The sequence below is a fragment of the Cucumis melo genome, chromosome 7 (assembly GCF_025177605.1).
Source record: "Cucumis melo cultivar AY chromosome 7, USDA_Cmelo_AY_1.0, whole genome shotgun sequence".
Taxonomy (NCBI): domain Eukaryota; kingdom Viridiplantae; phylum Streptophyta; class Magnoliopsida; order Cucurbitales; family Cucurbitaceae; genus Cucumis; species Cucumis melo.
In genome coordinates, this window is record NC_066863.1 from 7,082,289 (window position 1) to 7,142,392 (window position 60,104).

The following is a 60,104-nucleotide window of genomic DNA, read 5'->3' on the forward strand; positions in this document are numbered from 1 at the left end:
ATTAATTAATTTCAAAATAAGATTCAAATAATTAATAGTATAAAATATCGAAGTTGGAAGACAACAATTTTATCTTTTTATTAATGATTTACTAAATATTTTGTAGTATAAAAATGTAGAACATGAAGCACAAATGGAAGTAAACATATATTTCTTTTCATTGGCATATGGCATAATAAAAATATATTGCTACAATCCAACCTTAATATTCCTTTTCTAAATATATCAAAAATTTCTTATTCCATCGATGTTCACCCTCATTTATACCATTTTTATTATATTTTATAAATATATTTTTTTAGTAGTTTTGTTATTTACGACAATTTTTACCGTAAATATATTTTTAAATATAGTAAAATAAACTAAAATATTTAAGATATGTAACAAGATTTTAGATTATATTAGTAATAGATATACTGATAGACTTCTATTATTATTATCAATATGATTGATAGAAATAAATCAATATATATCCTTGATAGAATCTGAAATTTTACTATATTTTATAAATATTTTGTTATATGAAATGTTGTTATATTTTGTCAAATTTATCATTTTTAATAATTTCCCTAATTGATAACTATTTTTAAAAAAAATATTGAATAGTTACCATAAAACAAAGACTTGATTAGCAGTGTTGTTGTTGTAGTTAGAGCTTGTTATCATTATTAGCTATTAAATACTTCTATATTTAGCTTGGCCACAATCAAATATGAATTTAAGTATTGAATTCAATGGTAGTCCTCTCTTAAATTATTGGATTTTAACCAATAACTTTTGAAATTGTTGGTTCTTTTTACGAAACTATATCAAGAACTTGATTTTTTTCCTGTTGAATTTGTTCTCATATGTAGCAAAAATATGTCAAAATAATTACAAATATAATAAAATATCACGATATATCTACGATAAACTAAACTATTATTATGTCTATCTATGTGATAGATAAATACAATAGTCTATCACGATCTACTATGTCTATCTACAATAGACGATGATATTTTATCATATTTGTAAATATTAATGTATATAATTGAGAAGATATTATCTTGAAGATATTATCTTATTTTGTATGATTTTGTATTATTTGTTACCTTTCTTAACTCATAGAACTTGTATTTATTTCCCTTTCTCCTTGATGTAAACACACAAAGAAATTATTCAATAATAATCTTACATGGTATCAGAGCCAAATTTAACCTAGGTTACTGTTCAAACCGCCATCGCCGCCGCAACTCATCCGACGCCTGCGTTCGCTGCCGCCGGCACCCATCGACGTCCGTGTCTTCTCTGTTCCTTCCAGATTTGTGAAGTCGAGCCAGTTTGTGCGCGTACGAGCCGGTCTCCGAGAAACCCACTCCCAGTCGAACACGCTCCGATCTCTGACCTCCGTCGACGCTCCGATCTCCGTGAAATCTGTCTCCAGCCGACCGAAGCCGAAAGCCGAAACCCACTCCACCAGATCTCTTCGCGTTTTGTCATCGTGTGCCTATCCGACCCGAAAGCTGAGCGTGCGACGCCGTCTCCTCCCGAAAGCCGAGCGTGCGTCTCCATCTCCGTGAGACCCGAATCTGAAACCCGCTCCATCTCCTGTTTTCCTTATGCCAAAACCCGACCCAAAACCGCACCCAGTCCCCAGCCTCCGAAACCTGACTCGAAAACATCTTGTTTCCTCACGCCAATACCTGAACCCGCGCCCAGCCCTGTTTCCTCACGCCAATACCCGAACCCGCGCCCAACCCCTATCTGAAACCCAACCCGAAAACCCCCTCTTTTTTTATTTATTTAATTATTGTTGTTCGCTGACTTGGTTTCTTCTTGTGAGTAGATGGAGAAAAGTGAAATTGCTCGTCCCATTAGCACAATTCTTGATGGTTCTAATCATATTACATGGGCTAATCAAATAAAAAGTTTCTTAATTGGACGAAAATTATGGCGTATTGTCACGGGTGATATTGCCAAACCGACCAAACAAGACAAGGAAGATGATGGAAAATTTATCGAACGCATTGAAGAATGGGACAGCAAAAATCATCAGATTATCACCTGGCTTAGTAACACATCAATTCCTGCTATCCATACATAATTTGATGCTTTTGAAAGTGCTAAAGAGTTATGGAATTTTCTGTCTACACGATTTAAGTCCGTCGGATTAACGCATTACTATCAGTTGCACAATAATCTTGTTAATCTTAATCAAGAAGCTAGACAATCAGTCAATGAGTATCTAGCCGTGCTTCAACCTATCTGGACTCAACTTGATCAAGCTAAAATCAGTCAAGATCATCTTCGTCTTATTAAAGTCCTTATGGGACTTCGTCCAGAATATGAATCTGTTAGGGCTGCCTTGTTGCACCGCAGTCCCTTGCCCTCATTGGATGCTGCTATCCAAGAAATATTATTTGAAGAAAAACGTCTTGGCATCAATCTCTCTAAACATTCTGATGTTGTTCTTGCCAACACTTATTCATCACCTGGAGCATCAAGCACATTTTGTAAGAATTGTAAGCTCACTGGTCATAAATTTATTGATTGTCCTAAAATAGAATGCAGGTACTGCCATAAACCAGGTCATATTTTGGATAATTGTCCCATAAAACCACCTCGACCTCGAAGCTATTCTACAAGAGCAAAGAACTTCACTAAACCCAGGAACTCCTCTGTTGTTGCTGCTACTTTAGACAATCCTACCACCCCCAGTTTCAGATAAGTGATCTCCAAAGTTTGCTAAATCAGTTAATTTCATCATCTTCCTCTGCACTTGTCATCTCATCAGGTAATCGATGGATTCTTGACTCTGCCTGTTGCAATCATATGACATCTAATTATTCTCTTATGAACACTCTCAGTCCTGCTAAATCTTTACCTCCCATTTATGCTGTTGATGGAAATTGTATGAATATCACCCACATTGGCATTGTTAATACTCCCAGTATGAATCTTCCTCATACTTACTGTGTCCCAAACTTAACCTTTAATCTAGTATCTGTTGGTCAATTGTGCGACCTTGGCTTAACTGTCTCTTTTTCTCCCAATGGTTGTCAGGTTCAGGATCTGCAGACGGGACAGACGATTGGGACGGGTCGCAAAGTGGGAAGATTGTTTGAGCTCCTATCACTTCAGGTCCCTTCTCCTTCCTCCATTTCTGCCTCTGTCACTGACTCTGATACATATCAGTGGCATCTTCGTCTTGGTCATGCCTCTCCAGAAAAGTTGCGTCATTTAATTTCTATTAACCATTTAAACAGTACTACTAAGTTTGTCCCCTTTAATTGTTTAAATTGCAAACTTGCTAAGCAACCTGCTTTGTCTTTTTCTACATCCACTTCTATATCTGATAAACCTTTTGATTTAATCCATTCTGACATTTGGGGCCCTGCCCCTACCTCCACTGTCCATGGTTATCGCTATTATGTTTTATTTATTGATGATTTCTCTCGATTTACATGGATTTATTTTCTCAAACACCGCTCTGAATTATCTCGCACTTATATTGAGTTTGCTAATATGATTCGCACCCAATTTTCTTGTCATATCAAAACCCTTCGCACCGACAATGCCTTGGAGTATAATGACTTCACTTTTCTATCTTTTCTCTCCCAACAGGGCACTCTTGTTCAGCGCTCCTGCCCCCACACTTCTCAACAAAATGGACGTGCCGAGCGCAAACATCGCCACATTCTTGACTCAGTACGTGCCCTTCTTCTTTCTGCCTCATGCCCTGAGAAATTTTGGGGTGAAGCAGCTCTTACATCCGTCTATACTATCAATCGTCTTCCTTCCTCCGTTCTTCAGAACATCTCTCCATTCGAAAAACTATATGGTACTCCTCCTAACTATTCTAATCTTAAAACCTTCGGTTGTGCCTGCTTTGTTCTTCTGCATCCTCATGAACACACTAAACTTGAACCACGTGCCCGCCTCTGTTGTTTTCTTGGCTATGGCACAGAACATAAAGGTTTTCGTTGTTGGGATCCCCTTTCCAATAGACTTCGTATATCTCGCCATGTCACATTTTGGGAGCATATTATGTTCTCTCGTTTGTCCTCCTTCCACACCTCCTTCTCTAGTCCTCAACCTTTCTTCACTAACACATCTATTGACCTGTTTCCTCCCTCTGAGTCCCCACTTGGTAATGAGCTTGCTCAATCTGCACCTACTTCGGAAATCTTGGACCAATCGTCCATCTCTGATGGCAGACCTGAACCTACTCCAGACACCCCTCGTCGTCGTTCTACTCGGGTAAGGGAACCCCCTATTCATCTCCAAGATTATCACTGTTTTTCCACTATTATTTCTCTTGTTGAACTTACCTCTTATCAAGAGGCTAGTACTGATCCTTTATGGCAGAAAGCGATGAATGATGAATTACAGGCTCTTGAAAAGACGCATACTTGAGACTATGTTGACTTACCTCCTGGTAAAAGACTCATTGGCTGTAAGTGGATTTACAAAATCAAGACTCACTCTGATGGCACTATTGAGCGATATAAGGCTCGTCTTGTAGCAAAAGGGTATTCCCAAGAATATGGTATTGACTATGAAGAAACATTTGCTCATGTGGCTCGAATGACGTCTGTTCGCAGTTTATTAGCTGTTGCTGCTGCCAAGCAGTGGCCTCTTCTTCAGATGGATGTTAAAAATGCTTTTCTTAATGGGACTCTTTCTGAAGAAGTGTATATGAAGCCACCTCCTGGTACTTCTTCTCCTCCTCACAAGGTATGTCTCTTGCGTCGCGCACTATATGGCCTCAAACAGGCTCCACGAGCTTGGTTTGCCACATTTAGCTCTACCATCACTCAACTTGGTTTTACTTCTAGTCCTCATGACACTGCACTCCTTACTCGCCACACACCACAGGGAATTGTTCTCCTTCTTCTCTATGTTGATGACATGATTATCACTGGTAATGATCCACAAGCCATATCCGATCTCCAACATTACCTTGGTCAACATTTTGAAATGAAAGACCTTGGATCTCTCAACTACTTTCTTGGCCTTGAAGTCTCTCGCCGCTCAGACGAGTATTTATTGTCCCAAGCTAAATATGCCTCTGATCTTTTAGCTCGCTCAGAAATCACTGACTCTAACACCGCTTCAACGCCGTTAGATCCCAATGTTCATTTGACCCCTTATGATGGTGTTCCTCTTGAAGATGTCAGTCTGTATCGGCAACTAGTTGGCAGTCTCATCTATCTAACAGTGACTCGCCCAGACATTGCATATGCTGTTCACATTGTTAGCCAATTTATGGCTGCTCCTCGAACCATCCATTTTACTGTCGTACTACGTATCCTTCGCTATATCAAAGGGACTTTGGGGCATGGACTTCAGTTTTCTTCTCAATCCTCTCTTGTATTATCTGGCTATTCTGATGCAGATTGGGCTGGGGATCCTACTGATCGGCGTTCTACAATAGACTATTGCTTCTACTTAGGCGATTCTCTCATTTCTTGGCGTAGTAAGAAACAAAGTGTTGTCTCTCGTTCTAGTACTGAATCAGAATATCGTGCTCTTGCTGATACTACCGCTGAACTGTTATGGCTTCGTTGGCTTCTTGCTGATATGGGTGTTCCCCAGCAGGGTCCCACTCTCCTTTATTGTGATAATCGTAGTGCCATCCAAATTGCCCACAATGATGTTTTCCATGAGCGTACAAAGCACATCGAAAATGATTGTCACTTCATTCGTCATCATCTCTTGAGTAACACTCTTCTTTTGCAACCTGTCTCCACCACTGAGCAACCGGCTGATATCTTCACCAAAGCCTTACCATCTACTCGCTTCAATCAATTGCGTACCAAACTCAAGCTGACAGCTACTCTGCCACCTTGAGTTTGAGGGAGGGTATTAATGTATATAATTGAGAAGATATTATCTTGAAGATATTATCTTATTTTGTATGATTTTGTATTATTTGTTACATTTCTTAACTTATAGAACTTGTATTTATTTCCCTTGTTCCTTGATGTAAACACACAAAGAAAATATTCAAAATCTTACAGTAAATATTAGTACAATAATCTATCACGATCTAATATTTTTTCGTTTTTGGAATTGTTCTAAATATTTTGTCGTTTTTTTATATTTTTGAAAAGATCCTTTTTAATGATTAAATTTTAGATGTGAATGGAAATAACAAAATTTGAAATCAATTAAATTTATGTGATGTATAAACTTATTTTTTTTAATAATTTAAATATAAAATCACACACTATATACTTATAACCACATCTAGATAGTAAAGATTAGTAAGTTTATAATTTAAAAAATATATATTTTAAACCAAAGCAAAAAATAATGAAAAATTTTAAATCAATAATAGATATTTGAGAAGAAGTATTGACATATATTGGGTAAAGACAAACACCTAATATTCTTTTTATTGTGGCCATTTTCCTGAATAAAAAATATTTAAAAAAAGGTGTGTAAAATGAAAGTCAATATATTAATATTTTAATTAATTAAAGAGTGAATAAATGAAATGGGAAGGTCCATAGAATTGACTGCTGTGGTCTCTTCTTCAACCACATGGATTTCAAATGTAAAAGATTCTCTCTCTCTCTCTCTCTCTCTCTCTCTCTAACATGGTCATTTTTTTATTTAATAAATTTTTAATTAATTTTATACTTTATGGCATTTATGTTATTTTATAAAGTTTTGGTCTCTTTTACTTTCATATTTAATGTTTGCCCCTCACTCTCTCTCTCTCTCTCTCTCTCTCTCTGTATATTTCACAAATATCTCTATTAGAATCTTAAGTTAATAATTGTACCCATCTTCATCCTCAGTGTCTATAAATTTAACTCAAAACTAGTAGTTATATAACATTCTTAAATGCATTTGTTTAAATTTTAGATTTTCATAAATATATCAATTTACTCCCTCAAATTTAATAAATGTATTCAAACAAAACATCGTGTAGATTTAAATTGATATAATTATGTAAATTTAGAATTTAAATTGACGCTTATAAAATGTATGGTCTAAATTGATATAATTATTAGTTTGTAATTTAAATTAACGAACCGAGAGTTTAAGTTGATACAATTATTAATTTAAGGATTTAAATCGACACAAATACCAAAATTTAAAGTTTAAAATAGTATTTTTTTTTTTAATATATATATACATATGATTCTCTCAGAGTTGTTTCAAATTTTAACACTTTAAGAAGTTTAGAAACTCAAGTTCAAAGAATATAATTGTAACTTTTATATATATATATATATATATATATATATATATATTGTTTTAGTGCAGAATATTTTGAATAACAATAGTCAAAGAAATTTATAACGAAAAATTAGGAAAAACCCAAGATGATGACTTTGAAAAAGGGTTTAAAAATATGTAATGTGATGGAAGTTGTCAAGCAATTCACATTGCAATTTCTGTCCCAATTATTTTAGCTATTGACTTTTTAGTCCCCTTTTTGCTTTTGTATTTGGAATTTGGGACCATAATGTACAATTTTAATCAAATTCCCAATTAATTAATTTAACCCTACCTGACCCATATAAAATAACTATACCAACCTTTGTCTTTCATTTTTTTTTTTAAATCGTCTATACAATATTTAAAACAAAATATAAAAAAAACTTTATGGCTTTTAATTTAAAATGCAAAGCTTCTTTTAAACTCAAACCTCATTTGAAACACATTGCACATGAATGGAATTTGCCATGCTTATACGTCTACCCTTATATATCAAGACAAAATATTAAAGGAACATCATATCTAAAGAAATTTATGAAAGCTGTTAAATTTGTTTAAAATATTTATAAATATAACAATATATCACAATCTATCGATAGACTATAATCTATATCTATTACGAAAAATATAAACACTCATGATCAATCACATTTTATCAAAGATATACAATGAAATTTACTATATTCATAAATATTTTTGTTCATTTTACTGTATTTAAAAACAGCTCACAAAACTATTATTATACAAAATAATAACCACCATATCATATAATAAAATACCCACGAACATGAGCATACTTGACCTTAAGAGTAATATACACTCCTCTTATCAAATTGAGAAGATCAGCATTTTCTTATCTTGAAGAATAGTAGAAACTCAATTCAAATTCACTACACTTGATTTTATGATAATTAATTCATCTGTTTTGTCGTTTTTAACTATTCTCTTCTTCCTCCTATTTATATTTAGAAGAAAAGAATTACACATGCACCCCTACGTGAATAATTAGTTTTTGTTTTTGTTTAATTAAAAAAAACATAACAAAACCCTAAATTATATGTGTGTGTGTGTGTATATATATGAAAAGAGTTTAAAATTTATACTTTAAACCCTAAATTTAAAATTGATTAAATTGTTGAAGAGATTTCAACTTTGTTTCTCAACGTGCTTTGAACCTCAATATTGTTCCTTCCTCAGCATCGCCAATTGGCTCATGACACCAAATCCAAAAAGGTATTTTTAAAGACAAAGTTGCTTAACTCATCATCCAAATTCTAAAATTCTCTTTGTTTAAAACCACAACCAACCCAACCCAACACATTGCCTCAAAATAAAATTTATGAAAAGTATAAATATCATTTTTAAATGTTCACACCAATAAGAAAGAAAGTTACTGTCAATAATAAACAATAACTACTACTCTTTTAAAAACAAAATTTAATAAAAAAAATAAGGATAGTGAGGAGAGAATGAACTAAACAAAAGAACAAAAAAAACGAAATAATTGTCTAATGAAATAATTACTAAATCAGAGGTAGAGTAGGAGGTATAATACAATATCAAAAGAATAAGAAAAAGAAAAAAAAAAACAAGAAAATATAAGGTGGCTATTTTAGCATAGGCTGGTCCCCAATTTAAAAGAAACTTTCTTGAAATGGTGCATACTCCTTTATTCAAGACCATCACTTTTTGTTCTTATCCCTTCTTTTAAAGAGGTAACAGCAAAAATATTCTTATTTGATATCGACAAGCGATCTAGTATCATTTGATTTTCCTTTTCCATCGTCGTCGTCTTATCGAATATATATTACCGTTGACAAAATGTGATCCATCTAAGTTCGATGCCTCACCTCATACTCCAACGGAATACGGTGTAGAAAAATTTATACAATTTATTACCAACACAAACAACCAAAGCAACTAAAGCATTATACATCCAAGAAGAAAAAGTCATGCTCTAAACTCACCAACTAAAGCATTATACATATGTACTATAGGATCAAATGTACAAATCTCTGTAATGCTTATATCGTTCGAATCTTCTCAAAACTGAAAATCTACATACTAAAATGTATAGTTTACTGAATGATGCAGTTTACACGGTAAATATGGACTAATCTTTCTCTTAGGATTCGAAATATCTGTCAAACAAAGCATCACCATCAAAAGAACTAACAGGAAAAAGAAAAAAAAGGGTTAGCATCTGATTGATGACGACATTTCAACTCTACCAATAATTCAGAGCATAAAAAAGTCTCTCTGTACGTACATACCTAAATACATACATACATGTATATATATATAAAAAATAAAAGCTGGTCCCCTAAGCATTTGAGCAGCTAAGTCGGGCAACCAACAGGACAAAGAATAAAAAACAGCGAGAAGCAAAGTAATGTGGCAAAATACAATCCAAGCACCCAGCACCCAAAAACCAAACATATTATGCATCAAATCAAAGAGATAAATTGAGCACAATCCACTGCTTCAGTCTCAAAGCTCAACACAAAACTGTAGACTTTATTCAATGGGCATTCCCCAGCCACACAATTTTTTCCTTCTATTCACAACCACCTTTAACATCAATTTAGAGTTCCGTTATCCTTGAATATGAACATATCTCTACCTCCGGAAGGGAGCTTTCCATAATGTGGTTTTTTATTATTGACAACCACAAACCACCCATGATCCATGTAGGCCAACAAAGGAAAGATAATAGACACAAAATGGATACGACGAGGCATAATTTTTTAAAATATAAGAACATTTGAATTGTTCCAAGAAAAATATCGAATACGTTTTAAATGATTTTAGGCATACTGGAAAATTTTCTTGACTCATTTTTTGACTAAAATGCTTGTGTACAATATGTTAAAAGTGTCTTAACATATACTAGACATGAACATGGGCAATGGAAGTATGTGTCCATAATTCTTAGATATTAGTAACTTTCTAATTTCAAGAACAAAAGTCTGATAAAACATATCTAAACAGTCGGCCTCTCTCTCTCTTCTCCTTTTTTATTTTTGAGATAACCATTTAAAACCCTTCCACCGAAGGGTTAATAGTATTATAGTAGTACCAAAAGTATAAAATATAGGTCAACTAGTTGAGACAACTACCCTCGACCAAAAGATCGAAGGTGCAAGTGAAGTGTTCAAAGTTGCTCCACTCCACATGTTGAAAAAAGAAAAACATACTTCAATCTTTAAAAGCTAGCTGACCAACAAATTAGTCGAAACTACATTTCAAAACAACTTATAATCATTGCAACGTAAACAACAAACCAATCATTCATACAAAAAGTGAACCGATAAGTTAGATTCAAGTAGAAAGTTTTACTTATTTACATGATATAAACGGCCCTAAAAAAACACTCTAGCATCCACATCTTCAAGTATAAAAAATTAAAAAAAAATCAAGAAACTCCCACAAACATATACAACAAGATCATGGTAAAGACGAATAAACTTCTTTAAAACCTCTATATCACATGCTATGTAGAGAATTCACGACTAGAAGATAAAGTTTTATGATCTAATGTCTGTCTTGTGGTATAAGGTGATGTACCTCTCGACTTGCTGCGTGCTGAGCCAAGCAGTTCTGATCAAATCAGGAAGTGGAGAAACCAAGCCATTCAACAACCCTTGAGGCCAAAGGAGCAAGAAAACGAGCAATATTTGGCAGTGTTGGGTAGGCCAGTATTCCAAGCACGAACCAGTTGAAGCTCAAAAGAGCGACAGCATCCAAAGCAGGTTTATTCTTAATAGTCGTGAAAAACTCAACTACGCTCTTCAACGAGATGCTAACCACAAACATGAGAGCCACTACAAGGCACAAGTGAGGCTCTTCAGCTTCCCATATAATCACTCCAACCAAAAGTGACAAAAGGATACTGAATAGACTTCTGGAAATTGCAACCTCCCTTTGCTCATCAAGAAGTTCAGTGACATATTCATCTTTTGATAGGATTTCAGTATGAGAATGGATGAGCACGCCAGATTTTAACCCAGATTCTAAGATTTTGACCAATTTTTCTTTAGATATACTACCATCTTTCAAAGCATCAATTTGACAGAGGTCTTGAACAACACTGCTCCTACTATAGCTGGATGAGCATGATGAGATACCGTAGGTAATGTCCCTGTCAACTCTGCCAGTTTTTTGTTCTTCACTTTTGACATCAAGTCCTTTTAAGCTCCAATAAGCCTTACCCTTGATTTCTTGCAGTCGAAGATTTTCATTCCTCAATTTCTGCATCTGTTGGATCAAATAATAGCAATCCGTTTATTTGAAGCAAGGGATGTTGCTAAACTACTGTTAACATAGGATAGAACAATACTAAAATTACATGTAAGAATACAGTCAAGGCTATGACGTAAATCTCTGCATGAAATGAAGTTTTTGCATCCTATATACATCCACGGCCAAGTCTTTCCTCTTTCTCTAAATAAGATAGCTAAGAGCAATATTTGTTATCTGAGAATTTATCATAAGATGGAAAAATTAAGAGCAATCGCCCAAGAAAAATACTGTTTTGCAGTAAATGATCTTAATGACAGGTCCAGAAATACTTTAAAACTTAGCTATGTCGTAGTTAAGCAGCAAAACTCGAAAGACTAGTAAATAATTAAACATCCCATATTGCAAGTCAATACACACAACCAACCTTAATTCACACCACAGAGAAATCATTGACGTGATACATTGGGAGAAAGTGTTATTGATTTATAAAAGATGCTTTGCAAGCCTGATATAAGCTCGTTAAATAAGAAAAGCATAAGGAAAATAACAGAACAAACTAACTTGTAATTACATAAGCATAACTAATTACAGCTCAACTACAGCAACCAGTTACAAAACAACTAACCACTCTATAACAAAAACTAAAGATTATTAGACTATGGCTGTGGCCTGCAGGAACCTGCCTTGGCAGTAAAACTTCAGAGACAAATGAACTTCAAAAACAACTAGGTCTCGACCTAAATAATTATTCTAATCTAATATCATAGAATATGGTTCATTATATGATTTTGATTAAATTTAGGAAAAAACATGTCAAGACTGAAAGAACAAACTGCGCCGTATGATTCTGAATAAATTTAGGAAAAGCATGCTAAGGGTGAAAAAAAAAAAACTAGTATGAGTGTTGAACACCAGCGGATTTAGCAATCCCCCTCCTACATATTATAGTATATATAAAAGCTTGAATGAAGTTTATGAGGAGAAATTTTTCATGACATTTTTGCCCTTCCACTATATCATTGGTAACAATTTTGTCTTTTCACTTTTCTATTTTTATGGTAATTGAAGAATGAATGAGAGGATTTTATAAATACCTTACGTATTTATTAGATTAATTGTAACTCATGAACAACTTATAGTTCAAGAAAACCCAAAGTCCATCCAACTTCTAAAATGAAAATAATCAATAATTCATTTTCCTCTTGTAAATTTGTAACTAATGAATAGTTTTCTTAGCATAAGAAAACTGAAAAGTTTATCCTAATATGAATTAATAACTAAATCGGTTAACTAATATAATTAATAAAACTTTAGAAATTCTTAAATGGCATCAATTAGTTGAGGTTTGTAGCCACTAATGAATAGTTTTTAGCACAAGGAAACCGAAAAGTTTATCTAACTATTAAATGCAAAGAATTAATAACTAAATCGGTTAACTAATATAATTAATAAAACTTTAGAAATTCGTAAATGGCATCAATTACTTAGGTTTGGATGGCTACATGAATCCCTTTTTCTACCTCCCAAGTGTGCAAAACAATTTGGCAAAACAATTTGGATAGCATTCAACTAATTCTAGAGTTTCAAGATAAGACTTTTCTTTTCTCTCTTTTTATTTTATTTATTTATTTTAGTTGTTTTAAGCTTTTTTTTAGATGTGTTCGTTTTAAAATTATATCTCTAGAAAATCGCTTACATCTTATCAACATTTCAAGTTGATATTATATATAAAAATTGCACTTTAGAACATCTTCATTATTTGTCGAGTGTCTAATCAATCTATCCACCCAAGACTAAGCTAATTAGATCAGAAGGTTTCTGGATTTGGTCTAATATGTAAATCTATAAGTTGTAAGAGTGAAAGCATATTTGAAGGTCCATACAAACAAACAATAGAAAATGACAATACATCCTTAATTGATAGCTATTTGGTAGTGATTTATAAAATCACATCAATTGTCATGCATGCATTTAAGAATACCTAGATGTACATGTATAAGAGAAAAACTGTGTTTGCCACTTCTCTTGGTTTGTATTTTTATTCCATCATCAACCCTCTTTTCTAAAAGTTTAGAGAATTTAGCATAGAAAACTAATGTCATATAATTAATTCATTTTTCTAACGGTAGCAAAGTAAAATTATCTAACAATCACGTAGCATTCCTTTTTTAAGAGCTATTTATTGATTTAATTTTAAACAACAGTTGGAAGGAAAATTAATCACTTGAAAATGAAGATACTCAACAAAGAAAAGGTTGTTATCATAAAAAATAATCTAGCTAATAAAATGAAAACAAAACACAAATTTCACGTGTATGACACATACGAAGGACTAGTATATAAAAAACTAACATAATACCAATTCTAGAAGTTAGCCTAGTGATAAAATTGTCTTTCAACCCTTTCTGGACCCAGGTTCAAGCCCACTTACAATTTTTTTCAGATTATTTTAACTAATCTATAAAACTCCGGTCAATAAAATTTCTGGATTAGCCACTGGTCCTGAATATGCATATTTTGTTGCTTATTGTAAAACATTTGCTGCTAATTACTTGAAATATCACAACTGAGTAGCAGTAACACACACTATTACATATCAGAATTCACAACCAGATGATTCAATTCAACACAAGCGAAGCTTTCCTGGTATTTTTAAGCCAGTTTCTCAACCTAGAGGAAAAAAGAATTCATTTCTCGGAATCAATTTATATCTAATGTTTTATAGAACTCGTTAACACTATTCTAAGTTAATATCATTCTAAGAGAGATCACAGTAACTTGATCAGGTTACACATGGATGATGGGTCAACAGAACTGCAAACACTATTCTAAGTTAATATCATTCTAAGAGAGATCACAGTAACTCGATCAGGTTACACATGGATGATGGGTCAACAGAACTGCAAACAGTGTTGCTGGACATTCTAACGTCTAAAAAGATAGATTCACATATAACTGCAAACTGTGTGTGTGTCTATATATATGTACCTATTTAAAGAGAGAGATTTTATTTGTTAATGCACTGTATGGAGTTCATTACTCAGTTCTTAACCAACATGCAAACTTTCAACTCATAAAAAGTAAACCAAGCTTTATGTCAAAGTTCAACCTCTCCTATAACAACTGCATAAATTTCTCCTTCCCCTTCTTATCGAAAACTATGATACTTGCTCTCAGTTCCACCCATCCCTAATGTAATTTATAACATTCAGTACAGGAGATAGATAGGCCATTACCTCACTTTCTAAGAGTGCAATCTTGTTGGTTGCCTTCTCATGTATCATTTCAAGTTCGTCCAACATCAATTCCATCATCTTATGCTCCTTCAAAGCAGCCTGGAATTGTTTTTGGAGCTCCTTTCTTTCCAGCAAAACATTATCAAACTCGATTTCCAGAAATTGCAAATATTGTTGCAACTGCATGAAATCAACCATTATCAAGTATAAAAAGGGAAAAACAAATTTTGTATAATCTGTCCAAGTAGCCTATGTGATACTCCAATACTTCAATCACTTATTGACTGAAACTAGTAAAGTTGCCAGAAGCCACCAACCCACATAACCAGATAAAATTCAATTGTCAATCATATGAACTTTCAACTATAGTCACTTGAGATTGATGAATGAAAACGAACAAACAAAATGTTGAACTACACTTCTCCAACTGATGGTAATAAGTAAAATAGTTCAAACTATTGTTCAATTACTCAGGATGCAAAGAACTCAATGGTACGATTCTCCCTTTCGAAGTCTTAAACACCTTACTAACGTAATATTTTATGCTTTAGAATCTTAAGGATTCTCTAATCTTTACTAGAAACAACCGTAATTATTTGATCATTCCAAACTTTTCACTTAATATGATACCCATTTAAGGCTAACATACTAGTTAAAAGTAGTTTGAGTACTCGGTTAACTCCTACTTGCAAGCAAATGAAAGTCATCGAGATGTTGTCTATGAAAAATCTACTACCGTAAGTTGAAGAATATTTTGCTTTATACATATTTTCCACAGAGACAAACCTATGATAAAAAAACAGAGAAAAGGAAGACAGAAACAAAATACATCATTGTTGAACAAGCACAGATGACAATCAAGAAACAATGGAGCGAGAGGGCTAACCTGCCTTTCCCTCCGTAAAGCAGCTAAAATTCGTCCAGGAAGAGAGACAATTGCGATTATCCACATCAAAGTTGTCCAAAATATGTTCAAGTGAAGACTGACCGAGGTCTTCAACAGCTCCAACCAAGTTTGAACAACAACAACAAAGGTTTTCAAGATAAATGAGCATGTACGCATGAAAAACGAGAAAGGCCTCGTGACCAATAATATTGTAACATTCAGGAATTCTGAAAGAAAAGCCATTGAACCCACCAGTACCACTACCTTTGTTGCTGAACTACATGCCAATGACTTTTCCGAAGCTGTAACCAGATTTATTGAACCCCAATTCTGCAAAACAAACAAATCCCTTCAACCAAACTGGCACCAAGGAAGCCATATAATCAATTGAGCTGGTAAGAAGTATACCAAATTTTCATGAAAAGCTATTCACTAAGATGAGAACTTCAGAACAAAAGGATGACGACGAACCTTTTTACTAACTGAATCGTAACATAAAAGACGAAAGAATAAACTAGTATGAATATTATTCCCCAGTTTCAGACTACACCACGGGAGAAACAAAAAGACAATAATTCCAAACAAAAATGATGGGATTCGATTCCATATACAAAGCAACTCAAAATCTTCAGAATTTTGACACCATACTGCTGATTATTCAACACGAACAAAAATGACTTTACTGAAAAAACCGGTAACAGTAACAGATACAAGTAAAGATTAAGGGGAAAAAAACACGCCAAAAATCAACTATCGAGTGTCCGTTCATCAATTTTCCCTTCCCTCTTCGTTTTCCACCTCTTAGATTTGGTTACATCACACAAAAAACCCAACGAACCTAAAAGAATAAAGTGCGATTGTTCATATTCTAATTACAGACACCATTGCTAAATCATAAAGGATAAAAGGCGAAGGAAATCAAAAGGAGTAAAGGAGATTAATGGAATCAAGTGAATGAAAAGCTTACAGTAAAAGGAGAAATGTAGACGAATTAGAGTACGGAACCGAAGAATCGCAGCAAAAAGGAAGAGGTAGAGAGAGGGAGAGGCTGCATGGGGGGAGAATACTGAAATAGGAGAGAAAATGGCATGTGGAAATTGAAGGCAACTCCATGATTGACACGTTTGAGAAATGGTGACGAGTTCGATAGGGAGGGAAACTTCACCGTTAACGAAGCTTTGTGTGCCGCCGCTTTAACTGCTTTCTTATATTCCAAATCTTTTTGAATTCTTCATGGCTCAACCTTATGTAATGTGCTTAAAATTTTACGAAAATTAATATGAAATTGTATCTCACTGGATTCTTTTAAGTGCGTTTGAGAAATTATTAAAATCAAATATTCGACAAAATATTTACTCATTCTAATAATAAGTTTTATCACGAGTGGTTTTGTTCGTAGAAGATAATAATTTGTTAACTTTTTTATTTTTGACAAAATTCTTATATGATAATAGGATACATATACTATATTTTATAAATTGGAAAAATAACAAACTTAAAAGTAGATAGCCTTTAACACTCTTTTTATATATTTAATTACTTGTCATATTCGTAGTATGTAGAAAAAATATGTTATTGGGTGTTTTTTCCTAAATCATTTTGTTATTTGATACAATTTTCTCTTTTTATAAACATTTTAATTATTTTTCTATGTGTGATGAGAAATGTGATGCATAAAGAAAATGAGCCATGCCTAGCATGCTTAAGTATTAATCAACTAAACTCTAAACCTTCAATACAAATGGTTACATATGTTATATGAAGTAAAGCGAAAAAATAATAATAATAAAGAAAGAAAAGAAAAAAAAATAGTTTTAATAGGTTTTTAAGATATTGACAACATTTTTGCATATAGTGTTAGCTCACGAAATAAATAATATGCACTTAGATATATTGAACAATGTCGCAATACATAAATGTTTGACTTATGTGAAAAGAAATAATCAAATCAAAATAAATTTACTTTTCAAAATGTGAGAACTAATAGTTCAAACATTAGAGAATGTCAAACACGTGGGATGCAGATATGTATAAGAAAAACAAATAGAATGAAGTTGAATTATATAAACCAAGACAAATTTCATAATAATATTGTTATAAACCAAGACAACTTCCATAATAATATTGTAAAACACTGGTATTGGTTATACGAAGAGACCTGTTCTTCTTGGATATAATATCTGATTGTGTATCTAAAATCTATGATTGTGTATAAAAAATATTAATATACACCGTATGGATGTCATTATACATTTATGTGAATCCATTAATAATTATATTCTTAAAGAATTAAACATACCAAAATCACATTATTTAAGTATTGGAGAATTATAAAATATTCCAGACAAATATGATCATTTTATTAATTTTCTTTTTACATGAGGGTATAAAAATAACCCTTATTTGTTTATATGATTTTAAAAGAAATCACAATTTGAAATTTATTAAATATTATTGATGATTTGAGTAGAAACTCTTAAAGAGATTTTCAAGAATAAAGTTTTTCTACAAAGAAATTGAGATTATATTTTTCCTTAGCTTGCTTGCAAATAAAACATAAAACAATTGAAATTACATCAAATACATAAATGGATTAGTTATATCATTAAAATTTCCTAGAGTAGTTCATTCACTTAGCTTCGTGAAAAAAAAAAAAAAAAAGTTTATCATATGGTATCAAAGAGATAATAAAAAACTTGAGGTATTGAATAACCATAATTTTGAGAAATGAGTATCTTTACTAGTTTATACACTACATGCTATCGTATATTTAGTAATTATGTTACACAAAGAAAATATTTCTCCCAAGATATTGGGATAGAATTCATTATGTTATATTTAATTTGAGAATTAGCTCATATTAATTTATCTAATAGATCGAACTGTGATCTAGTTCGTTAGGAGGAAAAGGAAAATTTATATAAATGTAACAAAACACCAAACTATTTACGGGTGGTATAATAAAGCCCATAAAATTAGCTATTTTTTTAAATATTTATCATTCTCTTCATCGCGATTTCTTTAGTCGTCTTCCTCTTCCATTTCTTTCATCGTCTTTCTTCTTTTTCAATTGTTTTTCACTGCGATTTCTTTCCATCTTATTTCTTATTTTATGATTTTGTGATTTCTTTCAACCGTCTTTCTTCTTTTTTTATTCTTTTTACCTTGTTTAATATTTACATCTTCTTCTTTTTTACGTCGTTTAATCTTTCCATCGTCTTTTTTTTTCTTTTTACGCGTTTACATTTGAGTAACCAAATCTAAACGCGACTGTGCATACAAAGAATCTTGAAAAATAATCATTTAAATTGAAGTAGCCAAATGTAAACGATTGTGTAAAGAAAATCAAAGATTGTACATAAAGAATCTCGAGAAAAAAAATCATTTAGATTGAAGTAGCCAAACGTAAACGGTGTTTAAAAACTAAAATATCGTGTATAAAAAATCTTGAAAAAAAATGATTGGATTGGAGTAGTAAAATGTAAACGATCGTGTAAAAAATTAAAGGATAGTGTAAAGAAATCTAAACGATCGTGTACCAAAAGAATTAAAAAAATTGTGTATCAAATTAAAAAAAATCATTTAGATTTAGGTCCCAAATTTAAACGAACAAAATTAAACAATGAAATTAAAAAGATAAATTGTAGTCATATCTAAACGATCGTGTATAAATTATAACCATATCTAAACGATTGTCTTGTAACCATATCTAAACGATCGCGTATAAATTATAACTATATGTAAACGTATAAATTATAGCCATATCTAAACGATCGCATATATATTGAACCATATCTAAATGATCACAAATATATTATGCACGCGTTACTGACGGCGAGGTTGACGGGCCATTTTTTATATTTTACGCAGTGGGTCTCTGGGTTTTTTTCGTTTTTGAAAATGTTCTATACAGTGCAAATATTTTGCCTTTTTTTTATATTTTTGAAAATACCTCTTAAGAAAATGCATGTTATTTATTTAACCAATGCAAGCTAGATCTTACGCAAGTTACTTAGTACATACAATTTTTTTTTTTTTATAAATATTATGACAGCTAACAACTACTTTAAATTATGTTGAAATACTAATGATGTACAAAACTATTCAATATGAAGACAAAGCATCAAATGACAACGTCAACATTCGATAAAATTCTTCAAAAGACATCTTGACAGACTTATTTACAAAGACATTATCCACACCAACATCTGAAAAGGTGGAGCACCATATTGAAATGTGACAACTCGGACAATTCAAGTGATGTACTCATGAAGGGAGTTGAAATATTGCATTCTTTTTTCCTTGACTGGTTTTTTCCATTGAATTTTCTTAATAAAGTTAGATAGTTATTAAAGTATATAAAATAGTGTACTATTTTTCCTTCACTGGGTACTTTTTCCACAATATATTTTATAGTAAGGGTTTTAACAAAACATTTATTTTATATAATATGAACGTTTAAAGGGAAGTATTATGAATATTCTAAATTAGAGCTAAATATTACTAGATGTCTATAATTTCCTAGGTTACGAATTCATCCACAAACCTCCATCAATGTCCATAATTTCCTTGTCAACAAATATGAAAGAGATTCTTTTTTTCCTAGTGAGATGAAGTTTAATTTTGTTGACAAGAACTTTATAGTTCAATAACACAAAGTTGAAGGAGGTTCGATCCCCTTCAGATATACACTATATACGTCGATGCTTACATATTAGTTTGACTAGAAAAAGATTTAAATTTTCACTTAGAAAAAACTAACATGACTTTATTAGTTTATTTTAGCTATGCTATACGATAGATTCATATAAAGTTACCATGTTTTTTTTCACCCACATTAAATTTTCTATCAAATTTCGATTCATTTATTAACTATATAACAACAAGTCTTATCACAAGAATACGAAGCCGAAACATATTCATTTAATAGTGTTCCAACTCCATTATAACTCAAAGAATTTGTGAGCCTCACAACTAAAAAAAACGTGATTTATTAACTATTTATGCTAACTCAATCACTTCATAATTTCAATCCTTACTCTAAACGGCCTATTTAAAGTTGAAAGTTTATTCATACCCCAATATTCAAATAATAGATTTAGTTACGTAAACCAACAAAATAAAATAAAATGAAACCATAGAAATGGAACTAAAATGTATGTATTAGTGCATCCATATTATTTGAAAATATTATTAACAAAAGAGGATCATTGTTCAAATACCGCAAATAAATTGAAATATTAACAAAAATATAGCAACATTTCAAATTTATCATTGATAAACTTCTATTTCAATTTGTATCCCGTATTTTTCATTAATAAAATAGAAAATTTTGTTATATTTTATAAATATTTTTAATAATTTTGCTATTTAAGTTAATTAGGAAAAAAAAACTATTAAGGATCTGAACGTTTACAAGTAAATTTATACCAACCCGATCCCCACGAACGGATGAGTTTCATTGTCCATAAAAATTTCCAAATTCAAATTTCGAGATTTTCTGTCCTCTTTTTTCCACGAATTATTTTTGATTTGAAGAACAAGGCATGGGGACATAGCTTCCATTGCGCGGGAGAAACCTGAGGTGACAATTCAATCGGCACCAGAATTTGAGCGGTCCCAAAATTCCAACTCGCCATCGAGTTCTCGAGCTTCCTTTCAGATCGAATTGTATCAAATTTCTCTTCAGCGACCAGCTAAGATGCTGCATCTGTGTTGAATCGAGCGGAATTGCCGATGATTCCACCAAGAAATGCAAATCCAGGTAACTCATTTTGTTCACTTTGAACGGCCGATGAGCTACTAGTGATGCGATTTCTATTCCGTCGAAAAGTAGGACAAAATCCGTCTTTGAAAAGCTTGCGTGTGCTTTAGCATTTTGATTCTCGGCTCGGACGACGATCTTCATTTGGACTTCAAGCAATCCGGTTCTACTGCTTCGGATTCTGTCGAGATGTCCGTCGGTTACACTGATTGACGGTACCCTAGGGCGGATCGTAACATAGCCGATGAAGATGACGATGCCTGCTACGATTACTGCAAGAGCTATGGTGGCGCAGATTATGCCGGCGATCCAAATTAGAGGATGAGTATGTCGCTTTAGACTGGATAGGAAATTTGGTGGCATTTGAGATCGATGCAATTTCTCATAAACTAATTACAATATTGAGTGAAAAAAAGAAGTAAAGGTATATTTGGATTGGCAGCTAATCTCACTCTTCACCACTTTTGTTGTGTTGCAGAGCTCAATTTTAGGGAGAAACACTGAGGAAGGAATGCATGATTATCAAAAAGTTGCAGCGATGGGCGGAGAAGGTTTTGGTATATCTTCCTTTCCCTCTTTTAACGCATCTAAATATAAAAGAATTATTACTGTTAGAGCATATTTGTTTTCTGATAATTTATCCAAAGCTTTGTCGAGTAATGGTTTCCTTCAATCATACTCGTAGATTTCTTTTTTGAATCCCTAATAGTACTAATGATAATATAATGATTCGTTTAAATTAACAAAAGATAATGTTAATGATTGTGCATACTTATATGTTTTGTTTAAATTTGCTAATGAACTATTTTTGTAGTTGTAGTTGAATATCATATATCCTTTTCTTTTCTGTGCTATAAATACTTTGAACTTAATTATCGTTGGTATTTTTTATAAGTAACTTGTTCAAATTAACTTGTTTAATTACTTAAACGATACATGATGTTTGGACCTACTATTGCAACTCAGTTTTTCTTCTTCTTCTCATTTACCTACTTTGCTTTAGAACCTAAAATACCAAACTTACACTGGAATTTTTTAGCTGTTTCCCTTGTAATCTACACACAACTAATAACATTTAAATATTAGATTATGATTTGAATATTATGCAAGTGTCTGAAACTTTGACAATAGTTTCATTTTGAACTTAACCAGCCTAACTTAATTGGCATACGGGAGTGGCATATGGGAGTGTTAGTAACACCGAGGTATGCCGTTTGAAACCTTTTACCTCATTTTACTGCAAAACTTTAGTGCAACCAACCTTAAGAACGAAGACAAAACAAAGATGGAGCAATAGCATGAAAAATAGTTGACAAAAGAACTTCTGATGAGGTAAAGTCTGTGATATTGCTAAGGTCAAAATGATTCATGAAGAAGAGGTATACTTGCCTCAAAGGTGATCACTAATGCTGCTATGTATTGTGCTTGTAAAAACACCAAGAATGAATTGAAGAGGGTAAAATTACAAAATTGAGGAAGCTCTCCACCTACGCAAGAGACCATCATAATTCTCTCTGAAACTTCCTCTCTGCAGATAGAAACAATTCTTCAACAACTTCATAGTTGATTCCAATATTTCAATACGCTGGTCGATCATATCATCAGCGAAGCTCCTTACCTCTGTTAACCGATTCAAGTTGCAAAGGCCAATGAGCAGTGCATTTGCACTTGCATCCATAGGTTCGATGTGATTCTCATCCATGTAGTTCCATATATCAATGGCTGTTTCAGGGTCATAACCATCAAACAACATTGTGATAGCTGCAGCACAATTAGAAGGGGTAGGAGGGCATTCATTCTTTACCATCTCCCTGAAAAATTGACTAACTTCCTTAATTTTCTTATTCTTAATCAAACAACTGAAGATCAGGTTGTACGTTACGGAGTTAGGAAAAGCACCATGGAAAACCATGGAATCCAAGAGCCGAAACGAGTCGTCGATCTTACTATTCTCGCTAAGCAATCCGATTATGGCATTGTACACGATCAAGTTAGGGACTAATCCACTTCCCACAACTATATCCCACAAGAGAATCGCATGGTTTGCATCATTTTGCTGAATGAGACTATCAAGAGCATTGGACAGGAATTTCAAACCTGGCAAACACCGATTCTTCTTCAGTTCTAGAAGAACCTTGATTGCATCTTCAGATCGGCCCCCACGAACCAACGTTATCAAAAATGCATCATAAGATGAAACATTTTCAGGATTCCAGCCGATCCTTTTCACCATTTCATCAAATGTAACCTCAGCTTTCTCCACATTGCCTTCTTTCTCCCAACCTTCCAATAAAATGGCGAATGAGTCCCCATCCAAAGGAATCTTCTCTTTATGTTTCTCAAAGAACTCCCAAGCCTTTGATGTTTGATTTTCCTCAGAGCAAATTGCACTCAGTAGAGAATTCACTGCCACAACATCCTTCTCAACTTCGTACCTATCCATCACTTCAAAGCTCATTGTCGCTTCTTTAAACCTGCCAGCAGAACAATAACTCCCAAAAACCGACACAAAAGTTGGCAACGAAAGAATCTTTTCTTGCCTCATCGTCCGAATACCGTTCCACATTTCTTCGAAAAGTTCGTTCTTGCCCAACAAATCAATCATCAGATTCCACGAGTATGCCGACTGTTTCGCCAACTGCCTCGCCCACCGGAAGAACTTGATCGCCGACGAAGGATAGTTATAAGAAACCCTCAGAATTTCTTGGACAAGCTCCGGCGACGGAGCCAATCCCGTCGCGGACAGCGCGGCGTCTACTTCATTCCGTGGGACTTTAATCAGGACTTCGCAAATGGTTTTAGCAGCCGGCGATATGTCCGGCAGGTCTAGATGCAAAGGGAAGCGTGGGGAATTGGGCGACCGAGGCGCTGAACTGGGGGGAATTTTGGAAGGGTTTCTTACACCCATTTTAGGGTTTTCAGCCATGGCTTCCACCACTCATCACCTTAAACTACTTGATAAAGTCCATCATAATTGTAGAACCAAGAAGAAACTATTTGGACTGAGACGATCGATCATAACTTTTCTTCGTTTAACGATCTCGATTGTAAAGAGAGATTTTTAGGAGCGAAAAGGGTGGAGTCTTCAAGTAGTTCAGAAAACTTCCATGTTGAAAAGCTTCGTCTGGAATTTTGGAACTTTAAAAGGAGGGAAGTTTGTTGAATTTAGAGAGATGAAGGAAGTGGACGTAGAAGAAATGCTGACAGATGGGAGACCGGTTCCTTGAAGCACAGTACAGTGAACAGACCTGAGACCGTGAGACGTGTATTGTATTGGGGAAGACGATGGTACTATTGTCAGTCCCGTTGAAGCCCAATTCACGCGACCCAGCCCGTCGAAAGGAGATAATGGGCCTCATTTTTGTTTAGGGTTAAAAGTGGATTAGACTTGAGAAGGACTAGGATGATAAAAATCGATTGGCGAGGTTTTGCCGGTGATAAAAACGAAGAGTTGAGTGAGCTATAATAGTTATAAAAAAGTTATTAGTGGAATTAAAAGGAATAGAAATGTGAGTATTTCAGTGGGAAGTATAAGTATTTTGGTGATAAATATGAGTATTTTGATGATAAATATGAGTTGGTGTGAATAACGAGATATTAAATTTTTTTAATTATTGGTGAATCAAATAAGGATTGTTTTTTTTTTTTTACCTATCTAACTCAACTCTACCAAATTACTTAAGTTGCCAAAAATCTCCTTAATTTTAAAATTGAGGTCAATAATAAGTTGTTTTAATAAATTATGGTTAAATACTTAAGAACTCTACACTTTCTATTATAGGCGAACAGTGGGCAGTCGAAGTCGGTTTTCTGACCAAACCGCCCTCGAACCGACCACATGTCGGCACATAAGTTATAAAATCGACTTTAATCGTTGTTTCCAACAAACCAGTCGATCCGACAGTCAGTCGATTTTGGTTGGTATTTTTTTCTCTTTCTTCTTCTTTTTTCCTTTCTATGTTTTTTCCTTTCTTTTCTTTTCCTCCATTTCTTTTTCCTCCTTTTTTTCTTTTTCTTTTCCTTTTTTCCTTTGTTTTTTAAAATGTGAAATATATAGATTCAATTTATTTTTCCTTTGACCTTTGAATTTCTTTTTACAAATATTATGAATTGTGGTTTATGGCTGGAGCAAAATTTTATTTAATAGACGATTTTAAAAATTAAGAATTGCATTATTTTGTTTTATTTCTCTTTTCAAACCTAAACTTATAATTATATAATATATTATAATATTATTGTTTAAAAAATACATGGGTCGGTTCAAACCGACTGACCGACCATATCAACCAAACCGAACGACGACAATTCAGTTTTTGAGTTTCTAGAATTGAAACCTGTCCGCCGATTGTACTATTCTGACCACCCGACCTCGCTTCGTTCGTTCGTTTCGATTTTTCGGCCCACCATGCTCACCCCTATTTCCTATGAAAAATGCCTTTGATGAAGTTTCAAAAATTTCAAACATCTCTTAATTTTTTAAAAAATAAGTTAAAATTTTGCCCATACTATTAAATATGGATGAAAATAGTTAGTGATTTGTGTCAAAAATACCTCTAAATTTTCAAAGTTTTCTATAACCTTAAACTTTAAAAACAGAAGTTAAAAAAGAAAATACTCTCATTGCTATTTGAACAGAAACCTTTAAGACCGTATTGCCTCCTTATTTTCCATCATTTCCTTTCCTCCCTTCTTCAATACCCTCTTGCTTCCTTCTTCTTTTTTTCTTTTTTTAACTATTTGACACTTGTTTATATAGGGTGGATAAATAAATAAAATTGCACACTTTAATCAAGGTATTCCCTAAATAACTAAGAAGAAAGATAATAAATAAAACACTAATTGATTTTAAGACACAACTATTTTAACATGTACGTTGGCAATGAGTTAATAGTCAAATAATTTTTTATTTGACTTTTTTATCTTTTTGGTTTGTTTAAGAGGAGATTTTGATTTTAGAGTTTTATAAATTTTGTGGGATTTTATATTTTAATTTAAAATTTGAGAAAATTGATTAAGTTAAGAATTGAAAAATTAAGGGAAGAAAGAGAGTATCTATATGGAAAAAAAGAGAAAGATATCTCTATTATTTGTCTTAAAATTGGTTCTTTTTGAGCTTATGAAAATTACTACAAACAAATTGATCACTTTAATGATAGGGGCCTTTTTTGTTTATTTTTCTAAAAATTATTTTGTCATGAAGAATTAATCGATTATGTTCAAATAGTAACGATGAAGATATTTCTGTGTTTTTATTTGGGTTAAAGTATTTTTTATCTTTTACTGAGAGCAGTTTTGACATAAATGGTAAAGTTTGAGGTCACTTTTGTAATTTAGTTATTTTACAAAGTAAAAAGGAATAAGAATGAATAGACGTTTTTCTTAGAGGTTTATGAATTTCATCTTGCGGTGGAAATTTGATATGGACATTGAGCGTTATCTTTTATCTTTAAGTCCAATCAGTTGTTGAAATTCAAGTAGGAAATAGTTTAATTAGACTTAATTTTCTTTTTCAGTTTCTCTGCCCTTGAAGGCATAATTTTTATTAGCCAATCATACACAAATAAAATATTTTCTTTAGAAAATAATGGTTAAACATGAAATATTAGAAATGCTATCAATATTAAGAAAAAAAGATAGATGATAGATATTTTTTAAAAAATAACAAAAGCTAAAAGTTCGTTAATGGAAGAAAAAAAAAAAGAAAAGAAAAAGGAAAATGACAAAAGAGGAGAGAAGACAAAAGTTAGAAAATAAGAAAATGAAAAAGAAAAAGGGAAAAGACAAAAAAGGTCAAGAAAGTAATAATTACAGAACGGAGAAAGAGAGGACAGATGGTGGGAGAGCAGAGGTGTAGGCGTGGAGGGGGAGAGAGAATTTTGAGGTACGTGTTTGGAAATGGGATAAAATAGAAACATAAATGATTACAATTCCTCAATTTTGATCTACACTTTGAAAAAATCTCAAATTTGTTGAACAAAAATTTAGAAACGTTATAAGAAAAAACATGAAATAAGATTTTTTTTCAATAAGAATCTAACCTCCTACCTTTAAAATAGAAAAAGAAAGTTATCATACATATTTAAGTATAGTTAATATAACTTAATCATGCTTAGATTAAGATGAAAAAAGATTAATTTTATTTATTTATTGATATTATTATTGTTGTTTTTGGAATGCAGTGCTCATGTGTGCTATCAACCTTATCTCTGATTTCATGTTCCACCACTTAATTGCAAAACAATGATAATAATTATAATAAATAACAATAATATTGAAATAAATTTAGATGAATAATATTTGATTACATCTTTATTCTTATAATTACAGTGGATAATAATTTTAGAAATAATTAAAAAAAATTATAAAATATGTCAAAGTTTATTATCAATAGACTTCGATCGTCGATAAACTTTAATATAATATAAAAGTTTATAATATAAAAGTTTAATATAATATCAATCCTAAACCCTAAACCTTAAACTTTAATATAATATAAAAGTTTATCGACGATTGAAGTCTATTGACAATAAACTTTTATATTATATTAATGACATATCAATATTTGTAATATGATTCATTAGACTTTATTAACTCTATTTTATAAATATTTTCATATGTAAAGAGCCATTTTTAAATATAGAAAAAAAAGTTGAAACTATTCCTAAAATATAAAGAATATATTAAAATTCCTAAATTTTATTTAAATACTTTTGTTATAATTAATAAATAATTTTAATTTTTACTGTTATTGATTTTCAACTGCGTCACATCATTTAATATTCCACGTATACTCAAGTTGTAGTGCAGTACAAATAATAGAAAAAATAAAATCTCGTCCCTCGTACTTGGACATACGTAAATAAAGCCATTCGTTCAACTTAGCAAATAACAACGTGCCGTAGTGAAATAGAGAACCAACTGATCATGGAGTATCCAACTTTAAAGGACGCCATACCTTTAGCCCCTATCTCTTAAGTTTCAACATCTTCAACTCCCACTTCCTCGGAGCTCAGTGGCTGGCGCCGCTGTACGACAGTCTTCTTTGATGTTAAAACCCGTTCCATCCCCCTTCCATCTCCGGCTGCCACCATGCAACCGTCTCCCTCGTTGATTACTGGCCCTATCAGAACTCTAACGACCACCGTCCGACCTTCCACCATCATCATCCAAGCCTATCAGTACCAGCAACCTAATCCAAAGTTCAATAGTCTTTTTGGATATAGAACTGACCTTGTCGGTGCTTGTAGCCGTAGCTTTCCTGCTTGTGCAAGTCGCAGCCCTGGACCTCAAGTTCCTGCTGCTTCTGCTCCTTTAATCCAAACCCATCTTGGTGCTGCGTCTCGGACGTCGACACTGGAAAAGATGAATACCATCGAGGAGGAACTTGAAAAGGTTATAACCTCTAATTGCTGGATGCCCTGTTTAATTCTTCAGTAGCTTTTGTAGCGTGACAATATCTCTTGGTGGGATTTCAGGCCATTTATCGATGCCGATTCATGGCATTTTTGGGCGTCTTAGGGTCTTTAATTGGCTCTATTCTCTGTTTCATCAAGGTATGATGATTAGCTTTCAACTCTCTATCACAGTATTCTATTGTCATAGGCCACGATTTCTGTTTCATTTGTCTGTGTTCTGAGATCTTCGTTCTATTTACTTGAAATTGCTTATTTCGTATATTCGTTCTAAGAGTATGATTTAGTCCCACTAATTTGGTCCGAGTCACAGAGACATGATAGTGGCAGACTCCTTGAAATTACATTTAAGAGCAGTGAATTTAGGATGTTGGTTGCCTATACCACATTTGAGAATGTCATTTTCCAACAAAATTGTCAACAATAGAAAGCGTCCTTCCTTTATGACTTCCCTTCTTCACGCAAATCAATAATTGTGAATTGTTTTGATAGACCAACTATTTTTTAAACTTTAGTTTGTTCTATCGGTGCTTCAAACTGTTATCTTCTTATTCCACCCATTTTAACATAAGCCCTTTATATATACCTATTCAGAGTAATGATTGTTTACTTTGTTTTTGGTTTACTTTTCGTATGTGGCTATTCTTGTGAGAGACGTGGGTGGTCTCGCATACACAAGTATACATGCAAGTTGTGATTAATTTTTTTGTTGAGGACAAAAATTGTTGAATTTAGAACTATTGGAAATCTGTGAACTGAGATTTAAAAAAAAAAAAAATTAAATCTCAAGAAAATGTAATTGGTTGGAGAAAATATGGTGTATTCACCTTTATGTTCTTGAAGATTGGTATTTAAATAACTATTAGCACCACAAGTTGATTGATTTTCCATGAATTTTTACATGGTTAAATATATAATACATGTTTTGCTTTTATTGATATTCTAATTATACTACCTGATAATGCAATTCAGGGGTGCGTTCATGTAGCAGCATCTTTCTCTGAGTATTTCGTGAATCGTGGAAAAGTGATCATGGTGTTAGTTGAGGCCATAGGTACTTTCTGTGAAGTACTCTCGAACTATGTCCTCGTCTTTATTTTCTATTTGTCAATTCTGTGTTGTGTGTTCATTGTTCATAATTTTGTTATAAAAAATATCTCTGAATCTTCACGGAAAAGGGATTTGATTCAGTGCCAAGTTTAGGTTGCATACTGGGGCACATGATCTGTGAAAGAAAACTCACAGTTTTCATTGTTGATAGTTGTTTTGGTCGCAATTACTCACTGAGTTGAACCAATTTTGTTGAAATGCTTAAATGATTATGAGGACTGTGAACCTTTTTTCTTCTTTTCTTTTTGCACATCAAAATGTCATAACATAGTGTCCTACTCTTGATCCTAAACATAAAAGTAGATGCAACTTCCAACCGTCCAAGTTCTAATAGCACTGTTATTTTTGCACATCAAAATGTCATAACATAGTTGTAATGATATACTGTAAATGATCATTTGACAATGTATCAGTGTTATGTGAATTCAATTAATACTTACATAATGAGTATAAAAAATTTGCATCCAACATGTAAAATGAAGCAATTTCATTCATCCACGATAAGTGGTTGTGGGCCTTCTTAGAGAACTTGATAAGGTTATTAAGAGTATAGAGGCCCCATCCCTTTGAATGACTCTTGAACGGGGTTTTGAGGGCCACTACTAGACATCCATGGAAAGCTAGTCCTGATGGGTTCCCTTTCTTCTCCCACTTTCTTTGTTGTTCAGTAGGCGATCGGTGTAGAGTTGCTTATTTTTGGGAAGAGGAAGTAGTTGTAGGTAGGCCCATTTTCTCTTTGTTTCCTGTGTTTACCATTTTCCACCTTGAAATTGTACTCCGTGGCCTCTATCCTTCCATCTTCTAGTGGATTTTCGTCTATGGTTTAGGCTGGCCCCTCTCTGATAGAGAGTCTAACACTATTTTTGTTGGGGGGAGGGATTTTTCTGGAGCCCAGTTCTTCAAATAGGTTTTTCCTGTATTCCAAAAAATGTAATTTTCTGTCTTATTCCTCTTAGAGAGAGGTGTTTTCTTAAATAGAAGAAATACCCATTACAATGAGAAAAATATGAATTCAGCAAATATAATACAATGATTTATTAACAAGAAAGGAAATAATCAACAATAAGACACGTTCGTTCATTGGTGAGTGAGCCTTATTTTTTGTGTTCTCCAATCTCTTCCTCAAGATCCCTAATAATATTAATTATTTTGTTAGGCACATCCTCCCTTATAAGATTTCTACATTGGATCATATTTAGAAATTTTTTCCCGATTTGGTTGGGATCTAGAGTTGACTGTTGTACCTGTCGAGGATCTAGATTATCTCTTGTGGTCTTGTCAGCTTGTATGGTCAGCGTGGAGTGACTTTTTTGGGATGTTTAACTTCAACTTGGCCTGGCTAAAGAGTTCTAGCTTTGTGTTGGGGGAGTTTTGTTTTGTTTTTTTGAATTTTATTATTTCTCATGCCCTCCTTAGTGAAAAGACCACATGTTGTGGTTCCCCTGTCTTTATGCTATTGTTTGGAGTCATGGAGAGAAGAAAATCATAGGATTTTAAAAGGGGTCGAGAGGCTTTTGGATAAGCGTGATCCTCTGTTAGATATTAAGCTGTTTTTTGGTCTCCGTGTGTAAAGATCTTTTAAATTTCCCTTTAGGCCTCATTTTGCTTCACTAGAGCCCCTTCTTTGGTTAGTTGGACTATTCTTGGATTTTCTTCTTGTGTGTGTTTTGTGTATGCATTCATTTTATTTTAGTGAAAGAGTGGCTTTTTATAAAAGGGAAAGCATGTTAAAATAAAAATAAATGAATAAAAGGGGAAAGAAAACCAATTTTCAATGTCATTGATTTCTTGCTTCAAATGGCATGCAGATGTGTATCTCTTAGGAACTGTGATGCTAGTCTTTGGCACGGGTCTGTATGAGCTGTTTATCAGCCAACTTGGAAATGCACGGTCATTATCAAAGAGTAACGTTGAGCATAAATCCAATTTATTCGGCTTGTTTCCTTTAAAGGTGAGTCAATCGCGAAACTTTTTCTCTACTGTTACCTGCCTGCTTGGTGGTTCTTATTGTGATTGATTCTAGTTCTTCAGTTGAGTCAATTTGTTCTTGGATTACAAACTTCATTTGACCCTATTTCTTCAGAAAAGGAAAATCTGTTATAATTTAGTTCTTGCACTTTGACGATGTAGCCCCTTAGCATGAAAAGTGTATTAAAGTGAAAATCATAGGTGTAAACTAATAAATAAATCAACAATGGTCATATGTGCAAAAAATAAGTAATGGACAAATTGGATTCTAGGCAATAGGCATGTCAAATCCACATTACACTTTGACAGGACTTTTCATATAAAGACTAAATTTTTATCTACCGAAACTCAGAGATTAAATTGGTATAGTTTTCAAACTCAAAGATTAAAGGAACATTGTTACACATTTTGAAAATACATGAACTAAATTTGTTTCTTAAACCTATGTTTACTCGAACCTCTGTTTTCGAGATATGAATAACATTCTAGTTGTTGTTGGATGTTTGGACTGTAATTGATCTGATTGGGTATGGATAATCACATACCCTACATCTGATTGATTGTAGAGTATCAAAATATTGACCTTTTAGTGGTTCAGTTGAACTCAAATGATATTTAGTTGCTGATCACCATAATACATATAGATTATCATCTAACGTTCCTTTATATTAAACAGTCTTGTTACAGTTGTATAAGATCGTATTCTGCAGGAACGACCTAAATGGATGAATGTAAGGACAGTAAACGAGCTGAAAACAAAGCTGGGACACGTCATAGTGATGCTGCTTCTAATTGGGTTCTTTGACAAGAGTAAAAAAGTGGTAATACAATCTCCAGTTGATTTGCTTTGCTTGGCTGTTTCAATATTCCTTTCCTCTGGTACCCTGTTTTTGCTGACTAAACTAACTGAATGAAAGTAATTAGATATGTACAAATATATTTATGTAATATCCCTTCCTCTCTTTTTCTTTTTTTACTTTTTACTTTGCCATTTTTGCCCCTCCTTGAGAACAGTTAGAAACCATGAAATATTACTATTGTAAATGGGTGTGTAAGATTATTGTAAGAAGATGCTGTTGGAGTGTAGATTTTACTGCAAAGGAGTAAATAAACAAAGAAATGAAGCTTTGGGAATAAGAAATGTAGAATCTGATAAACAATGGAAATTTTGAGTAATCCGAACTGTTGGGTTGGGTTGAAACATTTTTAGACCGAACCCTGTAGTTCGGATTATAAATTTAATCAACTTAAATAACCATTATTAAAAAATGAAATCAACTCAACCTAATCATGAAATATATTGGATTGGGTTATTTGGATCATTTCATTCTAAAAATAAGAAAAATGTTGATGTGTAAAAATTTTATTTAATTATTTTAGTATATTGAATTATGAGTAAGAACTCGCCCAAAAGTTATATCCAACTAAAATTTGCATTCCAAGGTGCTAAAAATTATTTTAAAAAATTGTTGGAGAATAAATTAGTAAAAAAATTACAAATATAAACCATATCTAAAATAAATATATGTATATATAATTATATTACAAGTGAAAGATGTATCTTTTTAAAATTAATAATAATTTTGAGTTGGGTTGAATTATTTTACATGAATTCATGAACCAATCTAACCCATAAAACTATTGTTTTTTTTTTTAATTCTAACTCAACCCAAATAAATTTATAATTCAACCCAAATAAATTTATAACTCAACCCAAAATATATAGGATAGGAATCCTAGGTTGGGTTGATTGGATTTCTTTGGTCATTGGATTTTTTGGACACCCCTTTAACTTTGGTCCTTGAGTGTGATGTGTTGATATATTTTGGTGAAAGAAATAGATTTATATATATATAATTTGTCCGTGGAGATTTTGATAGAAATTCGACAACATCATCGAGAATGGTGGTTTGAGGTGGTCAGAGACATTCACCGTAAAATGATAATCAGAAGTTGGCGACGAAAGAAGTCAAGCAATGACAATTACAAAAAAAAATAGTCGTTGGTAGTTGGTCATAACAGACATAGAAAACTGATTGACAAAAGTTGACCGATAACGGTTATCATAAAACAATGGATAAAAATAGGCCAACAGCGATAAAAAAAAAAAAAAAAAAGACCAACTTAGGAACATTAACCACTAAACACACAAAATTTATTTTTCTAAAAGTTGGTTTTAGGTGTTTATTTTAAACTACATTATTCTATAAATTCATTTAGGTAGTTGTCAAATACATGATATTTTTTCTAAAACAACTTATTTCTTAATTTAATCACTTAAGAATGCAATATAAACACATCCATGAAGATTTTTTTGTTTTTGTTTTTAACTTAAAAGTATGAAAGCTTATAGTTACGAAACTAGAAGAAGAGAAGTTTCAACTTTGACCTTCTTCTTCCTTTGGTACTCTAAAATAATGACATTTAAGCATGGCATTGTTTTTACAATACTATGAATAGCCTTTCATCTCACCTTTCTTTTCTTTTGCATCTTCACCATTTTTACTACATTTCAAAATGACTAAATAAATGTCTAATGGACGGATAATAACGAAACTTAAAATTCTAACATATTTTTTCAATAAATTGGTGGAACAATCGTTTTTATTTATATTTACAAAATATGATACATTATACGGTAAAAAAGTAGTAGGAAAAAACATAGACTATTATAACTTCAAATTAGTTGAGATTTCATACACAAATTGCAATAACCAATTTAACATGTCAAACGAACTCTATAGTTTGGTAGCTAAGTGCTTTTAATTTCTTGATTAGTTTCTTTAATTTTTTTTAGTGGAAAGTGGATGTGACATCTATTTTTATTGAAAAAAATAAAGTTAATCAAACACCAAACTTATTTATTTATATATTTTATTCAAAATAAATAAGGACAGTATTTGGCAACTTTGGATCTGTTTGTTTCTCCAGTAGTTTCTCTCGATTCTTATTTTATTTGATTCTCTTTTTATATTTATTAAAATTGCTAGTTGACTTATTGGTAGAGAGGCATGCTTGAAATCACTTTTGTTTTTGGTTTAATTCCCCATCGATAATTTTATTTTGTTTCCTTTTTTCTTCTTTTATTTATTTTAATGTTTAATAATTTTTAATTTATTAATTTATCATGTATATAGTTAATATTTCTTAATATTTTAAATTTTTTTCACCTTTCTTTATTACCTTTTCTTATCTCTATGTTTAATTTAATTTAATTTTAAATTTTTAAATATTTAGGTTTATGTATTATTTTATTTTCAAATTTTATATTCAATTTTGAATTTTCTTTTTATATTTAGCTATATTTATTTTTTGTTTTTATTTGTAGTTGTTTTTTTTCATGTTTGGTTAGAGTTTGAATTTTAAATGGTTCAATATTTAGATTTATATATTATTTTGATCATTCAAATTTAAATATTTAATATGTTTATTTAAAGAGTTCTTTAAAAAATACAACAAAGCAGTAAAATATTTACACAATAACTTTGAAAATGAAAAAGCTCAAAGGCGGCTCACAATAGAAAATACAAAAATGCCTCGTCAACATACGATTAATTGACATTCAGCGCGCATAATATATTTGACTATTGTTTTGGTAGACGATCGTTTAGATTTGATTCTTTAAATTTGGGTAGTCAAATCTAAATAATTTTTTTCAAGATTTTTTTTGATACATGATCATTTAGATTTGACTATCCAAATCTAAGGGTGCGTTTGGGGGAAGAGTTGAGTCATGGAAGGATTAATGTTATGATAAACCTAGGGTTTAGGTTTATCATAACTCTTGTTTGGGGGAAGAGTTTAGAAATGTAGTTTTAAGATAATAGGTGTTTGGGGGAAGGGTTATATGGGAAGGGTTATGATAGTCTTATGATAAGATGTGTTTGGAGGAAGGGTTATGTGGGTAGGGTTATGATTTTTTTTTTACTTATTAATTTTGTTCCGATTCATATGTTATAACAGTTTGGATTACTTTCTCAAACGAAGACCTCCATCTCTAATGTTATGAAATTAGTAGATACAGTTAATCAATTTCCAAATAATTTCTTAACAATTTCTATAAATTCTACTAACTTAAGACTAAATAGAATCTCATGTAACATGATAAATTGTTCCGATAAAAGGCACAACAAAAGAAAGACTTGTTTGCACTCACTTCAGATATGTTATGCAATAACCACGAACGAAATAATAGGGTATATTAAAATGACACTCACTCCAGATATGTTATGCTCTTCATTTTTAGAGCGAAATGCTCTATTAAATCTTTATTTTTGATTAATCTAAAATTTCAAATGACTAGTTTGTCCGTTTTTATTATCTTTGTTACTTTTAAGAAGGTTTTGTCACAGCTGATAAATGCTACCATTAGCGGGTGTGCCTTATCTTACATAATATTGATTTCCATCTCCAACTCCGCTTCAATTGTGCTTGGACTTTAATGTAAATTTAGCATGTCAGAAACCTTTCTTTTAAAGGTAGAACACATCTTTCTATTATTTTTATACGATCTAAAAGTAAAATTAAGAGCTTTTAGATCAAGAAGAATGTGTGCTACCTTCCACAATTCTTAGTCCATTTCTCTCTTCAGCCAAAAGAACAGAGCATAGTCAAGACTAAGAAAATAAGGCAAAATGCACATTGAAATCAAAGACCATGAACATGAATATTACTGCTCACGAGCTTCATTTGCCACAATTGATCTGAGTTACCATGGTAATGAATTCATAAGAACTACCACAATTGAATAACTTGATTTCAATCCATTAATCAACCCCAAAGAACTTAGAAACACACATTTACATAGGAAATCCAAATAGACAAATGGCATGGAAAGAAAGGTTCAAGTAGAAATGTACATTAGCAAATAATCGTGATATTAACAACAAATAACAAATAAACAAGAACAAAATTAAGAAAAAAAAGAAAAAATGAAACAATATTCGGATGAGAAAAACAATACCAATATGAGAAAAGCAACACCCATAAGAGAAAAAAGAAAGACAACCCATAAGAGAGAAGATTGATAGAAGGGGCAATACAGAAGAAGAATAAATGAATGAATCTGGACAAGAGTAGCATTTAGCGACTGTTGTGCACTAAATTCACTTAGAATCGTCAATTTCCCAATTCGATTCCATCGGTTTCGCGCGTGGAAAAGCATCGCATCCCATGTTTGTTTCTCTCTCTCTCCTTCTTCCTCTGTTCCCTCCTTCTTCCTCTGTTCCGTTCTTGAAATGAAATCACATTTCCAATCCAAAATATTCAACAAACACGGAATGGAGAATGGAGAGGCATACTATTCGACATCAACTCTGAATCAAAGAGAAAGCAAGTAAGGTTCGACGATTGAAGAGAAATGGAAGAGAAACATGGAATCGAAGAGAAACATGGAGAAGAAGAAGAAAGAAGAAGAAACGCAGGTAACACTACAAGAAATCGAACTTTTTCCGACGTCAAAAAAGACGTCGGCATAAAAGACGTCGGAAATAAGAGGTTCTCCCGACGCATAAAGTAAGACGTGGGGAGAAAAAGTTATTCTCGACGCATAAAGTAAGACGTCAGAAATAAGAGGTTTTCCCGACGCACAATTCATGCGTCGGGCATAAGACGTCGGGAAATAAGGGGTATTTCCGACGTCGTAATTAATGCGTTGGAAAAAGTCTCACGTGGAAAATAAGGGGTATTCCCAAGGCCTAGGTTTTTTCGACGCCGTAACTGTGCGTCGGGAAAGGCAAGTAGTGCGTCGGGAACGACATAGATTTTCCCGACGCCGTAAGTAGTGCATCGGGAAAAGCCTCACGTGTAGGTATTCCCAAGGCCTAGGTTTTTTCGACGTCGTAAGTGTGCGTCGGGAAAGGCCTAGGTTTTCCCGACGCCGTAAGTAGTACGTTGGGAAAAGCCTCACGTGGAAAATAAGGGGTATTCCCAAGGCCTATGTTTTCCCGACGCCGTAAGTGTGTGTCGGAAAAGGTAAGTCGTGCGTCGGGAAAGGTCTAGGTTTTCCCGATGCCGTAAGTAGTGCGTCGGTAGGTTTTCCCGACGCCGTATGTAGTGCGTCGGGAGATCCCCTGATTATTTATTTCGTTTCTGTTTTACACAGAACTGAAGACGAAAGGGAAAGGGTTCGGAGAAGAGAGAAAAATTTGTCGCTTTCCGTAGCTCGCTATCGTCCCTTCTATCGTCATTGCCGTTCGTTGCCGCGACTGCAACTTCAGCTTCAGCATTCCTCCATCCGTAGCTCGCCGCCAACCTTCTCTTTGCTGTCTTTCAAGTTCTTCTATCTCCATTCTCACTTTTTCAGGATCCCGTTTGTCACCCTGTAGCTAAGTCAGTCAATGACTTTCAAAACAAATATATCTTAGATGAATTTTTTCTATTGAAACAACTTTCATTGAATGAATATGTGTGCGTCTGTACATGATAGGGTTGGCCTAACATTGGACAAACAAGAAAAATCTCAAGTTTAACGAACCTTTTCAAGTGCTTTTCTCGAGCTTTCAATATAGTGTCGACAAAACGGTTCCTCAACAAAGCTGCACGGTAAAGCCTGTCGGGGGAGGCTTTTCCGACGCAGTACATGGCGTCGGGAAAGCAGACGAGGATTTCCCGACGTCGTGGATTGCGTCGGGAAAGACAGTGTCGGGAGAGGCTTTCCCGACGCGTGACTAACACAGCTTCGGGAAAGCCTATCCCGACTCACTTCCCCCGACGTTTGTCCCGACGTTGAGGACTGCATCGGGAGATCCTTTCCCGACGTATTTTTCACTTCCCCCGACGTTTTTCGGCGTCGGAAAAATTCTAATTTCTTGTAGTGTATGGTTCGACGATTGAAGAAGAAACACAAGAAAGAAGAAGAAAATTAAAGCAAACATGGAATCGAAGAGAAACATGGAGAAGAAGGAGAAGAAAGAAGAAGAAAGAAGAAGAAGATATGCAAGAAATGGAGAGGCAGACTATTCGAAAAGGGGAAAACGCAAACACGGGTTGAAGAAACGCAAACACGGGTTGGAAGGAGGGCAAAACGAGGTTTATGGAAACTCTAGTACCAAACGCGGGTTAGGGTTAAGTAACCCTAACCCCACAGTATTAATCTGCCGCCCAAACGCCCCCTAAACGATTTTTATTAAGATTCTTTGGTACACAATCATTTAGATTTGACTTTTTTGTTACATGATTTTTTTTTTGATTTGGCTACTTAATATTCCAACAAATATTTTTCAACATCTTTTATATCTGGTAACGATCCTGAACAACCAAATAACAATTGAAAAAAAAATAAAAAATAGATATTTTATATTTGATACACGATCTTGAACCAAATAATAGTTTAAAAAAATAAAAGAAAATTTGCTGAAAAAGTAGGGCAAAAGACGATGGAAAGGAAAAGAAAAATTGCAGAAGAAAGAAGATGGAAAGAAAGAGCAAACCTGAAATCTTTAAAAAATAGCCGACTTATTGGCTTTTTTGATTTTTTTATACGGGCGTAAATATATTGGTGTTTTGTTATATTTATGAACATTTTTCTTTATTTAAATATTTTCTAAATTTTAAATTTCAAATTTTACAACATGCATGTTTATATATGTTATTTTAAATTTAAATTTAATATTTTTAGTTCCCTTAAAATTAGTTAGAATTTTACATTACATAATTTTTTTTACTAAGATATATATTTAGGGGAAATTTTGTAACAAAATGAAAAAGTGCATGACGTTGGCAATTTTTTTAAAATATTTTATGTTTGCCCTTCCATTTTATCATCTTTCTTCTCCTCTTCTCGTGCGATTTTTTTTTCTTTCCATCGTCTTTCTTCTCTTTCTATTTTTCTATTATTTTTTTTCAAGCTGTTATTTGTTAAGATCGTGTATCAAATATAAAAGATCTATTTTGTTTCATTTTTTTCAATTTGTTATTTGGCAAATATAAAAAACGTCTAGCAAATATAAAAAAATCTTAAAAAAACGCCGTTTAGATTTGGGTAGCCAAATTTAAATGATCGTGGATAAAAAATAGCAAAATCTAAATGATCGTGTACCAAATAATCTTAAAAAAATCATTATCTAAAGAAACATGTACAAAAAAAAAAATAAACGATCATGTGTAGCCAAATCTATGCGATCGTGCACCAAAAGAATCTTGAAAAAAATCGTTTAGCCAAATCTAAATGATTGTATACTAAAGAATCTTAAAAAAAATTGTTTAGATTTGGTGCCAAAATCTAAACGATCGTGTAACCAAATTAAATGATCGTGTATAGAAAATCTTGAAAAAAAATCGTTTAGATTTGGCGATCCAAATCTAAATTATCATGTACGAAATAATAAACGATCGTGTACCAAATATATTATGTGCGTAGTTGACGATGTGGTTGATGAGATATTTTTGGTATTTTTCATTATGGACATGTGGGTTTTTTTTCGTTTTCAGAATTGTTCTATACATTATAAATATTTTGTCGATTTGTTATATTTTTGGAAAGACATCTTTATTTAGGTTATCTTTAATATTTTACAACCACAACATTTACATAATAATATAATTGGGTTGATTTGAATCAACATCATTTAAGACAATGAATGGAATGAAAAATAGTATTTGAAATCAAATTTAACAACGTATGATTAGTAAAATTAAATTATATTTTCATTTATTTATAATTATTTTTTTAACATATTTGAATGAATTCTATACTTTCTTTATTTTTTTAAAAGATTAAATTATATTTAAACTAAAAAATTATAAATCAAAATGTTAGGAAAAACAACATACTACGAAAAGGAAGGGATATGCCTACGTAGCTTTGTGTCGGCATAATCCCGAAATGCGTCGATGGAAGCTACGACAACGTCGAAACCGACGTCGACAAGGACGTTGTGAGAAATGCGTCGGCGTCGCCTCTTCTAACATGAAAACGAGACGGTGTCGGCAAAGATTATTACCATTGCACTCTTCGCCGACATGGTCAATACGTCGGGAGTGCGGAACTACGGATGCATGTAACAGAATCGCAAATATCTCACTGCCGACATTGCCGTATGTGTTGGCATTGTCTAGTACGCGGCGTCAGCAGTGCAATCAGATTTAATTTTTTTAATTAACGTAAAATTAATAAAAAAATAATTTATTTATAATTTTTATTAACTAACGTAAACTTAATAAAAAATATTAAAATTCTAAATTGAATTAGAATTAACACAAAATTGAAAAAAAATTACAAAAATACCAAGTCAAATTTATTATTAATTGAAGTATTAAAAAAGTACACGTTCTAGGTAGTTCAAATATAAATTACATCAATAATACAAAATAAAAATAAAAACTTAAACATAATTTAAAGCACCGACGCCGGTTTCTCAACTTCTGCACATTGCCTCAATACTTTGATGATTGCAGAAAATTGAATTGGAAGAGAGGAGCAGAAAATGACAAGATCGAGAATCGAACAGGTAAGCCATAGAAAGTTTCTCACTTGCATATTACCTAATATGCAAGTAAAGGACTTTTTATGACTTACCTATTCGTCTCTCGATCTTGTCATTTTCTGTTCCTCTCTTGCAAATCAATTTTCTAAACCACCAGAGTTAGGGTTCTTTCTGTTCGATTCTCGATCTTGTCAACTTGTATTTCTCCAGATGCGGCTCGTAATAACGTCCAATTATCCTCTTTACACATGCTGCCCATGTCTCTATGATCAAACTAGTTATAATGATGTTTAACTTTCCCTTCCTCTGTTTGAGTTTCTCCATTGCACATAATGCTGAAATACATAACAAGTTCGATATAAAATATAGATACACTATGCCTACAACAGAACATACATTTGTAGGAAATAAATGAACAACCATCAATATACATTCAAAAGCATCAACATACATACAACAGAACAACCATCAACATACATTCAAAAGCATTAACACACATTCAGCAGAACAGCCATCAACATATATTCAAAAGCATCAATATATATTCAACATTAACAAACATTCAACAACATCAATATACATTTAAAAGCAATGTGCATCAATATACATTCAACATCAACAAACTCAATGTTTAGATTTGAAATGTTCATATATACAACAACAATGTTCTCAATGTTCAGATTTGAAATATCCTTAAAAGCATGCTAAAGAAGTAAAGAATGATGGGGCAATGCCAATATATATGTTTACTAAACTAATATGAACATAATGATATAAGAGAATAGATAAAATTTATATATTTGAAAGGAATTAGAAAATCACTAGATCCAACATCTAAAGAAATTAATTGGAATAGTTTGAAATTTACCAAAAATGGAAGAACGACGGCGAAAGAGATGGACGACAGACGGCGGATGGATGACATGCGCCGAAAATCGATCAAGATGCTGATCTTCCAACAACGTTTGTGTGCGATTGAGACGACGAAACTTGTGAGGATGGAAGAACGGAGGAGAAGATGGGATCAGATCTTCGAAATTTCATTCTATCTTGAAATATGTAGGAAAACTCCCGACGCCGTTATCTATTCATCGGAAATAGTTAAATCAAGTTTCGATGAATTACTAATGTCGTCGAGAGTAGGTGAACCATTCTCGACGCTTCATGCATGGCGCCGGAGATCTTACTCTAACAAATTAATGTTTAGGTTTATCTTGACATCTTGTGTAACCCATCAGGAACTATATTCCTATTTTCGATGCCATGCATGGGCGTCGAGAATCTTGCTCTGACACATAATAAATGTTCGAGTTCATTCCGATGTTTTGTGTAACCCTTCAGGAACGTTCTTGACGTCGTTTGATAAGTGCCGGGACCGACTTTTTCTTCTTGACGTTTTTCATGACACGCCGAGCAAAGATGATATTAAAGTAATGATTTCGTCGTGTCCCGATGTATGGATCCTGGCGTTGGGAATAGTCGTTTGTCCCGACGTTCTATCTGTCGGTGCCTTTTTGTGCGTCGGAAAAACCTCGATTTCTTATAGTGACACAAGGAATGAGAAACAAGAAATGATTACTAAACAAATTTATGTTTCTGTTTTTTTTTCAAGAAATAGGAAACTGGTATATTGGTTAGTTATAAAAAAAGAATAAACAAAGAACAAGGAACAAGAAAACCAGAGAACAAGAAATAGAAAACATGAAATGAGAACGTTATCAAACGAACCCTTATATATATATATATATATCTATACATACATACATACATACAAACACATACACATACACATACACATACATACATATAGACATACGCACATACATACATACATTCCTAGACCTATATATATACATACATACATATATCTATGTATACATACACACATATTACATGTGTGACACAAATCTAAAAGTTCCCAAAACAAACTTTTTAGTTAGTCTCTTTATTTCAAGTTTAGTGATGAATGAAAATGTAATAATATTTAATTTAAGTTTTTTAAAAATTAATATCATATCTCTAAATTATATATGGAATAATTGTGAATTATATTATGAAAAAAAAGGGGGTTAAGTAATATATAAAAACATGTTAGCAATGACAGTTGGAGAATTGATCTAGAAAATGTTTATATATATGTTAATCTTTTAGGAGATTAAATAGTTAATTTATTGTCTTTTGCTATTTTAGAATTAGAATATTTGTAACATTTATTCATAAGACATATATAGTAGCTATGAAATATAAATGTCATATAATATTTTTAAAATGTGTATCCAAAATTATTGATTTGAATTTAGTTTCATCATATTTCAGTTTTTAACTCTTTTGGTTTTGTGCTTATGTGTAAATATTAATTTTTTATCATCTAAAATAATACTAATTTTAAATTTAAAAACACATTCTCCAAAAACAATGTTAGACACGATGACTTGTTTCAAGAAAGCAAGGGAATACCATACATTTATATTGAATCAATTGGTTAGAAAGTGTGGGTTAGAGAATTTTAAAAGGTTTTCTTGAATTTATTATCATGTTTATAAAAAGTCTTCCAGTACCCATAAAAATTAATTAGAGTAATAAATATTTTTCAATTAAATATTAAAAAGGTTAGAGAAATGGAGAGGAAGAGTTAAAAGTTCACCCAAAATTCATGCATTGAAGTTTAATTACTCATCAAATGGATAGTAAAAATACTTATAATTAAAATGGTAAAATGAACTAATTTTTTTTTTCTATATAGGAGCTTTTATATATACTATAAATGAATAATCTGATCTCGCCTGTCTTTTCTTTTGCATCTTCACCATTTTTACTACATTCCAAAATGACTAAATAAGTGTCTAAGCGGACATATAATAATGAATTATATGGTAAAAAAGTAGTAGGAAAAAACTTAAATATAGACTAAAAAAACATGCATTTAAACACGGACTAATATAACTTCAAATTAGTCTGGATTTCAAACACAAATTATAATAACAAATTTAACATATCAAATAGCTAGTGGTCTTAATTTTTTAGTTAGTTTATTTAATTTTTTTTATGGAAAGCAGATGTGACATGCATTATTTTTATTTCTAATAAAGTTAATCAAACACCAAACTTATTTATTTATACATTTTATTAAAAGTAAATAAGTCGGTGTTTGGCAACTCTGGTCCGTTTGATAATGTTTCAGTTTCTTGTTTCTTCATAGTTTTTCAGTTTCGTTTTCATTTTATTTGATTTTATTTTTTTGCATATTTATTAAAGTTGCTAGTTGACTTATTGGTGGGAAAGCATGCTTGAAATCACTTGTCCAATTAATTTTCAACACTGAGTGGCTACTTGGGGTGGGTATTAAGGGAGATTTGAGTGGGTTAATAACCCACTTCTTGTTGGGGACCATGTTATGGAAACCCTAGTTCTAGGGTTGAAAGATTTAGATAGACGAGACTTACTTTAAACATGAATTTATGTAAATGTCTCAAAATTTCATTAATTTTCTAAACTAAGATTAAAGGTTTTTAATGACCATTTTATCCCTTACATTAATTACAAATAATATATATTTTCGAAATTATATAATAATATACACCATAATTAGCTTATTTCACATTTATTATGAATCTTAAAATTTACAAATTTAATAAATTAAATATACAATAATTTAACCTTATTTTTGTTATATTAGATGCAAATTAATTATGATATATATTGTACTCAAATTTGGTAATATATTGAATATTTTTCACAAAAAGTAATGTTTTTTTTTTGTCTTAATTGCCCATTGAACAAAGGTTTTCTATCTATGGTTTACTACTTTTAGCGTCTTTCACCATTTTTTCATCCACTTTACGTTGTCTTTCACCCGATTTCGTTCGATTTTATTCAAATTTCGATCAATATTTATTTTTTCGGCCATCTCCTATCCGACGTCTTTCACCCTTTTTTTGTCCACTTATCTGGTGATTGCATATATCATATTATTTTATCTATTCAAGTTTCCGATAAAATAAATTTTACTGCGAACTTTTGGTTATCTCCTTCAACTATTAGTTTCACGTTATTAATTTTCTTTCTTGAATCGTGAAATACAGTATACAGTATATAATGAACTTTTTTCCCTTTCTTATTTAAATAATAGTTCGCGGTTAGTGAACTTCTTTTTTTTAAATATAGTATACATTATATAATGAATTTCTTGTCCATTTCTTAGTATATACGATTGCATTATTAAAATAATTCTATGTTGTGCTTATTATGTACACATTCATTTTTATAAGAATACATAAGCAGTCACACGTATATATTATATACCGGTACATATTTCAAATATTGTTATTATATGATCATTATATACTCATGCATATTTGCAATAACACGTAAGTAGTGACTCATATATTTGTATCATTTCTTGTCAGGTACGCACACATACATTGTTATCTAATATTAAGTTATAATATACAAGAGTATAAAATGATCTATTTAAATCAAATATAATTTCAATCACGGTAAGATTTTACAAATTAACTTCCAATATATGAAAATTAATATAACTTTAATGAAATATAATAGGTATTTATCAGAAATTATTAAATTACGTGGAATATAAGAAAAATAATGAGAAAACAAAAGAAAATGACGTGGTATATATAATTGACTGACCATAAATAGAGGTATATACTGTAAATTACGTGGCATACATACTCCATTCACTGTAAATTTTATTTATCGGACAAATTTACTGGAAAATTTCACCGGTATACTATATTTCACAATTTATACACAATTAATAATGTAACGCCCCAAAAATTTAGATAATTTTGGAGTCAGTTATCTTAATTTTGTTTATCTAGATTTAATTTATTGGGCGTTATTTTGAATCCATTTAATGAGAATTATTTGATTTAAGTGGGAATTAAAATTAATTAAATATTTCTTGGATGAATATTTAATTAATTAGAGGTTTTGACACGTGGTGTTTGTTGAGTTTTTATTAAATGGTAGGTTAAGAGGATTAAGTAAAGTTGTGGATTTTAGTGTTGTTGAAGTTGAATTTAATTAAATAATTATGGACGTTATTTAATTAAACCGTAGGGTGGAAAGTTTGTTGGAGATTTGATAATTATATGTATACGTGGAAATATATATATAATTATTATGTTAAAGGAAAAGATAATTATATTTGTTGAAATATAATTATTTAAGGAAAAGATAGTTGTATTTTGGAGAAAGGATATTTATTAAAGGAGAAAAAGTAAAATAATTATATTTTGGGAAAATATAATTATTTGTAAAAGGATAATTAATTACTTTGGAGAAGATAAATAATAATTAATTATTGTGGAAGATAATTAATTATTTTGGAGAAAGATAAATAATAATTAATTATTGTAGAAGATAATTAATTATTTTGGAGGAAGATAAATAATAATTAATTATAGTGGGAAATAATTAATTATTCTGTAGAAAGATAAATCTTGATTATGGAGTGGAGTTGCTATGGTTGGGTTAAGATAATTCATGTTGAAAGTTATATACATATAATTATTATGTTAAAGGAAAAGATATTTATATTTGTTAAAATATAACTATTTAAGGAAAAGGTAATTGTATTTTGGAGAAAAGATATTTGGTAAGGGAGAAAAAGTAAAATAATTATATTTTGGGAAAATATAATTATTTGTAAAAGGATAATTATTTTGGAGAAAGATAAATAATAATTAATTATTGTGGAAGATAATTAATAATTATTTTGGAGAAAGATAAATAATAATTAATTATTGTGGAAGATAATTAATAATTATTTTTGGAGAAAGATAAATACTAATTAATTATTGTGGAAGATAATTAATTATTTTTGGAGAAGATAAATAATAATTAATTATTGTGGAAGATAATTAATTATTTTGGAAGAAAGGTAAATAATAATTAATTATTGTGGATGATAATTAATTATTCTGTAGAAAGATAAATATTGTTTATGGAGTGAAGTTGTTATGGTTGAGTTAAGATAATTCATTTTGGAAGTTATAAGTGATTTATTAGAAAAGATTTGATTGATTAAATTAATTGAGGACTTAAGTAAATTTGAGATTTTGGAGGGAAAAGTTAGTTTTGGTGGAATTGTAATTAATTGAGTATATATATATGGATATATATATTTAATTAATAATTTGGAAAAGTGTAGTTAATTATATTATGGAATATAATTATATTTATTTGGAAAAGAAAATAATTCATGAAGAGAGAGATGATTGATTTTGATTGGACAAAAAAGATATATATTTATAAGAGAGAAGAATGGTTTAAATAAATATATATTTATTGTAGATTTTGGTGAGAGAAAAATAATAATAATAAAGAAGTATTATTATTATTACTAATGGTTATAAATGCCTAAGATTAAGGCATTGATTTAGGAAAGATAATGGGAATAAAGATATATGTATATTTTTTTGGTATTATATATATATATATATCCTAAAAGGAAAAGGAAAAGGAAATAATAATAATAATTATTATTATTGTTATTATTTGGGTCTATAAATAGCATTGGAATGCTTAAGATGGAATTAAAGGAAAAAGAAAAAGGTTCTTTATCTTCTTCTCTAAGATAACCCTTTGCTGTCGCCGCCTCAGTTGAAGTTAAGATTGGTCTCTTTGGAAGCTTGAGGATTTAAAGTGATGAATTTTTCATCAAGGATAAGAGGATTTTCCAACCTCCATCTGAGTAACCTTGGTAAGCCAATAAAATTAAATTAATATTTTATTAATTTAATTTTGGATCTATTTGAGGTTTCTTTAAAGGTTCAATTGGCTAAACTTTTTAAGATCTAAATCTTGGATTTTTCCCAATCAAGGTTGAATTGGTTTCAACCCCAATTTTTAGAAAGTTAATTAATTTGGGAGAATTTTTGGATGTTAGCCAATTGCTAATTTCATTAATTAAGATACTAAGTGTTCCTTTTATGATTAGGATCAAGTTAATTGGAGAATTTTACAGTCAACTAGGGAGTACCTTTGTTTGGCTAAAATCTCCAGGTAAGAGATTCTCCTACTAGACCTTTGAACTGAATTCAAGAGACCGCATGTAATTATGATTATGCATTGATGGTAGCTAAAATGCATAATTTGATGATAATGATTATACTGAGATTATGATGATAGTTGATGTTGATGACGATGACTGAGATTATTATGTTGATGATTGATGATGATGACTGATGTTATGTTAATGACCGGTAGTATGTTGTTGATGACTGTTGATGATTGTTAATGCATGATATATTAATCACATGATTAAGGACGTTAAGATTAATACTCATGCCATGTTATGATGTTATGTTATGCTACATGCTATGGATAGGGTGTTCTGTTAACTTTGTCTATTAGAGTCGTACCTGCATGGGTGTCCTTCGGGATCACCACCTATTTAGGACTGTGTGGTCCGACGGGACGCCAGTTTAGCATGGATATAGATATGATTCGAGTGATTCGACGGGGTCCTCGCATCCCGATTGTCTTAGTGTTACCCCCGGGTTCACTATAGACCAGCATGTCCTAGGTGCTCCCTCGGGACACCGAAGACCAGATTTTCGTTCCTACGGGAGCGCATGTTGCACGTGTTCGGGAACGTGCCAGAGATTGGGTACCATTTTCAGGACTCTAATGGGAAGTTAACAGACACCTAGCGGGACTAGTAGTAGGTCCCTTACTGAGTATATGTTTATACTCACTCTTTCTATGTTTAACATTTCAGGCGAAGGTAAAGGTAGAGGAAAGCTGGCGAGCGACAGAGAAGGATCCGTGACATGCCATATGGGGACCCAGTTTTGCTTCCGCGTTTATGTTTCAGTGTTTTAATATTCCGTTTTTAATGAAAATTTATTCTTCCCTCGTTTCAAAAAGTGTCTCTTGTCATTGTTTCTTTTTAGTAATGACCTCAGCTTAGTATAAAGAGTTGGGTCGTTACAAATAATATGAAATGAATATGCACTCAGTGGAAAAATTTGAATGAGATGAACGAAATAAGAAAGAATGGACAGAGAGAGATCAGACGAATGGAAGAATTTTTGAACAAAATCACCAAAAGAAAAATAATTAAGGGGTAATTTTGATTATAATATTATCATAATAGAATTAATCACATACCATATTTATATAGGATATCTAATAAATGTAAATCATAATCAAATGCAATGGTCCACTTTCCTTGTTTTGTTTCTCTATTTTTTAAAATATATTATTAATAATAAATTAGATAGATAGTTTTGTCTTTTGGGCTCTACATTTGTGTAAAACTGAAGCACATTAGAACATTTATGAAAAATTTGACAACATCATATCCAACTTGTAATACGACACCCTATTTAGGCTATAGTAGGTAAAACCCCTTTAGGGTTTAGGGTTTAGAGTTTCTATGACACTCGATTTACCACAATCTCCCAAACAAACTCCTACCCATAATCCCCCGTTACACCCGATTTACCCATACAAACTCCTTTTCATAGTCCCCAAACTCCATCCCATAAAAAATAAAAAATTAAAAAAGTATATTTGATTCATCATTCTTTTTTTCTTTTTCAATTAAATTAATCTATAATAAGGGACTTTTTTTTTTGCAAAAAAAAAAAAGATAAAGTAGTCATTTTTTATTATTAAATTATTCAATTGAGTTTAAACCTAAAATCAACCTATCAATCTTTGAGTACCTATTATTAATCTTATCCATATATTTAAATTTTAGCTAATAAAGATGTTGTTAATTTCTAGCTAAATTATAGAAAATTATATTGAATTTTATTGTTTTTTTTTTTATAAAAGTTAGTACTTACCGTATTTTGTTTAAAAAATATTTTTTAAGTTTTAAATTAATACTCATTAAACTTTTTTAAAGATTAAAAATACTTATGCATATGTGGGAAGAAGGGAAAAATGTTTAGATGTAATATAATATAGATTTTTGTATTCATTTTTTGTGTTGACATGTGACAAAATTAAAAACAATGATGTTTAGAACCGAAGCAATTAGATATAGACTCTTTTAGTCATTTTTAGAAAATGAGCAACGTGGCAATGCGTATTTGAAGTATCTTTTGCATTCCTTTATTACCAAAGTTATGAATAGTAGTGATGTATGCTTAAAATAGTATGTCGATGTAAGTATTATGTCGAATTAGGTCAAATTTTAATGGAGTAAGAATCTTATGTAAGCAATTTTAATAATACCGGTTTGTGTTTACATGTTTTTCATTACATGTGTGAAAAAAATTTGGTGAAAAGTAACAATTTAATAGCAAAATATATGGAGTGAACTTCTTAATTAAGAAAATTAAGGAAAATGATTTTAAGAAAAATATTGCACCTAATGACAAATATATATGCACGAAAAAATAGATTAGTGCAAACACAAGATTGGAGCTTAAACTATTGATATGAATGTTCAATTTAAGAAGCTTCTTTAATTCTATGCGCAATATATACACATGAAAAAAAACATGAAACATCACAATAGATGCTAAGTTTATTGAACGAATACCATAAATAAGATTACTTAATAAAATAAATTTATGAATTTTGTGTATTGGATCTACATTATATATTTTAGAAAAAAAATATCATAACATTTTTATTATAATCCTTCATCGAAACGCATACTATCATAACACTACCTATCATAATCTTTTCCTGAAACGCATACTATCATAACACTAGGACTATTATAATACTGAAATTATCATAACACTAACTCTATCATAAATCAACCCTCCCCTAAACGTTGGTTGATAATTTTGTTTTCTTTTTCTTTTTTCTTCTTTTATTTTATTTATTCTCGTATTTATATATTTAATATTTCTTAGTTTATTTTATTTTACTACCTTATTAATTTATCATGTATATGGTTAATATTTCTTAATTTTTTTATACCTTTCTTTATTACTTTTTTTCAGATTTCTATGGTTAGTTTAATTTTAATTTTTAAATATTTAAATTAATGTATTATTTGATTTTCAAATTTATATTCAATTTCAAATTTTCTTGAGCTATATTTATTTTTTGTTTCTCCAAATACATGTTTGGTTTAAAGTTTGAATTTTAAACGCTTCAATATTTAGATTTGTGTGTTATTTTGATCCATCCAATTTAAGTATTCAATATATTTACTTAAATATTTTCTGAATTTTAAATTTCAAATTTTACAATATGCATGTTTATATATCTTATTATTAAATTTAGATTTAATATTTTTGGTTCCTTCGAAATTAGTTAGAATTTTACGTTATATAAATTTTTACTAAGATATTTATTTAGGTTATCTTTAATATTTTACAACCACAACATTTGTATAAGATAATTGAGTTGAATTTGAATCAATATCATTTAAAACAATGAATCAAATAAAAAATACTATATTAAATCAAATTCTAACAACTCATGATTAATAAAATCTATTGTATTATAGTTATTAGTTTTGCAACGAGATTTAAATGTAATGTTTAGTAATTATTTTTTACATATTTTATTGAATTATGTATATTTTTATTTTTTACAAGATTAAATTATATTTAAACTAAAAACATAAATGAAAATGTTAGGAAAAATAACACAAGGAACGAGAAACAAAAAATCATTATCAAACAAATTTATGTTTCTGTTTCTTTTTTCTTAAGAAACAGAAAACTGAAAAAGAGTCATTTGGTAACGTTTTCGTTCCCTGTTTCTTGTTTTCATTTTTTTGAGAAACAAAGAATGTTACCAAACACTTCCGTTTCTTATTGGAAAAAAAAGTAGAAACATTTCTCGTTTTATAAGGAATTATTGGAAAAAAAAAATAGTTTCTTCCATTTCGTTTCTCAATTATTTCTATTGGTTTCATTTTTTTCAATTTATTTTTATTGGTTTCATTTTCATTTTTCTCTTATTGGTTTCCTTTTCATTTTTCTCAATTATTTTTATTTGTTTTCTTTTCTTTTTTCTCAATTATTTTTATTAGTTTCATTTTTATGTTAATTATTTTTATTGGTTTCCTTTTCTTTTTCTCAATTATTTTTATTGGTTTTTTTTCAATTATTTTTATTGGTTTCCTTTTCCTTTTTCTCAATTATTTTTATTTGTTTCCTTTTCCTTAATTATTTGTATTGGTTTCCTTTTCCTATCATCTCCATCGTCTTCCCCAAATAATCATCCTCTTCCTCTTTCACTCATCGTCTTCCTCTTCGCCTCTCATCGTCTTCCTCTACAACCCGAACTCTTCCTCTTTGCTGGACTGTTCCTCTTCGTCGGATCCATCGTTTTTGTCTGATTGTTCCTCTTCTTCAGATCCATAGTTTTCGTCTGACTCTTCCTCTTTGTGCGGATTTGGGTTTTCGTTGTGGGTTTTTCTCTAAAGCATCATAGGTAGCAGAGTTAAAGGTTAAATTTTATTTTGTTTATTTCAATTCTGAATATTGAAGACATAATAACTTACTTTAAAATTAATATTACATTCTAGATGTCACAAAATATCGATGAGGTTGTTGAAATTGATGGATTAAAAAGTGAATCGACATCATCTAAGAGAAATGATCCGAGTGAGAGATGATATTGCCAATCAAATTTGACAACATTTGAAGGATAGATACAATTTTATGTTTATGTTATTATTTTTATTCGTGTATCGGTACTTCTTCGTATTAAATGAACAAACGACTTTTGATAGTTTTATTTTTTATGTTTGATGGATGATCTATACTTTTGTTTAATGTTTAATTGAAGTAGATGTGAAAAATAAAAAATAAATTTAGAAGAAAATAAGATAACAAGAAATAGTTATCAAACACATTTTTTGTTTCTATTTTCTTTTTTCAAGAAACTCAAACACATTCATGTTTTTTGTTCTAAAAAAAGAAGAAACAAAGATCAAGGAACAAGAAACAAGAAATAGAGAATAGGAACGTTATCAAACGAGCCCTGAAATATTGGATTAATAGTTATCAAAAAAGAAGAAATAAAGAACAAGAAACATAGAACAAGAAATAGAAAATAGGAAACGAAAACGTTATCAAACGAGCTCTTATGTCTGTGCATGTATATGTATATATACACACACAAACATAAGAATAAAACCTTAAAATTTTATCTAATACAACATTTTTGAATGCGTAAAAGACATGATAAATATAAAATTAAAACCCTAGAAATTAAAAAATTGGAGGGTTATTAGATAAGTTTGTATTGCATGTATGACACAAATCTAAAAGTTCTAAAAAATAAGCTTAATTTTTATAGGAGCTTACGTCTTTAGGAATAAGTTGTTTTGAATTGGTTGTTGAAGTTCATAAAGTGAGTTTGACTTGTTGATATTAATCTAACTAATCTTAGAAAAAAATTGATTAGACCCCTCTTTACATCGGCAACAAATTTGATTAAACAAATATTTACAATAAATTATTGTTTTCTTTTAATAATCCTCATCTCATATGATTATATTATAAATAACTCCAAAAGTTTTTTCCTCAAAAGTTAGAAGGGAAAGAAAAGAAAAGGAAAGAAAGAAAGAAAAAAGGCGAGAAGAAAATAAAAAACAAAGTAAAATATAGAAATAAAGATGGAAGCAATAGAATATAAATTATGGCAAAGTAGTGAGGAGGGTCCAATAGTGTTGAATATTTTATATTAACCCCTCTTGGATTAAATTATCCTAACAACTTGCTTAAACTTTCCCAAATTGAATAAGTGTACCCACTTATCATCATCATTATTTTAATTTTCTATGAATATGTTGGTTCTTAAGCTTTTTCAATTGAAAATATCAATCTACACTACATATATATATTAATATATATATATATATATATATATATATAATTTTATTAAAAAGATAAAAGATGTTATAGCTTCATAATTTGTCTATCAAAAATTTATCTAATTTAGAAAAAGTAGGTATATTGATCCTATTAAGTGTTTAATTATTTTTATTTAATAATATATATTGTTTTACCAACCTAAGAATATAATACATAAACATATCTTAGAGAAAATGTATATGGTTTTTTAAATTCTTATATAATACTTTATATTTTCTAACTCCAAATAAAAAAAACCTTCCATATTAATATATTGAAGACAATATGTTATTTTTCATCCAATTTTTATGCATGATATTACTTTTATGATTCTAGCTTTCTACCTATATATAAACTTGATTTTGTACTTTTAAGTCTCTTATAGTTTTAAATATTCTAATTTAAACTCTCTATATGTATTACTTCAAAGTTATTATTATTTTCCAAAGTTGATCAAATATAAGAAATTTCAAAGTAGTAAAATAGTATGACCCATTTTGGTATATAGGATCAATATATGATATCAATAGTATGACCCATTTTCGAACTATGATAATGCTTTATTTTTAAATTAAAAGGTTAAACTTTTAGTTAAATTTTAAAAATAAAATCAAGTTCTCAAAAACTACTCTCTTTTAAAGACGTTAGGTTATTATAGTCTATAATTATTATAATTTGTGAGTTATATATAACAATCTATATGTTGTATGTTATTATAGTCTGTGTTTGAGGTGCTAATTTTTTAATTAATCTATGTATCAAATGTATATTACTGTTGATAGTATGTAAACTAAATATAGGTTATTTTAGATCGTGTTTAGTTTTTTTGTACTGTTATTCCTAATCATACAAATAAGTATGTATATGAAACTGTTAAAATGTATCGTACAGATGCAATTCATGTATTTATTTCCCTTTTTTTTTTTGAGGTACAAAATTGGTTTTAAACCAAAACATATAACTCATAATTGCATAATTAAAATATTTACTACCAATATGACATACACAAAAATATTTCAATTTTTTTATTTTCATTTTTTCTTTCTCTAGATCGTTTCTATTTATCATTACTATTATTTTGGAGAAAGAATCAATTTTACCCTACATTTCTTTAGTTAATTTGTTAAATGGTTTGATATTTTGATTTTTACTGGGTTTTGAAATATTTCATTTTGTTCCTTTAACTAATTTAAAAAGGATCATAATTTTTCTTTTCAATCTTAATATACTAACTTCAAAGGGAAATAAATTATTATTTTAATTTCAAATTCAATTCTTGAAAAATTATAATTATTTTTGAGGAATAAAAAAATCAGAAAAATTGAATTTTTATTTTTATTTTACATCTAACTTTTTTTTCAACTTTGTAATTTAACTTTTAAATTTAAAAAGATAATTTTAAGTCTTCAAGTCTTCAATTAATTGCAATCTAATAAACTATTAATTTACACAAAAATGTGGTCTAATTTACTTGTTTAGCTTTCCATATAATACACAAATATATACACACACTAACATTATATTTTATCTTCTAAAATGAAGGAAATGTTAACTTTTTAAAGATAATCTAATAATAATAAGTTTATTAAAATCCGAAAGAAAAAAAATAGAAGAATGAGAAAGTGTATCTTAAAAAATATTATTATTATTAAACTAAAAGTTGTATTTGGAATGACTTTTAAAAATTGTTTTTTACAAATTCATTTTCTTAAACACTTTTGATAAATATACTTCTTAAAATAAAAACATAAAAATGTTTGACAACTCTCTATTAAAGGTGTTTTTATTAAAACTTTTCAAGTTTGACCAGTGGCGACAGTCGCTAGAAGTTTTCTGGTGGAGTCTCAAGAAGTAGTAGTGAGTGCGATGTCAACAAAAATGGTGTACAAAAGTTGGTTGATGAACTTTCCAATCCTGGAAACAAACACCCACTTAGTTAGAATTAAAGAATAGTTGTAAGAACTGCTCGAAATTTTAATCTTAATCTCAACTAAAACTAAACCTTACTCCAAAATCCAAGACAAGAAGTAAATTATTGTAGCCCATTTCACTTCACTCTATGTCTCAAATATATCCTTTTAAATTTTAAAATTTGACGTGTGGATAAAAGGAGAGGGTTTTCTAACGTTTTATTTATAGTGTTTATTTTTGTATATAGACATTTTTCAAAACCTTATATGGAAAGAGAAAGTATATGAGAGATTATTGTAGCTATTATTAATGTGGTTGAGAATTTTCAACATTAAATATAGAAAGAGAAGTATATGGAATTTATATATTTGGTAGTTATTAGGAGATAGACAAATTAAATAATTGATGAGGTATCTACTACATTTATATTGTATTGTAGCACTTACTATATGGAAATGGGTTTTTCTATCGCTGCCTAGGTCACCCTCTTCTTGTTTTTCTAACCTATTTACATACTTTTCCATTATTTTTTTAGTTACAACTTTATTTAGACAAAGAGATATTGTTCATTAAGTTGTATAATGATGTACTTAAGTTTCATTATCCTTTCGATTTTTTTTCTTTTGCCTTTTACTTACTTTTCCTCAGAATCTATATCTCTACCTAAAAGTGTTTACACAAGTGGCCCTCTAGGCTATCGAAAATCTAAAGGGGTGTTTAGTGTTGTGTTAATACTGTGTGGTTAGGTTAAGTTAAAACTAACCCCCTTTTGGATGTAGGGTTATGGAAACCCTAGTTTTAGGGTTTTCATAAACCCGTTTCGGGTTTTCATAAATCCGTTTTTACTCCTCAAACCATTTTCTCTTTCTCCTTCACTCTGCTGAAAACTCTGCCTCTTCAATTTTCCATTCGACGCGTCTTTATCCATCCCTTCAACCCGTGTTGGCTTTTCGATTTTCCTTCCATCACCGACCCCTCATTTCTTCTTCTTGTTTCTTCTTCTTCTTCTCCCCTTTTTCCCTTTGATTCAGAGTTCAAACGGCTGTGTATAGCGTTGGTCGAGTTGAACCCTCTTCGATTTCTGACGTTTTTCTTCTTCTTCTTCTCCGTATTTGCGTATTTCCCTTTCCACGACGCCGTTTCCATATCTACATCTCTGTTCACCTTCTCTCTCACTCTCTGAAACCTAAAATGAATTTGTTGAAGGCTTGACCAAAAGGTTTTGCGCCTAAAAAAACGTTTGGTTTAGGGTTTGTGAGTTTCATTGACCGGTGGGGAGTATTCTCTGCCTATGAAATCCTAAATCACATGTTCGGGTTTACAAAATTGGAAGTCGCCTTGCCGCTCCATTTGTTGATTTGCTCGAGGGTGTTTCTGTTGCCAATTTGTGTTGGCCTCCACTGATTTCGAACTGATGCTACACACCATACCCATTTTTGTGGCATTCGGTAAGGTTGGCGCATGGTAGGGAGATATCTTTTTTCTTTTGTAAACATTTTTTTTATTAAAGTCGATAATAAGTATATCAATTTCACGATTTCTGAATTTATTTCCTCATAATTCATATTGTTTGAATTAGCTAATTTTGTTCATATTTGATAGTTGATATTTCTTTCCTCATTTCCTAATTCTGTCTACGAATACATTGTTATGTGTTTTGTGGTCCCCTACTTTCATCGGCTATGCAATGGTTGATACTGAATTATTTTTCTTCAATTGTTCTTGTTTGAGTTGTCTGATTATTAGTATTCCATTGTAATTTTCCTTCTCAGTGATTATGTACTTTCTTTCTTGTTTTGTTTATTTATTTACTGAGTACTTTTTAGGGATAAATATTGGCTGCCCAGTTCCTTTCGTTGTAGATTATTTAGTCCCTTCAATATTTTTAACAACCTACCCTTTCTGTGCTAAAAATGGTAGGTTGCAATGGTTAGGTTTGACCACATGTGTGACTTTTCTATGCTTTTACACTGTCATTTGCAGAGAATCCTTGATTTCTTTTGGTGTGTGGTCATTAAAGGCATAATAACTTCTCTCATTCACCTCTATATATTCACCTTTCCTTTTCTGTTTTTTGCACTTGCATCTTAAGACTTCTATTCCTCACTTCTTCTATCTTTTGCTACTTTGTCTTTGGTATGTAATTTGTTTCTTTCCATTTTTTGCTTCATTGTATGACTTTCTATGCACTTTCTTTGTTCATATTGTTCTTCCTATATTATTAGGAACCTTTCCATGAATACATGTCTTCTCTTCTAATGTATGTTGGATGATAATATACGTACTGTTATCTATTTTTAAATATGTTCACTGATGTTTCAACCACCATGAATCTTGTCTTAATGTCGTTACATGTGTTTAGTTCATCTGATACATTTTATGCGTTGTCTTGCGTGCTGTCTGTACCTTCTAGTTTCTCTCTTAATTTGCTTTGTTCTATGTTTTTTTCCTCTCCTTATTGATGTTTCTACTACTATGAAATCCGGTTCACATTTTTTTTAACCGATTTCAAGACTCTGCGCTTCTAACAAACTTTTTCCAAAATAAATTTCGTACATTTCAATGTTTTTTTTTACGTATTACATTTTGGAATCCTTATTTCAGGTGCATTCATCCACGTATAAGGTATATACTCAAGGTTTTCTGTTTATTTTTTCTTCATTTTGGGTAAATTTAAAATAGTTTATGCTTTTTGCTGTTTTTCGTTTCATTACGTCTTTATTTTTTTCGCAGAAACATCCTTGGTCATCCCACCCTTCTAAGAGGTCTACAGATTAGCTGTTTCTAGATTCAACGTTTGTTTGTAGTGCATTTTTTTTTCCAGTCTTCCTTACAAACGTGTACTTTAATTATATTTTTAATGGAGAAATTTAGGTTTTGTAATTTTTGAATTTTTGGACATTTCTATGAACATTTCACTTATTGAATAATTTTTGTATTATTATTTTCTATCTTATGCTTTCAAACTTTGTACTATTTTTTTTCTTACATGCACGGAATTAGATTTTATTTTGGAAATTAGCATCCCAATGTAAAGAATTTCACTTCATCGAGTCACACTAGTTTAAGAAAAAAATGAGTATCAAATTATTTCTCATTATTTTCTACTACCGTTTCATACGTAGCATACGCGTCAATTTGGTTAATTGGAACGCAATAAAAATTAGAACATCACATTGAAATTGGTTTTCTGCTTTTCAAAAGTTAAAAAATAGGTTTTCCAATTTTAAGTGTTTTAAAAATTACATTGTCACCATTTGAGACGTACATAACTTTCAATTTGACAACAATGTAAAAAGTGTTCAACTCATTGTCCAAATTTGTCAACAAAATGAAACTTCAACGCTTACAAACATAGTTTTAATTGTACAAAATTATATGTTTTAAAAATTTTGCATTCATTATCAAACTTAATTGTAAAACTATTTTTAAAAATCCCACATGTATTTTTTTCACTTAAAATAAAGTAATTTAATTTCAAACACACTTTAGTATAACTTTTCATCACATGTTAAAATTAAATTAAAAGAAAAAAAAGAAAATTGTTTTGAAGAAGGGTTTTTACAATTTTGAATTTCGATAATGACTAAATAAAAGTAAACATTTTGCAAAAGTAAAAAAAAAAATGTTTCTTCACATTCTGTCTTGTTACACATGTTACCAATTGTAATATTACACTTTAAAAAACGTCTCTCCGGTTTTTCATTATTTCTTTAAAACATCATCAAACATTAGTTGGCATCATTTTCACATTTTTTATTTTTAAATAGTTGTATATAGCTTCCATATACTAACTTTATGTTCAATAGAGATTTTTTTTGCTTGAATAGGGATCTTTTCACAATGTATATGGACATTATAATAACAAACTTAGTAAATAATTTTTAGAAAATTTTAGGTACTTTGAAATGGATCAACAAGCCCTTCTTGGAGTCCTAACTGCGTTCACACTGGCCTAACGTCAGATGCTCCTAATATTGGAGGCACTAATGAACGACAATAAGCGTCTCCTACATACACCGTACGATACTAGGCATAGAATTAGGCAGTTTGCATACTTTCACATGATACACGAGTTTGATCTTGTGTGTCGACAAAGCACGCACATGGACAGGCGAAC

The 60,104-nt window shown here is 31.0% G+C and overlaps 3 protein-coding genes and 1 long non-coding RNA gene across 10 annotated transcripts; 2 read left to right on the top strand and 2 right to left on the bottom strand.

Moving 5' to 3' along the window:
- Positions 1-10,490: 10,490 nt before the first annotated feature.
- On the bottom strand, positions 10,491-16,236 carry LOC103487633 (uncharacterized). The gene is made up of 5 exons (XM_008446031.3): positions 16,054-16,236; positions 15,835-15,912; positions 15,583-15,690; positions 14,697-14,876; positions 10,491-11,475 (listed from the first exon to the last, which is right to left on the bottom strand). Exons 3-5 carry the CDS (start codon positions 15,646-15,648, stop codon positions 10,828-10,830), a joined length of 894 nt encoding a protein of 297 aa, XP_008444253.1. The 5' UTR covers positions 15,649-15,690; positions 15,835-15,912; positions 16,054-16,236; the 3' UTR covers positions 10,491-10,827.
- Positions 16,237-21,005: 4,769 nt separating this feature from the next.
- LOC103487631 (pentatricopeptide repeat-containing protein At1g77360, mitochondrial-like) lies at positions 21,006-24,912 on the bottom strand. Of its 4 annotated transcripts, none has more exons than XR_007822544.1 (3): positions 22,965-24,912; positions 22,736-22,874; positions 21,006-21,686 (listed from the first exon to the last, which is right to left on the bottom strand). XR_007822544.1 is itself a non-coding variant. In XM_008446020.3 (2 exons), the coding sequence occupies exons 1-2, from the start codon at positions 24,270-24,272 to the stop codon at positions 22,809-22,811; spliced, it is 1,374 nt and encodes a 457-aa protein (XP_008444242.2). In that variant the 5' UTR covers positions 24,273-24,912; the 3' UTR covers positions 22,675-22,808. The 4 variants fall into 4 exon arrangements, 1 of the variants encoding a protein (XP_008444242.2); XR_537305.3 differs by adding an exon at positions 21,799-21,933 and having other exon boundaries at positions 22,736-24,912; XR_007822543.1 differs by having other exon boundaries at positions 22,736-24,912.
- On the top strand, positions 21,529-25,468 carry LOC107990699 (uncharacterized). Of its 3 annotated transcripts, none has more exons than XR_001762403.2 (3): positions 21,529-21,671; positions 21,825-21,903; positions 25,128-25,468. It is a non-coding gene; the product is annotated as an uncharacterized LOC107990699 (long non-coding RNA). The 3 variants fall into 3 exon arrangements; XR_001762402.2 differs by lacking the exon at positions 25,128-25,468 and adding an exon at positions 22,499-22,647; XR_007822545.1 differs by lacking the exon at positions 25,128-25,468 and having other exon boundaries at positions 21,825-22,230.
- A 1,484-nt stretch (positions 25,469-26,952) lies between these two features.
- LOC103487632 (uncharacterized) lies at positions 26,953-32,977 on the top strand. 2 transcript variants are annotated; one of them, XM_008446022.3, is made up of 5 exons: positions 26,953-28,738; positions 28,822-28,899; positions 29,731-29,812; positions 31,677-31,819; positions 32,513-32,977. In XM_008446022.3, the coding sequence occupies exons 1-5, from the start codon at positions 28,436-28,438 to the stop codon at positions 32,555-32,557; spliced, it is 651 nt and encodes a 216-aa protein (XP_008444244.2). In that variant the 5' UTR covers positions 26,953-28,435; the 3' UTR covers positions 32,558-32,977. The 2 variants fall into 2 exon arrangements, with proteins under 2 accessions (XP_008444244.2, XP_008444243.2); XM_008446021.3 differs by having other exon boundaries at positions 32,547-32,977.
- Positions 32,978-60,104: the final 27,127 nt, after the last annotated feature.

Coding starts and splice junctions, on each gene's coding strand:
- LOC103487633 (XM_008446031.3), bottom strand. CDS start 15,648: ATGTGGATAATCGCAATTGTCTCTCTTCCTGGACGAATTTTAGCTGCT. Junction 14,877..15,582: donor CTTTACGGAGGGAAAGGCAG/GTTAGCCCTCTC, acceptor GATTTCATGCAG/TTGCAACAATATTTGCAATT. Junction 11,476..14,696: donor TTGCACTCTTAGAAAGTGAG/GTAATGGCCTAT, acceptor TTGATCCAACAG/ATGCAGAAATTGAGGAATGA.
- LOC103487632 (XM_008446021.3), top strand. CDS start 28,436: ATGCAACCGTCTCCCTCGTTGATTACTGGCCCTATCAGAACTCTAACG. Junction 29,813..31,676: donor GGTGTTAGTTGAGGCCATAG/GTACTTTCTGTG, acceptor AATGGCATGCAG/ATGTGTATCTCTTAGGAACT. Junction 31,820..32,546: donor TCGGCTTGTTTCCTTTAAAG/GTGAGTCAATCG, acceptor CGTATTCTGCAG/GAACGACCTAAATGGATGAA.
- LOC103487631 (XM_008446020.3), bottom strand. CDS start 24,272: ATGGCTGAAAACCCTAAAATGGGTGTAAGAAACCCTTCCAAAATTCCC. Junction 22,875..22,964: donor ACTTGAATCGGTTAACAGAG/GTAAGGAGCTTC, acceptor TTCTATCTGCAG/AGAGGAAGTTTCAGAGAGAA.